Source organism: Urocitellus parryii, chromosome 7, assembly GCF_045843805.1.
Source record: "Urocitellus parryii isolate mUroPar1 chromosome 7, mUroPar1.hap1, whole genome shotgun sequence".
NCBI lineage: Eukaryota > Metazoa > Chordata > Mammalia > Rodentia > Sciuridae > Urocitellus > Urocitellus parryii.
This window is the reverse complement of record NC_135537.1, coordinates 131,324,877-131,396,965: the sequence shown is the minus strand read 5'-3', so window position 1 is coordinate 131,396,965 and position 72,089 is coordinate 131,324,877. Positions and strand designations below refer to the sequence as shown.

The 72,089-nt window shown below is 38.1% G+C and overlaps 1 protein-coding gene and 2 pseudogenes across 1 annotated transcript; 1 reads left to right on the top strand and 2 right to left on the bottom strand.

Annotated features, from left to right (window-relative positions):
- Nucleotides 1–37,415: 37,415 nt before the first annotated feature.
- Nucleotides 37,416–56,055, bottom strand: LOC144256168 (polyunsaturated fatty acid lipoxygenase ALOX12-like; annotated as a pseudogene).
- Nucleotides 56,056–56,220: 165 nt separating this feature from the next.
- On the bottom strand, nt 56,221–58,909 carry LOC144256167 (polyunsaturated fatty acid lipoxygenase ALOX12-like). Its single transcript, XM_077801255.1, has 4 exons — nt 58,871–58,909; nt 58,288–58,410; nt 57,444–57,723; nt 56,221–56,306 (listed from the first exon to the last, which is right to left on the bottom strand). Exons 1-4 carry the CDS (start codon nt 58,907–58,909, stop codon nt 56,221–56,223), a joined length of 528 nt encoding a protein of 175 aa, XP_077657381.1.
- A 259-nt stretch (nt 58,910–59,168) lies between these two features.
- Nucleotides 59,169–63,401, top strand: LOC144256166 (phospholipid scramblase family member 5 pseudogene; annotated as a pseudogene).
- Nucleotides 63,402–72,089: the final 8,688 nt, after the last annotated feature.

Genomic DNA, 72,089 nt, shown 5'->3' with positions numbered 1-72,089 from the left:
AGAAAAATAAACCAGTTGCCTTTTGGAACCACTCTTATTTGATGCTGAATGCCACTTCAGTGGATGACTCAGTATTCAATTTTTTAAAACTAGAAAAAGTAGTATAATTTAAACATTAAAGAAGCAAGAGTCAAAAATTAATATGGAAATGGAGAAACAGCAAAAATGTACATCATTTCTTACAAAACCAAAATATTAACCAAGCTTTATTTTTCATAAAATGAGAGATTAAAACTAAACCATATTAGGAAGGAGTAAAAGAACCAAACCACTTGCATAGGAGAGATTTACTAAGTTGTGAGAATTGTGCAGCTGGAATGGAAAAGAGGGAGAGGTCAGGAAAATCCTAGTTATTCAAAATATGAACTGTCCTCTTTTTTAAGTAATTGGGATTATTGCTTTGATTTTTAGCCAATGCATAAAGAGAAAAATGTAACCCACCTACGCTGAAATTAGACATTCTAGGACCAAAGTATTTGGCTTCTCAGTGTGGGGCCCGTGGTTTAAATAGAGAGCCCTCTGGCGAGCAATGGAATAACAGGATCTGCTATTTGGCTGTGGTGAAGAGAGCTGAATGATGATCTCTAGATCAGGGCTTCCAGCCAAAAGGGAAATCTTGTCATTAGGACCCTTGATCATTTCTCTTTACCATTTACAGATGCCCACCATGTAGCACAGCTTCAGTGGAAACCCTTCCCAGAGAATGAACACAATGTGCACGCCCACCCTGGAGGATGCTGTGGTGCAGCCCTGTGGGAGGGGGACACAGATGCACTAAAATCAGAAGAATGAATTACAGTCAGCTCTAGGAAACCTAACCAGGATTCCTGAAGGGGTTTTGGGTCTGGTACACAAGGAGGGGAGAGAGATGACTTGATATGCAAGAGAGGGCTGGTCAGGAAAAAAAGCATACAAAGGCTAGAAATGTGTATGTGGAGAGAGGAATTAATTTCTTAGTGTCCTGGCCCCTAGTTTCTATAGATCATTCCATACTGGATGTTTGAATGTTCACTGACTTGGAATGAAACTCAGAACTATGCAGAGAGTGGAAGGAAAGAATGAATGAATGTAGCTAATCTATGTAAACAAGACTTTTAAAAATGTAAGTAAGAGCTATGTGGTATAAGTAAATGCAAAGAAAACCTCATAGGTACACATTATAACCAAACCACTGAAAACCAGACAGAGGAAATGTTAAGACAGAGAAGGATACAATATTTTCCGAAAAGCAACCAGACTCATAGCTAACTTCTCAACAGAAGCAATGGCGGGGCGGGGGCGGGGGGGGGGTCAAGTGCTATTCTGGAGTACCTGCTTACCTAGAATTCTATACCCAGTGGGAGGAAGGGTGCCAACACTAAAAATCTATCCTTTTAGCAATTTTCAAATATATAATAAAGTGTTATTAACTATATGACCATAATACACAATAATCTTTTGGATTTATTCTTCCTGTATAAGTGAACTTTTGTGACCTTTGGCTATCTCCCCAATATTCCATGCCCTGTCTCTCTGGTAGCTACCATTTTACTCTATTATCTGACTTTTTAGATTCCACTCATAAGTAAGAGTATGCAATATTTGTCTTTATATGCCTGGCTTATTTCACTCAACATAATATCTTCCAGGTTCATTCATATTATAAATGACAAGATTTCCTTATTTTTAAAGGTTGACTAGTCTTCCACAGTGTATATATACTTCACTTCTTTTATCCATTTCTCCATCGACAGACATTTGGGTTGATTCCACATCTTAGCTATTATAAATAATGCTGAAATAAACACAGGAGTAATGTCTCTTTGGCATACTGATTTCGTATAGTTTGGATATATCTCTAGAAGCAGAATTTTGGGTAATAAGGCATTTCTATTTTTAATTTTTGGAGCCTCTACATTGTTTCCATAATGGCTGTCTTTATTTACATTCTAACTAACTCTGTATAGAGTTCCCTTTTCTCCCATCCTCACCATAATTGTTAATATTAGTCTTTTTGTTAATAGCCATTCTAACAGGTGGGAAGTAATATCTCATTGTGGGTTTAATTTGTATTTCTCTAATGATCAGTAATCGCTTTTTCATATACCTATTGGCCATTTGTACACCTTTTAAAAAGAAGTGTCTATTCAGGTCTGTCATGGTTTGGATGTAAGGTGTCCCCCACATTATCACCATCTTAAAAATTTCAAGTCTTGCAATCAGTGAACACAGGGTGCCTTTCCATTCATTTAGGCTTTCTTTTTTTTCCATTAATGTTTTATAGTTTTCCATAAAAGTCTTTCATTGGGCTGGGGATGTGGCTCAAGCAGTAGCGCACTCGCCTGGCATGAATGCAGCCTGGGTTGGATCCTCAGCACCACATACAAAGATGTGTCCGCCGAAAACTAAAAAATGAATATTAAAATTCTCTCTCTCTCTCTCTTTAAAAAAAAGTCTTTTATGTATTTGGATAAATTTATTCTAAATATTTTATTCTGATCTAGGAACCGATTTTCTTAATGTTCTTTTCAGATAATTAGTAGTGTATGAAATACAATTGATTTTTGCTTATTGATTTTATACACGGCCACTTTGATAAGACACAATTTGCTAAGATGTACTTCGCAACCTGATCGGGGAAATAAATAAATTGAACACATTCAATTGAATGCATTCTCCTGTTCTTTCCTGGGGAATATACTACAATTTGGATTTTAGCCAAATGTTCTGACTCTAGAGCTCATGCTTTAAGTCTCTGTGTGATCATTTCCCAATGTTAAGTATTCCTACTTAGGAAATGAATGTTTTTACACTTATTAAGATCTTGCTTAATATCAAAATAATTTCATAGGTTTCCTTATAGCTAATTTACTTCTTATCACATTTATTTTTATTTCATAATATATCAGTAAGAGGCATTGAGTTATTTTAAAATTTTAATTAATTTATTTTTTCTTTTATAAATTGATTTTTTAAAAAATAAATTACAGCGGAATACATTACAATTTATAATTGGCTATTATTAGAAAAAAAGATAAAACTATTCTCTCAACGTATTTATTCTATATCTTGTCTTTTCTTAGTTCTAATAAACTTTGAGTCTCTTGAACTTTCTGGGTCTATAATTATCCTCTCAAATAATGATTATTTTGGTATTTCTCTAAACTTAAACAATCATTTTCCTTTTCTTTTGGACTAACTAGCCTCTCTCAAAGTCTATGGAATAATAACGATGAAAGTGGTGATCATTCTCTGAGTTTTGATTTTCAGCATAAATGGTTTTGGTTAACGAAACATTTTCTATTCATTTATTAATATATTGTCATATTAAGGAAGATTTTTTTAAAAAATATTTATTTAGTTTTTAGTTTTAGGTGGGCACAATATCTTTATTTTACATTTATGTGGTGCTGAGGATTGAACCCAGTGCCCTGCGCATGTTAAACAAGAGCTCTACCACTGAGCAACAACCCCAGCCCAAGGAAGATTTGCTTTAGTTCTACTTTAGTTAGCACATTTGGAATGCATCTCTCTCTCTCTGGTGACAGAATCATATATTCTGTTTTTTCCTATTACTTTGATAAGTTATTTGGCAGAATTCTGATATTAACCCTGTGCAGGCCTTCAAACCTCCAGTGGCCAATCTTACTCATGAAAATTGACATAAAATATACAAAGGCAAAAAAAATGGAATTTACGATGTATAAAATGACTCAGTTAGATATATCTCTAGAAATGCAAACTTGGTTTGAGGTTAACATTTCATATAGATGCAATGCAATTCCAGTCAACGTCATTTGTGAAACTTGACAAGCTAATTTTAATATATGTTTAAGAAAAGCCAAAGCACCTCTAAAGAAGAATTGGATAAATATGTCTTATCAAACAGTGGGCTGTATTAGGTATAACACCACTGTGACCTCAAAAACTCAAGTGTTAAGACTTGGTCCTCAGTGCAGCAATGTCCAGAGGTGGGGTTTTTGGAAAGTGATTGAATTATGATGACTCTAACCTCATCAGTGAATTAATCCATTTGATGAATTATTAGTTTGAATGGACTACTGGGATGAGGTGGAAATGATGGGTGGGTGGGGCGTGGTTGGAGTAAGACAGTCACCTGGGGTGTATTCTTGAGGTTTGTATCTTGTCCCTGGCCTCTTCCCCCTCCCCTTCTTGGCAGCCATGAGCTGAACAACTTTCCTCTTCCACCTGCTTCTGCCATGATGTTCTGTCTCACCTCAGCCCCCAAACAAAGGAGTGAGCCAACCATGGACTGAAACCTCTGAAACCATGAGCTGAAATAAATCTTTCCTTCTCTTATTTGTTCTTGTCAGATATTTGGGTCACAGTGATAAAAAAAGTGACTAACAAAATGAGGAAGGATGGGTTTTTCAATAAACAGTACTTGGATAACTGAGTGTCTAGATGAAAATAAAATTGATCTCTATATCATAGCATCTGAAAACTCAGCCCTCCAAATTATATAATATGTGGGAAAGGCAAATTTCTAGGGCCAAAAGAAAACGACAGGAGCAAGGGGTGGATTTCTCTAAAGAATTTAATTCTAACTTTAAAGATATTTCCCACAGGGTACCTAGAATTGAGGACAGTGCCTCATTCAAGTGAAATACTTAGGTAAAGAACTCAGTATTAGGAGTAAAAAGAACCATATCAACTGAGACCCAAGAAAACAAAACAAAACAAAAAAAACCTCAGGGACAAATTATTAATCACAATGGTGGCATAAGATCTTAAAGAAAGAACAGATTTGGGCTCAGATAGCCATACTGTTCTCTGCACAGCTTGGCTCCAAGTATTCAAAGGGGATGTCTAGTTGCTCATTCTAGGCCACAATTGCCCTTTCCACGTTGTCCAAATATGTTTAAAATTGCATTAGCACAGCCTTGGCTCCGGGGTTTGAGAAATATTCCTCTTCGTGATGCCCTAGGGCCACCTGAAACAAAAAGAAATAATGAATTTTTCTCCTAGTTCCAAGACACAGGGATGCAGAATGGAGCCATTACCTTGATGTTTCTCCTTTAGTTGTTAGTATCCCCAGGTGCAGAGGTCCCCACTCACCATGTCTGGCTGCCATCAACTCAGGAGCCATGTACTGGTCATTTGAAGATGGGTCTGCCAGATATCACCTCATCACTGTGGCCATTTTCACAACTTCCTTTGTTATGGATGGGGGCATCTGCATTGAGCATGGGGTATTGGGAACCCAAGCAAGCCAGTTGAACTGGGGTTGGGGAGAGAATCTGAATGTATCGCAATCTGATTTTAGGACACTAACTTTCCTAATTCTCCTTCAAGCATTCCCTAGCCAAGATACCTGCCCTCAGGGACCTTGGCTTCAGTTGTTCATACCTGTCCCTGGTTGATGGCTGAATGTTGGGCAATGCGTATGAAGATGCATATGGTAAGGAAATGACAGAGCTGATCTGGAGACTGGAAGGAGACAGGAAAACCTAGGAGAAGACCTGAACAGACACTTCTCAGAGGAGGATATACAATCAATCAACAAGTACATGAAAAAATTGCTCACCATTTCTAGCAGTCAGAGAAATGCAAATCAAAACCACCCTAAGATACCATCTCACTCCAGTAAGACTGGCAGCCACTATGAAGTCAAACAACAACAAGTGCTGGCGAGGATGTGGAGAAAAGGGTACACTTGTACATTGCTGGTGGGACTGCAAATTGGTGCGGCCAATTTGGAAAGCAGTTTGGAGATTCCTGGGAAAGCTGGGAATGGAACCACCATTTGACCCTGCTATTGGCCTTCTTGGACTATTCCCTGAAGACCTTAAAAGAGCATGCTACAGGGATACTGCCACATCGATATTCATAGCAGCACAATTCACAATAGCTAGACTGTGGAACCAACCCAGATGCCCTTCAATAGATGAATGGATAAAAAAAATGTGGCATTTATAAACCATGGAATACTATGCAGCACTAAAAAATGACAAAATCATGGAATTTGCAGGGAAATGGATGGCACTAGAGCAGATTATGCTTAGTGAAGCTAGCCAATCCCTAAAAAACAAATACCAAATGTCTTCTTTGATATAATGAGAGCAACTATGAACAGAGTAGGGAGGAAGAGCAGGAAAATAAGATTAACTTTAAACAGAGACATGAGATGGGAGGGAAAGGGAGAGAAAAGGGAAATTGCATGGAAATGAAGGGAGACCCTCATTGCTATACAAAATTACATATAAGAGGTTGTGAGGGGAATGGGAAAATAATCAAGGAGAGAAATGAATCACAGTAGATGGGGTAGAGAGAGAAGATGGGAGGGGAGGGGAGGGGGGATAGTAGGGGATAGGAAAGGTAGCAGAATACAACAATTACTAATAGGGCATTATGTAAAAATATGGATGTGTAACCGATGTGATTCTGCAATCTGCATTTGGGGTAAAAATTGGGAGTTCATAACCCACTTCAATCTAATGTATGAAATATGATATGTCAAGAGCTTTGTAATGTTGTGAACAACCAATAAAAAATAAAAATAAAAATAAAAAAATAAAAAATGTGAAAAAAAAAACAAAAGGTTCACCATTATTTTCAGATTCTACATTGCAACTAACCCTTGTGTGGGGGGGTGACAGCTACTGAGTAAAAAAAAAAAAAAAAAAAAAAAAAAGAAAGACTGATGTTTATAAGTTGTCAGCCTCAGAGGTAAGAGGAAACTAAATGTTGATGTCTTAGGATGTTGATCCCTTAGAATCATTGAGTATTCATTTGGTTATTCAAAATGTATAGAACTACTATGTGCCAGGCATTCTCTAGGCTTTGGGGATATGTTTGTACATAAAACAGATAAAAATCTCTTCCTTCTTTTACTTTAGATTTTAGTAGGAAAGACAGATAATAAACAGAATAATTACACATAACGTGTTAAGCAGGAAAAGGGAATATGAACCGTCAGGGAGAGGTAGTTAATAATTTTAAAAATTCATGGGAAGTATTGCTAAACTCTTCGAGCCCTGGGAATCAGCCCTGGCTCTGTTGCTGACCGATGGCATCACCTTGCACCAGTTGCTTTGCTTCTTCGAGCTTCCATATTTTTTCTCCGAAATTGGGGATGATAGTTGCCTTAAAAAATGAGGTAACCTATGTAAAGCCCCTTAGTATATTGTGACTGTCATTATGGTAGAATTTGGAGGGTGAGGAGGTCTAATAGGCTGTGTGGTAAATAGGTCAAATACTCTGTTGTTTAAAATCAAAGGATAAAGCAAACAGAGGGAAAATAGTAAACAATTTTAATAGGCATTTCCCAAGGAGACTATCCAAATGTATTAAATCAAAGAAAAGGTACTCAGCCCAACTAATCATTGAGGCAATACAACTTACACTCACAGTGTGATAACATTATATACCTATCAAAGTGGCTAAAGTAAAATAAAAAAGATATTTTTTCATTTATTTGAGGGACATGACTATAATGTACACCCTGCTGGAAGGTGGGAAATTGGTACAACCATTTTGGAACTTTCAGTAGCTGCTAAGACTGAAGATGCACATACCCTATGACCCATTATTTTCACCTCTAGGATCTTCAGGAGCATATGGAGAATAGAGACCAAACTGAGAAGTATTACAGAAATTTTGGTACTGGAAAGGCTGATGGGGTGGTGTGGGGTTGGTGGGAGAAGGCAGAGTTTTAGATCCTTCAAGGTAAGATTCTACTCCATGGGAAGGGTATTGATTATTCATCTGTGTATCTGGTATTGATTATTTATCTGTGTATCTGGTTAAAATAGCTCCAAAAATTCTGATAGATGTCCCACAGAACCAGAAGAATTCAAGGGATTGCTCTTAGGTATGAAGGGTCTAGTCTGGTCGATGGGTATTAGAAAGATATGGTTATGGGGAGAGGTCAAGAAAGGCCATTTGTTCTTCAGAGCCTAAAATATGGGATGGGGGTACTGAAGATAATAGCCAGATCCCAGAGAGGAGGGTGGCTTGTCAGCCTCAAGGATCAGGGCACTAACTTCAGGTTTGAGCCAGAGTATATGTAGTACCGGGATTGCATCTAGAAATGACCTTGCACTCTGGAGAGTGTGCAGAATGCCTAGACCTTCTGTGCCTGCTGGATGGTAGGCAAGAAAAGGGAAAGCAGTCAGGATGGGTCATCATAGGCTTTGGTGGGAATCTTTTCCCATCTATATCTTCAGGCAGGAAAATAGGGAACCATGAGACAGACATGAGCTCCAGCACAGACTAGACAGAATCCCTCACTGGCTGTCATTGTGGCCTCATTGTGCCCCAGATCATGGCAGGTTATAGGCATCTGTGACTAGGGTGGGGTTAGGAGTAGGGTTGATGGCCAGGTTCTCTGAGGAAGACAATTCTTGAGATCTAGAATTGTCCTGAGTCTTAGGGGGCTGTAGATTTAGATGCTTTCATGTGTAGAGGGAGGGTTAGTGTACTGTCCCAGAGGGGCAGAGCTGGGAAGAGACAGGCATTATTGAGGAACTCCTGTCTATGGAATGGGCTTTACCATTGTCTAGGGCCTGGCACAGCCCCACCTCAGTGATCTCCCAACACTAGGCCTGAAGTTCAGGGTCCCCCACTCATGACATTATCCCTCTGGTGGAAGAGGTGGAAAAACCTTTCTGCCCAGAGAAAGGAGCTGAGTTCTCTGATGGCAGGAAGCTCCAGCCTGATCTTTATACCTCTAATCTGGCATCTGCCCAGCTGATTCTCACTAGTACCTGGGTCAGATTCTACCAGACTGGCTCCTTGGAGTTTTGACATGCTGACACAAAGGAAGGAGATGTAGGTCAATAGTTCCAGGAATTCCCTATACAAGGTTGCTAGCCACACTTCTTAACATACTTCCTGCTTCTACCAGATCCATGGTTTACCCACTCACAGCTTTCCCAGCCTAGGCTCCCTTCTCTACCCCAGCCTCTTCCTTTTCACCCACCCAGTGTCTTCTCACTTTTCTTCATCTCTCCCCTGGATGGAGATATTTGATCCTCCCCTCTGGATCTTGTTTTCATTTTGTATTTGCCCCATGCTGACCTCAATCCAGAACTCTGCCCTTCCTCTCCCACACCCCCATTTTCAGCTATACCTAAAGCTGAATTCCCATCTTTACCCTAACCTGGATTTTTCTCCTGATTTAATTATCTCTGACATTTTTTTCCCTAGCTCATAAGTTTAAATCATTTTGTCCTCTTCTGTTATATCTAAAATGTCATATAGATTTTTGAAACCTTTTTTTTAAGAAAGCACAATCTTATTTTGCCATTTTTTTTCTGCAAAGAAGTATATCGTGGATTCACTGTTTATAAGATCATTGTATTTTTACATTAGTATGATAGCACCCAGCCTGTAAGCTCTGAGGGGTTGCAACAGCTTAGAACTCTGATCTTTCTCTTTAGTCTTGAACCCAGGCATGCTGTAGCTACCATTTCCTCCCAACCAATGTCTGTGTTTCCCCTTACATTCTGTAACTACCACACTCACACAGATTCTTTATCCTCCTTTGTCTTGGGCACTTTCTCCTTGCCCTCCCCTTTGGTCTTCTACTTAAAGAATCCTCAGTTGGGGTGGAATTTTCATCAGTACTGCAGTCCCAGTCTCTTTCACTTATTCTGGAAATTATTCTCTGGTAGTTTTTTTCTTTCTTATGAATACCACCTGCTTTTCTATATAAATGGTATATATTCCTAAAGCAGAAGCAACATTTTTGTTTAACAAATTGTTTCTACTCTAATCTAGATCCATTGCTAGAGAATTTCAGAGGGTTGACTTAGAATACATGCTGAATAAGTTGACCTACTAGGACAGATAGCATCTTTCTGTATTACTTTTTAAAACTGCATGTGATGACCCACATGGTTACTCTATTTTTTTATCTTTTGAGAACTAATATAGTGTTTTCTTTAGCAGCTACACCATTTTATGTTCCCACCAGCACTGCATAAGGGCTCCAATTTCTCCACATTCTCACCAACACTTGTTTCCTTCCTTCCTTCCTTCCTTCCTTCCTTCCTTCCTTCCTTCCTTCCTTCCTTCCTTCCTTTCTTTCTTTCTTTCTTTCTTTCTTTCTTTCTTTCGGATTGAACTCAGGGGTACTTGACTCGACCAGTGAGCCACATCCCCAGTCCTAGTTTACATTTTATTTAGAGACAGGGTCTCACTGAGTTGCTTGGCACCTTGCTTTTTGTTGAGGCTGGCTTTGAACTTGCAATCCTCCTGTCTCAGTCTCCAGAGCTGCTGGGATTACAGGTGTGTGCCATTGTGCCAGCCCTGTTTAACAAAAAGTAAGTAGTGTGAGGTGATATCTCATAATATCTCATGCCCCAGTGGATGCCTGAAAGTGTGGATAATACTGAGCCTTATAAACACTATGTTTTTTTCCTCTAACACACACCTATGAAAAATTTTAATTTATAAGTTAGACACAGTAAGAGATTAACAACTTAATAAAACAGAACAATTATAAAAATGCTGTAATAAAAGTTATGTGAATGTAATATCTTTTTCTTTATGTATTCTACTGTATTCATGCTTCTTTTTCTTGTGATGATGTGAGATTATACAATGCCTATGTGATGATATTAAGTTAGATGAATGACAGGTATTATGACATAGGCTTAAACTACTATGTAAGGGTTACTTGAACAAACACAAGCACTGTGATACTGGGACAGTTAATCTGAAAATTGAGACAGCTATTAATGGACTAATAAGTGGGTAGCATATATTGTATGGATATACTGAACAAAGAGATGGTTCACAGGTTAGAGGGAGCAGGACAGTTTAAGATTTTGTCATGATCCTCATAATGTGACTTAAATCTTATGGATTATTTCTTTAATTTCCCATTTAATATTCTTATACTATATATGACCGTGATAACTGAAACTGCAGATAAGACTACCGTGTTGTGCTGTTGTTGGGCAGAATGTTCTGTATTAATAAGGTCAAATTGAGTGTTGTTCAATTTTTCTTTATTTCTACTGATTTCCTATCCTATTATTCTATCAGTTTTTTTGAAAAAAGAACATTAAGCCTATAACAATTGTGGATTTACCTATTTCTTTCCATCAGTTTTTAAATGTATTTTGGAACTCTTGTTTGGGGCATATATATTTAGGATTGTTTATCTTCCTGATTGATTTCTTCCACATCATGAAATGCCCCTCTTTATCACTGGTAATATTCTTTGTTCTTTGATACTAATAGAGCAACTGCACATTCTGTTCATTGGTGTTCGTCATATATTTTCCCAACTTTTAAAACACATTTTTATCTTTATATTCAGCATGGGTTTCTTGTAGACAGCATGGAGTTGGGTCATATTTTTGAAAATTGATAAACTTTGTCTTTTTATTGAGGTAACAATTCACAAAATATAATTTAATAATTTTAAAGGATAGAATTCAGTATAGTCAGAATCTTGTGTAATTATGTTGATCTAATTCCTCAACATTTTCATCACCCTGAAAGGACATTAAGTAGTCAGGACACATTTTTTCTTTCTCTAAAACACTTGAGACCACTAATTTGCTTTCTATAGATTTAATTATTTTGGACATTTCATATAAATAGAATAATACAATGTGTGATTTTTTGTCTAGATTTTTAAATTTTACCTAAAGTTTTCAAGGTACATACACGTTTAGTTTGTACCAATATTCACACTTTTTATTTCTCACAATTTACTTGTTCATGATACTAGGTTGTTTACCCATTACTCTGTATTTTGTTGGTTATATCCATGTCATGTTTTTAAACAAGAAATTTGTGTTTTATATTTCCTGTAAATTACTAGCTGTATCTATAGACCTGATGAGAATCACAGGTGATTTTTTTTTTTTTTTTTTTTGCCAAGTGACTTTATAGGTGGTGCTAAACATTTCCATCAGGGCTAAAGTCTGGAAATTCTTCATTTTATGAATTTAGTTATCATAAATAATCATCTTTTACATTTATTATTTTTGGGGGGTTTTGCAAGATATTGAGTATTTTAAGCTGAATGGTATCTCCTCAAATCAATGCATTGAAGATCAAACCTCGGTACTTTGTAATAGGAATATATATTTGGAGATAGGAAATTTAAGGAGATGAAGCCTGAATAGTGGGCCCTAATACAATACTTATAAGAAGAGAAAATTAGGACTCAGGAAAGGACATCAGGAGCACATGTGCACAGAGGGAAGACCAGGTGAGGAGGCAGTAAGAGAGTAGCCATCTGCAAGCCAAGGACAGAGGCCTCACCAGAAACCAACCCTATTGGCATCTTTATTTTGGACGTACAGTCTCCAGAACTGTGAGAAAATAAACTTCTGTTCTTTAAGTCACCCAGTCTATAATATTTTGTTACGGCAGTCCTAGCAAACTAACACAAAAGTATTCTGATTTCATCACTCCTACTTTGCTTATTAGCTAGATTATATCTAGGAAGTGTAATCTTATATTTAAAATGCTGGATTGGAAACAGGAAAGGCCATTGATTTGGATTTGATTTAAAGTTATTCACATCCTTAATTTATTGCTGAGTCAGAAACAGAAGGATTAAAAAGGGGTACAAAAACCCAGGCATATGTATTTGGCACAAAGTGAAGTATTGTGGTTTGATGAGTCCTTTTTCTTGTGGAGTCTTGCTGAATGTTCAGTGCTTAATGTCCTCATGCAGAATGAATAATCCATCAGCAGAGAAGCCTGGAATAATCATCTTTTTTTTTTTTTTTTTTACTTTTAGGGCTTTAGAGTGGTAGAATAGAATAGAAAATTCTCTTGATACTTGGGAATTTGCATTATTATCATGTAAATAAATTTTTGTTGTGCCACATGTATATACTTCTCTGTTCTACTTATTTCTTTACCATTAGTCTCAGAACAGACTTGGACTTGTGATGCCACACCTTGACAAGGGACTTAGACATTAATTTATATTCAATAGAAAGCTATTGGAGGACTAATAAGTGGCTAAGATCCTACTTTGTACTGGAGGAGACAATCTGCCATGGGTACTTAGTGCCCATAAACATTCTTGCTGATTGTGACACGTCCTGGGTCCTCTTTTGTTAGGTTGTGCCTAAGGGTTATGTTTGTAGAGAGAAATCTTGAAGATGAGGAAATATTCTGTGTTCTCCAAGACACAGGAGAGACTTATTGTTATTTACTGTAAAACTGGTGAGTCCCCTAAAATAGGTGGTCTTCTCTTGTAACATGCTCATGGAGGCCCATCTGGGTCACCCCATGAAAACTGGGGCCAGGAGGAACCAATGTGAACATGAAGCTCCAAGCATTACTTTTCTGTGAATAATTTCTTTTTCTCTGAACCAGGGGTCTTGTGTTTTTTTGCCAGCTTCCTTAAAACAGTAATGGACTGATGAGCTTATAAGTAGGGTAAAATTCCAGATCCTTCCACCTATCCAGTTTTTTATATGTTCACTCATCAGTGAAAAGAAAAAAAAATAATAACTCCATGTGAAGATACTGGAAAAAATGTTCTGAAATTGTTTTTGGAAAACAATTTTATAATATCTATTAATAAAAAAGCATATATGCCATTTTACTCAGATATATCATTGCTGGAAATCTATGCTATAAATATAAATACTCTGCATAAAAATATAAAAGTACTCATTAATGCACTCATAAGAGTTGTGACTGTTAGTAACAAAATAAACTAAACAACAAACTCTTAGGAAAAAATTTAAAGTTAAGGAAAAGAATAATTATATCTCTGCCTGATCTGAATATTCTTATCATATAGTTAATTCCCATGATACATAGTTAATTATATCATGTATTATTAAAAGCAAGTTCCAAGAAAAAACATTGTAGTGTAACCTCAATTTTTTTTTGTGGGAGAAATCACCAAAACCACGTATAAATGATTCTTCACACAGAAAAAAGTGAAGTAAGGAGACACACTAATCTATTGAAGATGATGACATCTCTTGAGGTAGGTTTTGGGGTAGAAAACAAAAGAGGAAGGTGAACACATAAGCTGAATTATTCCCCACCCAAACTTTTGTGTAAGAACATGACTGTATTTCAGGGTAAGGGTTTCAAAGAGTAATTAATGTAAAATGAAGGTGGGCTAATCCAATCTGATTAGTGTCTTTATAAGAAGAGGAGATTAGGACACAGACACCGACAGAAAATAAAGACATGAATACACAGGAAGAAGACCTTCATCAGATGAAGACCTTCTGATGAAGACACTGATCTTTTTCTTTCTTCCTCAGGAAAAAAACCAAACCTGCTGACATCTTGCTCTTGGAGTTTAGGCAGCAGAACTATGAAGAAATACATTTCTGTTGTTTAAGCCACCCAATCTACAGTATTTTTGTTATCCTAGTTATAGCAAACTATGTACCTAGTTTCTGTGTTCACTCCACCCTTCTTTGTCAACCCTGATGCTAACTTGAACTCTGCTTCATAGGGACCAGGTACCATAGTCCTAGAGCTGACCCAGAGAACAGGGCCCTCTTTGTTTATTCCTAGTCACAATCATGTTCTTTAACTCCACATTCTTATTTTGCTTGCTATTGGAAGCTCACATTTTTTCTCATTTTATTTTACAGGAAATCCAACTCTTTCAAACCATCTATTATTTTAGTAGCATAAAGTAAAGGCTCTGTTAAATGTCCATTAACAAGATTGGTTCTTTGCCATAACCTCTTCTCCAGCACTAGGAGGTGAAAGAAAGTAGAGGTTTATTTTTCCAGTGATAGAATTCAAGAGCCCCCCCCAACTCCCCTACCATTTTCAATGAATAAGTGGCTACCTTCAGTTTTCTGGTGGAAGTTAAAAAAATCTTATTTAAATCTTAAAAAATCCTGTAAGGTATTATTATTTTTGTGTGGTAGCATTATTGTCCACCCTTTTGAATAAAAACATTAAAGTTTAAGTAGGTGAAGGAAGATCCCCAAAGTCACCCAACATGCATGTGGATGATTTCAGAAAGTGTCATGAACACCCACCATGTTCATAATATCCTTTTCACCCATTCTTTGTTTAACCTATGAGTGTTGGTTTCTGCCCTACATTTCTCTACTGAAACTTCTAAAACTTTCTCATGATTCGTTGATTCTTAAATTTCTAGGTGATCATACTTGTAAAGTTTATGCTATTTTGACTTTTGTGTCTTTAACCTTGGCTACCAAGAGATGTACTTGTTCAGATTCATTGACAGCAGATATTCTCTCTAGTTTTAATTCAAGGCCCTGGTGTCCAGTGAGCAGAGACAGTTCTTTTCCATAAATCCACATCTGTTTCTCTATCTTCTCCAATCCTGGAATTCCTTATATATTATGGTGGAATTAAACCAATTCTTAGAATAGTTGAATATACTATCCATTGTTTATCTCTGTACCCTCCAAGCTTTAATCACAAAATAAAGGTCTGCTGTTAGTATATTCTCCAAAGCCTGAGCTTATATCCTGCTACATATTTTCTAATTGAAACAATAACAGTAGGGTCCCCTTCATGTGATAAATATAAACCCAATTTACAATTCTAAATCTTGAATGTTTTCTGTACAGAAGTAACTATGACACCGATCTAGTTGTAATTATAACAAATCACCTTGCATAGAAATTTGTTTCAGGGTTATGATAAATAAACTTTAAACTTTATTTTTTTAAATCTTTTTTTAATATTTATTTTTTAGTTTTTTTAGGTGGACACATTCGTTTGTTTTTTATTTTTATGTGGTGCTGAGGATCAAACCCAGTGCATGCTAGGCAAGCATTCTACCACTGAGCCACAACCCCAGCCACTAAACTTTATTTTTGCTTTCTTGTTTTTCCTTGATTTTTAAAATTTATTGGTTCTTTATAATTATACATGATAGTAGAATCCATTTTGATGTAATTATGTAAGCATGGAATATATCTTATTCTAGTTAGGATCCTATTCTTGTGGATGTTCACAATGGTGGGATTCACTGTTGTGTTTTCATATATGTATATAGGAAAATTATGTCAGATTCATTCCACAGTCTTTTTCCCCCTATTCCCCATCCCTTCCTTCCATTCCCCATTATCTAATCTACTGAACTCCTATTCTTTCCCTCACCATTCCCCCACCCCTTATTGTGGGTTAGATTCTACATATCAGAGAAAACATTAGACATTTGGCTTTTTGGGACTAGCTTATTTCACTTAGCACAATAGACTCCAGATCCATCCATTTTCTGGCAGATGTCATAAAATCATTCTTCTTTATGACTGAATATATGTATGTATATATATATATATATATATATATATATATATATATATATCACATTTTCTTTACCCATTCATTCTTGATTTTTTTAATAAAATGATATTCCTTTAGGTATTAGATCACTCTTATTTTCTATATCTCTTGTAACATCATTTGTTTCATCAATTCTAAGTCCACTCTCAGGAGAGATTTAAATGTGTATCTTTATATGAAAATCTATCTGAAGTCTTGAGAATATTTTTATAACATCTCCCATTTGAATAATATTTTGTTGTGTATACATTTTTTTAAAATTGCCATATTAGCTGATCTAAATAATTTTGGGAAAAGGATTTTACAAAAGTCTAGAGAAGTATACATAAATGACTATATTTGAGTTAATTAAGTAGTTCCTATGGTGTTATAGGTTAACAGTTCCGAAGTCATCACATTTATATACAGGGATTGAACAATTAAATAAATGGAGAGGAGATGGCAGGAGCCATGCTTCTTACTTTTAGAATAGGGGTTATATGTAAGCAAGAGGATGAGAACTGAATGATCCTGCAGTAATAAATTTTAATTAGAAATAATCAGTATGAACTCATAATATAATACATATAGAAATATATGTATATACATAAATATATATTTTATTGCTCTATAAGTTGAGAGGGCTAGAATGAGTGGCATTCCGGTAGCCATGAGCTCACTCAGTGTCCAGATCTTGGTTTCTAAAACCAGTATTGGATTAAAGGAACTTAAGTTCTTTGGAGAAATAAATGAATCTTGGACTAGGGCAGAAAATGAAGAAGATTATCTTCTAGTGCCAGAAATTAAGGAAGCTCCCCCAAATACCCACAATGATAGGATATATCAAAGAGATGCAGGATCCAACCACAGGACTTACCATGCCCAATGCTGGAACAATTTGAGCAACAAAAATAAGTAAAGCCCCATTGGACTAAAACCCAAACTATAAAACAAATACCTTCAAGTCCAAATGAACCTAAATAAATGATTGAATAAATAAGTGGAAAGAGTAGATAATTTCCCACACAGAAAAATTCCAAATAATTCATGCATATTTGCCTTCAAGTAAATGGATAATTCCCACTTATTATATGTGAGCTACAAAAAGTGTTCCTTTCAAAGATTACTATAGGGAAAGGGTGGGGGAAAGTAATTTTAGAGAGGAGAAATCTGATAAACATCTTGGCTAATGTTAACAGTATCTGACATCAAGATTAGTAAGTCATGTTTAAAGTATGTTTCCTTAATATAATATAAGAATAGCTTTTTACATCTATGTCCTTCCCAAAGACCCATAATTCCTGACTAATCAGGGAAACACTCAACAGGTCTGGGGTTGTGGCTCAGTGGTAGAGTGCTTGCCTAGCATGTGTGAGGCACTGGGTTCGAGTCTCAGCACTGCATATAAATAAATGAATAAGATAAAGCTCATTAACATCTAAAAATATATTAAAAACAAGAAAAACACTCAACAAATTCAAATCATTAAATGTTATATCATCAATCATTTAAACCTCTCCAGTGGGGGCAGCATATGCCTGTAATTCCAGTGGCTCAAGAGGCTGAGAAAGGAGGATCACAAATTCAAGTCTAGCCTCTCCAACTTAGCAAGGCCCTAACTAATGAGAACCTGTCTTGAAAAGAAAAAAAAAAAAGTTGTGCTCCATTTTTGTATAATGTGTCAAAATGCATTCTACTGTTATGTATAACTAATTAGAACAAATTAAAATAAAAAGAAAATAAAAGGGCTGGGATGTAGCTCAGTGGTTGAGTGCCCCTGGATTCAATCCCTGGTAACAAAAACAAATAGGCAAACAATAACAGGGGATAAAACCATAGAAAGTCTGAGAAATCTTCACAGACAATAGAAGCCTAAGAATTCATAAAGACTAAATGTCTTTAAATATCATGGATAGGATCCTGGCAGACAAAAATAAATTGGATAACAGACAACAAAATCCTGAATAAAGAATAGACTTTAATAATAATGTATCCACATATGTTGAATAATTTTAACAAATGTACCATACTAATATAAAATATTCACAAGAGGATAAACTGGGTGTGGGTATATACTGGTTGTGGGAATGCTCTCAGATATCTTAGTAATTCTTCTGTGAATCATAATATTCTAAAACAAATTTATTTTAAAAATGTACTCCACTACATTATAGTGTTCAATGTAGGTGCCAAAAATTGGAAAATTCTAAATCTTCTCTATTTCTAAATCTTTGGCTCTACCTCTTTGGAAGCCTTTAGAATGTTCTCTTTATGTATGATATTTTAAAATTTGCTTTAATATTTTCAGGTGTGGGTGATTCTATCTCTTTTTTTTTCCCCCTCTGGATAAGCCCTTTGGGTGTGATGTCTTTACCCTTATCTCATGCCTTCTTGAAGAGTTGCTCATTGCAAAACTCCACCAAGTGGATGGGTTCTTCAGTTCAATCCATCCTATTATATGCATCTAGTGCATTCTTTGGGTCAAATGTTTTATATTTTTCATATAAAATGTTGTACAATCATTTCTTATGTTTGTTCATATACTGTCTTTCCTTATCTTCTTAAGTATACTTATGATGCTCATTTTAAACTGTCTAATAATTCTGCTTCAGCAGAAAGAGTTGTTTGTTTTGTGTCTTTCTTTTACAGTATATCCTCAGATGTTTACTTTAACTTTTGAGCTTATGTTATTCCAGGTAGATTAGCTATGTTGCCTAGAAATATATATCAAGGAAGGGTGAAGACCAAGGGCTGATTTTCAGTTTCCTCAAGTTTAAGAAATGGAAAGATAAACACCAACACAGGAAACCTTAGACACCACTTTAGCTAATGCATCACTACATAATTTCCCTTATAGAAATTTTATCATTAAACCCTTAGGAAGAAAAACATTGTGAAAAGACAACTTCTCCAGTGTGTTATTCAACACCTTGGTGTTTCAGTGGCATAGGGTTAGAAATATTTCAAGAATCTGGTCAACTTTCACATTTCTTTTTTTAAAAAAGTATTTATTTTTTAGTTGTAGTTGGACACAATACCTTTATTTTTATGTGATGCTGAGGATTGAACCCAGGGACTTACACATGCCAGGTGAGCGCTCTACTGCTGAGCCACAACCCCTGCCCAAACTTCACATTTCTTTATCAACTCAAAAGCACTGGGCAACTCAATAGCGATCTGTAATTTTGCTTGTTACTCTGGGACATGAGGATAATTAAGCTTGCCCAGATAATGTAGGGAAGAGACAAGATGAGAACAAATACCTTTCCTCTGGCCCCTTCTTCTATTGCAATCTCCTACTACTTCTCTATTCCCAGCCGTAACCACCCACCTCCCACTACACATGAATTAAAGCTAACTTAGATATCTTAGAATTTCCCCTAGGTTTTGTTGTTTATTGTTATTTTAAAAATTTTTGTTCAGTCCTGAAATCCATGTTTTTTGTCTGTCTTCTGCAACCAAACTTAGAAATAATTTAGTTTATAATCAAGACATTTTGGTATCTTATTTAAGAAAAACATCCTCATATAAACTATGAAACTATTTTCCTAATAATTCAAAGTTTTGTTTTAGATATTAATGGCTTAATTCATTTGCTTATATATAAGATGTGGTTAGGATCCAAGAAATATTCCATGTTGATAATCATTTATATGCTTCATTTATTGATCTTCTCCTCCTTTCTCTCTTAATATGTCACTTCTGTAATATATCAAAATTCCATATATATGTGGATTTGTGTCTTGGTTTTCTACTCTATTCTGGTATTCAAGTTTTCTAGTTCTGTGCTAATATCACTCTGTCTTCATCATTTGATAGTTAAATTGCTTGTAAATATTTTATGTTGTTGGATTCTGTTATTATTGGTACCATATTTTAATTTCTAAATTTTAATGATATGTATAGAAATAAGTGAGCTTTCTTTTGATATTAAATCCTGCATCTTTCTGAATTCACTTATTATTTCTAGGACTATTATTTTAGGTTCTTTAGGATTGTCTACATTGGTGATTGTTTCAGAATTGAATAATTTTTTTTTTAAATTTCAAGTTTATGTACCTCGTTTCTTTTTGTTTTCTTATTTCATTAGTTTTTTTTAAGAGAGAGAGAGGGAGAGAGAGAGAGAGAGAGAGAGAGAGAGAGAGAGAGAGAGAGAGAGAGATTTAATACTTATTTTTTAGTTTTTCGGTGGACTTGACAACACCTTTATTTTATTTGTATGTGGTGCTGAGGATCAAACCCAGTGCGGCAGGCATGCCAGGCGAGCACGCTACCGCTTGAGCCACATCCCCAGCCCCTCATTAGTTCTTTTTAGTTATACATGATAGCATAATCCATTTGACATAATTGTACAAGCATGGAGTATATGTTGTTCAAATCCAGACCCCAGTACCTCTCCTTCCCTTTCCTTCTCCCCACTCCCTGCTCCCTTCCCTCTACTGATCTTTCTGCCATTTACCCGTCTTTATTTTTAAAATTAATTTCTTGTGGATATACACGATGATGAGATTCACTGTGACATATTCATATATGGAATTTCAAAATAATGTTGTATACAAGTGGTAAAAATTGACATATTTTGTCTTGTTGCCAATATCAGAGGGAAAGCATTTAATTTTTCACACTATGATGTTAGCTGTGGGTTTTATAAATGCACTTTATCATTATAAGTTTCCCTCTGTTCATTCTTGGTGCCACCACTCTCATTTTGTTAATTGTTTCCTAGTTGCTTTGTGGATCATTTATTCCTTTCTTCCTCTGGCAGCTTTACTTTGTTATTTGGTAATTTTCATAATGGTATGTTTGATTCCTTCCTCTTTATGTTTTTTTATGTACCATAGGACTTTTCTTTCTGGTTACCACAAGGCTTCTATAATATTGTAGTTATAATATATATAACTACATATATTATAATATATAATATAATAATATAACAGGCTATTTGAAGCTGATAACTTTATATGTTGAAACTCTACACTTTGATTCCTCTTTCCACATTTTGTGCTTCTGATAATTTACATCTTTTAACTTTATAGCTATCATTATTTGTTGAGATACACAGTTTTTTTTTATCAGTTTTGCCTTTAAACTTCATACTAGAGATAATAGTGGTTTATATATCTCTAATAAAATATAAGTATAAATTTCTGAATTTAACTGTGTGCTTATTTTTACTAGCCAGTTTTATACTTTCATGTTTCTAATTAGCATCCTTTTCTTTCAGCTTACAGATCTCCCTTTAGCAAACCTTGTTTAGTGGTGATGAACTCCTCTAGCTTGTTTATCAAAGTCCCTATCTCTTCTCTGTATTTTCTTGTTTGTGTGTGGTGGCAGGAGTGGGGGGCAATTTACTAGGGATTGAATCCAGGGCTTCCAGTATGATAGGCAAGCACTCTACCAAGAGCTACATCCCGTGTGTGTGTGTGTGTGTGTGTGTGTGTGTGTGTGTGTATACATCCATACATACACAGTTTTGCTGCATCAGGTATTCTTCGTTGGAATTGCTGCACACCTCTACCTTCTTAGAACACTGAATATATCATCGCACTCTCTTTTGGCTGATAGTTTTATGGAAGTTCTTTTCTATGTAAGGATCTTTTTTTCCTGCTTTAAAGATTTTCTTTATCTTTGACTTCTGACAATTTGATTATAAAACGTATTGGCATATTCTTAGTTGAATTGAACCCAGTTAGAGATCATTGAGTTTCCTGTACCAATATATTTATATCTTTCCTCAGATCTGGGGAATTTTCCATCATTATTTTCTTGAGTGATATTCATTTCTCTCTCTCTTCTCCATTTTAAATTTTATAGTGTAAATATTGCCTCTCCTGATGTCATTCAATAGATCCTATCCCATCATTCCTTTTCTTTCTTTTTCTTTTCTGATTGTATATTTTTAAACAACCTACTGTTCAGTTTACATATCTTTCTTCTACTTGGTCAATTCTGCCATGAATGATCTGTGTTGTATTTTTATTTTATCCACTGATTACACAAATACAGAATTTCTGTTCCCTGCACCCCACCCTGACCTCATCAGACTCATCCGACTTTTCCCCCAGTCAAGACCAATTTAGAAAGAAATCGTGATAAAAAAAATCAAATGGTATAATTTACTTTTCTCTTGTCAAGGGAGAAGAGTCCTGGAAAGCATGTGTTGGAATCATAGAAGCTGAGGTTAGACTCAGGAAATTCTGTTTGTAAATCTTATCTGCTGTTTATTAACTTTATGCTTGTGAATAACATAATTAATGCCCTACCCTTAATTTACTTCTCTTGAAATCAAGTTAGTACAGACCATTATATAAACATTAAATTAACATTATACTGTTAATTTGATTTCTTTACTACTCTGAGAAATAGAAAGTCTGGTGGTCCATTTTCAAAACACAATGTTTAGCTTTAAATGTAAAATTGCTGGGGATGTAAAAAGAAAACACCCAAAGGAGAAATAGAACAAATGGTTACTAGCAGTTTATACCTGAGTGTGACAAATGCACAGCTCCTCGACAAACAGGAGGTGAGAAAGAAGGGGCCCAGCCTGACCATCAGAAGTAAACTAAATACTGTACTTACCCCAAGAAGTCTTTACCCACCACAAAAGAACAGAGGGAGGGGGGGTAAAATGTACAACTATAGGTACATTTCTTTAAATAACCCTGTAGGAGACAGTTAACCTAGATAATATTCAGGAAGACTGCACATATCATAGTACTTACCAATGAGGAACTGGGGAAGGGACATTGTATAACTAGAGAATAAAATGCTCTGGATGTGACTGCTCACCCAGACACCTGATTTTGCAAGACCATCACTAAAAGCCTCGCTTTTTGCTATACTTTACATCTCTAAATCCATTCTTTGGGTTTCAGAAGTTGAGCTTGTTTCTCACACTACAGTATAGTATTTGTTTCTATCTCTACAATTATTCCAACTGAGCTCTTAATCACTCTATACCAGAGTTTTCATGGTCACCATGACAAAGAATACAGATATTGCAAAAAATTAGTGTGAAAAATAATTAAATAAACCATCACTACCACAACAGTACACAGAAACACCAATGAACTTTGGGGAGAGCAGGGAATCTGAGTTCCACAATTTCTACATTATATTATCTACTTGCCCAGCTTCAACAAAAAGCTGTGAGTTGTGCAAAGAAATAAGAAAAAATGATACATATATAGAAAATAAAGCATTTAATAGAATGTTCCTCAGGAACCCAAGACAACAGGCTTACCTGGGGGGGAAAAACCTTTAAATTTACAATTTTAAATATATTCAAAGATGGGCTGGGGATGTGGCTCAAGCGGTAGCGCGCTCGCCTGGCATGCGTGTGGCCCGGGTTCGATCCTCAGCACCACATACAAACAAAGATGTTGTGTCCGCCGAAAACTAACTAACTAACTAAATTAAAAATAAATAAATAAATATATTCAAAGAATTAGAGAAAACTGACTAGTGACTAGAAGTATGAGAATACTATCTTATGAAATAAAAATATTAATGAAGAGATACATATTTGAAAAATGCCATAAACAAATTGGGGGGGAATCACTATAGAAGCCCAACAGAAGACCCAAGGAGACAGGAGAAAGAATAAGTGGATTTAAAGAGAGATCAAATGAGATTATCCAGTGCGTAGAATAAAAAGATAAAAGAATGAAGAAAATGCACAAAGCCTCAGAAATTTGTGGGAAACCATCAAGCCTACACATCTGTAATGAAATTTCCAGAAGGAGAAATAAATGATAAAATAGAATAGATAAAGAAATCAGTTCTGGAAAGTTCCCCAAGTTTGATGAAAATCATTGTTCTACACATTCAAGAACCTCAACAAATTCTACAAATGTTAAATTCAAAGAGATTACTCCTCGACATTCTAGAGCTCAGAAGCTGAGGGATGCCCTCATTCAAGTGCTGTAGGAAAAAGACTATCAACCTGGAATTCTGTATCCAGCAAAAAGTAAAATAAATTGTGACTTTCTCAGATAAACAAAACAGAGAGGATTCATTGCCAGCACATATGATATACAAGTAATACTAAAAGGAATCTTTCAGCATGACATTAAAAGACACTACAACAACTTAAATCCCCAAGAGTAAATAAGGGGTACTGGTAAAAGGAAGTACTTAGGTGAATATAAATATCAAAAAGATTTTATTAAAGTTATTTTTTCCTCTATGACAATTGCATAAAATAATAATAATAAATTAGAGTAGGAATATAATTTATAAAGACATAATTTATATGACAATAATAGTACAAAACAGGGATGCAGAATGGAGCTACATGAGAATAATTGAACTCATTTTTCAGGGACTCTAGGGTACATGGGGCTTGCCTATCACTTGTGGGATGAGGACAACAGAAACCTTCCAAACTCTGCATTTAGATACCAAATCAGGCAACATCAGCAGTCCACAAAAGAGTAAGTGGCAAGAGGAGAGAGAGAGAGAGAGAGAGAGAGAGAGAGAGAGAGAGAGAGAGAGAGAGAGAGAGAGAGCGCTACCCTTTCTGAGGAGTGAGCCATAGGAAATTACTAAAATTGAGGGTGGAGCAATAATGAGAAATATCCTCCTGCAAATTAGAACCCAGCCTAAGCCCAATGTAATGGTAGAGAAATTTAAAACCAGTGGTGCCTTGATAATGACCATTGCAACAATAAAACCTAAAACAATTAGCAAGTGGAACTCAGAATTTATTTTGAAAATCATATAACATGACAAAATAGGCTTTTTTCCTGTGTTGCAAGACCAGTTCACTATTCAGTGTAATCCAACACATTAGCCAACTAAAGAAGAAAAATCCCAATATTGTATCAATCAATACAGAAAAGCATTTGACAAAATTAAAACCATTCATGTTTTTTTTTAAATTCCCAGAAAAATAGAAATATAAGGTCCCTCCTCAACTTTATAAAGCGCATCAATAAAAAACCTGCAGCTAACATTTATGCTTTGTAATTAAAGACTCAGTGCTTTCCCCCATAAACAGGAATAGAACTTCTGGAAGTTCTAGCCAGTGTAATAAGACAAGAAAAGGAAATTAAATAATTACTTATTGACAAGAAAAAATAAACCTATCCCTATTTGCAGATGACATGATTATATACATAGAAAACTCCAAAGCATCCACACACAAAAATAGATTTATAGAGATAATGAATTCATTGAGAAGGCAGAATAGAAAATGAACATGTAAACCTCAGTTACATATCTCATACCTGCAATAAACACATAAGTGCCAAAAAATATAATATCACTCATAAGCACTAAAAAATGAATTCTTAATTGTGAATCTAACAAAATATGTATGCTATCTTGATGAAAAAAAATGAATGAAAGCATAAATAACTGAAGAGACACCCTGGATCAATTGATTGGAATACTCAAGTAATAAAGACAACAATTCTTTGGAAATTCACATTCAGGTTTAATATAATTTCTTTCAAATTTACAATAATATTATACATACAGATAAATTATTCTAAAATTTATATGCAAAAAACCAACTATTTTAGAATAGAGAAAGCAATTTTGAGAAACAATAATGAAGTGGCAGGAATCAGTCTAGCTTGTGCACACCTGTAATTACAGCAATTCAGGAGGCTGAGGCAGGATGATCTCAAGTTCCAGGCCCGCCTCAGCAGCTTAGTGAGCTCTTGTCTCAAAATAAAAAATGAAAAGGGCTGGGGATGTAGCTCAGTGGTAAAGCACCCCTAGGTTCAATCCTCAGTACCAAGAAAAGGATAAAAGATTAAAAAAAAGTAATCATCCTATCAGATTCCAGGACATTAATAACTATAGTAATCAAGATTATTAATTTTACTCAGCAATAAAAGAGAATAAAATCATGGCATTTGCAGGTAAATGGATGGCGCTGGAGAAGATAATTCTAAGTGAAGTTAGCCAGTCCCAAAAAACAAATGCCGAATGTTTTCTCTGATATAAGGAGGCTGACTCATAGTGGGGTGGGGAGGAGGAACGTGGGACGAATAGATGAATTCTAGATAGGGAAGAGGGGAGGGTGGGAAAAGGAGGAGGCGGGGGATTAGCAAGGATGGTGGAATGTGATAGACATCACCATCCAAAGTACATGTATGAAGACACAATTGGTGTCAACATACTTTATATACAATCAGAGAAATGAAAAATTGTGTATTTAAAAAAATAAAATCAATAAAAAAAGATTATGTAAAGGAGGAGGAAAAGACACATAGATCAATGGAACCCACAGTAAAACCTATACTAATAAGCCAACTTATTTTTTATAATACAAAACCAAGTCAATGGATGAAAGATAGTCTTCTCAGCAGAAAGTACTGCAAATTTTGATATTCATAGGCAAAAAAGAAAAAAGATAACCTCAACCTAAGTCTCATAGCTTGGATAAAAATTAACCAAGAATGGATCATGGATTAACAGGTAACATAAAAAAAATATGAAACATTCAGAAAACACATAGACAAACTTCAGTGCCTGAGGATAATCAGCAAGATTCATAAAAAGAAAAATCAATAAATTGGACTTCATAAAAGTGAATTTAAAAAATTTTATATTGGGGATTTAAACTGGGGGCACTTTATCACTGAATTACATTCCCAATCCTTTTTATTTTTTAATTTTGAGACAGAATTTCCCTAAGCTGGGGAAAGCAGCCTTCAATTTGTGATCTTCCTGCCTCAGCTTCTCAAGCCACTGGAATTACAGGCATGTGGATAAAAATTTTTGTTACGTTTAAAAAAGTAAACCATTTTTTTTTTAACATGGTGCTGGGGATTGAACCCAGGGCCTTGCACATGGTAGGTAAGCACTCTACCACTAAGCCACATCCCCAGCCCCAACCAATTGCATTTTGAGGCTCACTTCTTTTCTTTACAGCCAAATGCCACCGATGGGTTAAGTATTCACTTTTTTCCCCCAAAACTGGACAAAAATTCAATTAAAGCACATAAATAGGAAGAAGCCAAAATTGAGGACATAGAAAATGAGGAAACAATAAGAATGCACAGCATTTTGAAATAAAACAAATATTAAAACCTTGAAGAAAGGGGCCAGCTGCAGAATAACATGACTTGCCGTTTGGCTGAAGTGAATCAAGGGAGAAATGAAAGGGTGATCTTGAGACTCCAGCTTCTAGCCTCAAGAGGCTCGAATATAATTTAAAGATTTTTTATCCATTTTTTGACCCTTTCTCTTGCCATTCATAGTGGCCAACATGTCACATAACTGCAGAAGAAATCAGAGTGCTCATTCTTAGAGTTTTGCAACAGGGCAGCCCTAGCAGAGGCACAGATGGACTGAGCAAAGATTTTATTAAAGTCAGCTCAAAGTAATCTAAGATTACTGATCTAAGATTACCGAAGTTGTCTTGAATCTGGTATAAAAGGAGTAGAGATATTAAAGAAAAGAAAAAAAATAGAATTATCATGTGATCAAGCAATCCCACTTCTGAAGGTAGTATTCCAAAAATCCTTGCTCACACCAATGATATGGAAATTTTACCCTATATTTTCTTGCAGAAATTTTAAATTTTCAGTTCTTACATTTAAATGTTTAATCCATATTGGATTGATTTTTGTGCAGGATGTAAGATAAGGGGCTAAATTTCAATCTTCTCCATGTGGATAATCAGTTTTCTCAACAGCCATTATCAAGTAACCTGTCATTTCCAATTGTTTCGGCAATTTTGTTAAAAGTATTGACCATAAATGTACAGGTTTATTACTGGGCTTTCTATCCTGTTTCATTGGTTGGTGAGTCTGTTTTTATGCCCACACCATGCTGTTTTGATTAGGATCACTTTAGGATATTTTGAAGTCAGATTGTGTAATGTCTTCAGTTTTGTTCTTTTACTCAAGATTGCTTCGGCTAGTTGAGATCTTTGGTGGTTTCATATGAATTTAAAGGTTGTTTATCCATTTCTGTGAAAAATGACTTTAGAATGTTGATAGAGATTGCCTTTTGGATCAGCAAATCAGTAAATTAATTTTAATAATCAATTGTTCTGATCCATAAACACAGGACACTTTCCTTTATTTGCAGTTTCTTCAATTTCTTTCATCAGTGTTTTATGATTTTCATTATACAAGTCATTCACCTACTTAACTAAATGTTTACCTAAGATTTTATTTTATTTTTTATTGCTATCATGAGTGGAATTGTTTTCTTTTTTAAAACTCGATGTATAAAAGTTATACATATCTCTGGGGTGATGTTTTGATACATGTGTACATTATGTAATGTTCAAATCAGGGTAAGTATATCTGTCTCCTCAAGTATTTATCATTTCTTTGTAGTACAAACAGTCAATATCCTTTCTTCTAGCTATTTTGAAATATACAGTACATTATTGTTGTCTATAGGCACACTACCCTGCAATAGAAGAGCAGAAACTTCTTTTATTTAACTGTAACTTAGTATTCATTAACCAAATTTCCCCTTCTTCCCTCTCAACACATACATTCTCCCCAGCCTCTGGTAACCACTAGTATACTATCAACTAATACGAGATCAACTTGTTTTTATTACACATATGAGTGAGATCATGTAGTATTTTTCTTTCTGTGCCTGGCTTATTACACATCATTTAATGTCTTCCAGTTACATTCATGTTGTCATAATTTAAAGGATTTCATCCCATTTATGATTTGATATTATTTAATTGTGAACACATGCTACTTTTTCTTTAAGTATTAATCAGTTGATAGGCACTAAGGTTATTACCATTTCTTGGCTATTGCAAATTGTACTGTAAAAAACATATAAGTGCAGATATCTCTTCAACATACTGATCAATTCCTTTGGATATATATCCAGTAGTACAATTGGTGAATCATATGGTAGTTCTATTTTTAGTTTTTGAGAAACCTCTGTACTGGTTTCCTTAATGTTTATACTAATGTACATTCCTGCCAACTATGCAAAAACTATAACTATCTACACATCCTTCCCAGAACTTGTTTTATAAAAAACAAGTTATTATAAAATAGCCAGTCTGGAATCTTATCCTTCAAAATACTTGCCAGTTACAATGTCTTGAAGCATTTCCCTTATGTTTTGTTCTAGTAAGTTTCATATCTTACATTTCAGTCCTTAATCCATTTTTAGTTTATTTTTTTTCCAAATGGTGTGAGAGAGAGATGTCTGCATGTGGATAACCAGTTCCTAACTCCATTTATTGAAGAGACTATTCTTTCCTCGATGTGCATTCTTAGCAGCTTTGTCAAAAATCAGTTGATATACATGGCTGGGTTTACCTCTAGGCTCTCGAGATTCTGTTCCATTAGTCTGTCGGGTTTCATGTTAATATCATGTTTTTTTTTTTTAAATTACTTTAGTTTTTTTGTATATTTTGAACCAGGCAGTGTAATGCCTCTTACTTTGATTTTTTTCCTCAGGATTGCTGTGGCTATTCAGATTTTTGTGGTTCCATTTGAATTTTAGTAGCTTTTTTTCTAGTTCTATGAAGAGCTTAATTGGTATTTTGGTAGAGGTTGCACTGAATCTTTAAAATGCTTTGGGGTATTTGGACATTTTGACAATATTGATTTTTCCAATCCATGAACGATGGGATGTCTTTCCATTTGTGTGTGTGTGTGTGTGTGTGTGTGTGTGTGCACACACCCACACACATCTTTCATGTTTTTCATTACTGTTTTATAGTTTTATTGTAGAGATATTTACTTCTGTGCTTAAATTTATTCCTGAGCATTCTATGGGTAGAATATTTTCTCAAATACAAGAATAGGAAGTAGAATAAAATTTTAAGCTCAATTTTGTTCTTTGAGTTATCTGTTTTGTAAGTTGTCATTTATTCCTCCCTCTTCCTCCTCCTCCTCCTCCTCCTCTTCCTCCTCCTCCTCCTCCTCCTCCTCCTCCTCCTCCTTCTTCTTCTTATTTTTATCTTGGTCTTCCCTCTTTGTGGTGTAGTGATCCTGATTGCCTATTCATATTTAACACTGAAGCTAAAATTTATAGATAGAACTTGTTGATTTGAGGGCTATACTTTAGGGATTGTGGCTTGTTATGCTTTTGTATTTGCTCATTTGCTGAAATAAGGATACAATGGCTTAAACAGGTGGAAACTTATTTCTCTTGCACATGACACTGTAGAATAGGGGAGCTGCCCATAAAGTAAATAGCTCTGCTCTCTGGAGTCAATAGGGACGAAACTAGCTTACAAGTTTGATGTTAAAATCTCAGCCCACAGGAAAGGAGACAGAAAACAGGGAGGACAAGCAGCTCCTTTTAGAATTCATATCAACTTCTAATTATTTGCCATCAGCTAGATGTTAGCCCTTGTGGCCATACCAAGCCGGAGAACAGTAGGACATGAAGACTCTCCTTTGGTGTGTGTGGACTTGATCCCCTACTCTGCTAGCATTACTTGTTGTTGTTTGTTTTAGTTTTTGCTTTTGTATGTTTGTTTTTTGTCTCTTGGGAAGAGGAGGAGATAGAGAGGTCAATTATATTCTTCATTTTTTAATGCAGAGTAATACTCCATTGTGTATAAATGCCACTTTTTTTTTATCCATTCATCTATTGAAGGGCATCTAGGCTGATTCCACAGTCTTGCTATTGTGAATTGTGCTGCTATGAACATCGATGTAGCAGTGTCCCTGTAGCATGCTCTTGTTAGGTCTTTAGGGAATAGACCGAGAAGGGGAATAGCTGGGTCAAATGGTGGTTCCATTCCCAGCTTTCCAAGAAATCTCCATACTGCTTTCCAAATTGGCTGCACCAGTTTGCAGTCCCACCAGCAATGAACAAGAGTGCCCTTTTCCCCGCATCCTCTCCAGCACTTATTGTTGTTTGACTTCCTAATGGCTGCCAGTCTTACTGGAGTGAGATGGTATCTTAGGGTAGTTTTGATTTGCATTTCTCTGACTGCTAGCGATGGTGAGCATTTTTTCATGTACTTATTGATTGATTGTATGTCCTCCTCTGAGAAGTGTCTGTTCAGGTCCTTGGCCCATTTATTGATTGGGTTATTTGTTTATCTTATTGTCTAATTTTTTGAGTTCTTTGTATATTCTGGTTATTAGGGCTCTATCTGAAGTGTGTGGAGTAAAGATTTGTTCCCAGTATGTAGGCTCCCTGTTTATCTCTCTTATTGTTTCTTTTGCTGAGAAAAAACTTTTTAGTTTGAGTAAGTCCCATTTGTTGATTCTAGTTGTTAACTCTTGCACTATGGGTGTCCTATTGAGGAATTTGGAGCCCGATCCCACAGTATGTAGATCATAACCAACTTTTTCTTCTATCAGATGCCGTGTCTCTGATTTAATATCAAGCTCCTTGATCCATTTTGAGATAACTTTTGTGCATGGCGAGAGATAGGGATTCAGATTCATTTTGATGCAAATGGATTTCCAGTTTTCCCAGCACCATTTGTTGAAGATGCTATCCTTCCTCCATTGCATGCTTTTAGCCCCTTTATCAAATATAAGATAGTTGTAGTTTTGTGGATTGGTTACTGTGTCCTCTATTCTGTACCATTGGTCCACCCGCCTGTTTTGGTACAATGGATGGCATTAGAGCAGATTATGCTAAGTGAAGCTAGTCAATCTTTAAAAAACAAATACCAAATGACCCCTTTGATATAAGGGGAGTAAACAAGGACAGGGTAGGGATGAAGAGTTTGAGAAGAAGATTTACATTAAACAGGGATGAGAGGTGGGAGGGAAAGGGAGTGAGAAGGGAAATCGCATGGAAATGGAAGGCGATCCTCAGGGTTATACAAAATGACATATAAGAGGAAAGGAGGGATAAGACAAGATAACACAAATCGAAGAAATGATTTACAGTAGAAGGGATAGAGAGAGAAAAGGGGAGGGGAGGGGAGGGGAGGGGGGATAGTAGAGAATAGGACAGACAGCAGAATACATCAGACACTAGAAAGGCAATTTGTCAATTAATGGAAGGGTAACTGATGTGATACAGCAATCTGTATACGGGGTAAAATTGAGAGTTCATAACCCACTTGAATCAAACTGTGAAATATGATGTATTAAGAACTATATAATGTTTTGAACGACCAACAATAAAAAAATTATATTCTTCATTTCAAACTAGAAACTTGATCATTATGTTTCTACATTCCTAGACAGTATGTCTTATTGACAGGAAATCGGGCTCTTTACTAAAAATCTTGACAAGAACAATTTTACACGAGGAAAAGTTTATTTGGTACTCATGGCAACAGAGGTCTTAGTCCATAGATGGCTGGCTCCGTTCCTGGGCCAAGATGAGCAGAAGATCATGGTGGAAGGGTGTGGCAACAGAAAGCAGCTCAGGACAGGATAATCAGAGAGAGGAGGGGGCAGGGTGCTCCCCTCGATAAGGACAAATATATACCCCAAAGGCACCCCCCTGGGGACCCACCTCCTCCATCCACACCTTACCTGCCTATAGTTGTCACCCTATCAGGGAGTTAATACACTGATTAGGTCAAAACTTTCAGAACCCAATTGCTAGGAGCCACAGCAAAAATATTGATACAGGCACCTTTGGGTTTAGTGATTGCCAGCCAGCCATTCAGATTATGATTATGTTAAGTTACATTCATATGGTAATTGGACTCCTGCTGTTTACCTGGGCCCGTTTCGGGACTCAGGTTACTCATGTCACTCTTGTAATGGGAGAGTTCCCATTGGTTGGGAAAGGATGGTAGGAGGGTGTTCCGGGGGAAGTGGAGGCCCCCCCCCTCAGGTAGAACACATGTGGGCACACGGCCTCTCACAAAATAAAACTTTGTTTCAGTTTGACTGGCTTGTGTTTTTGTACCCAACCGGGTTGCAAGATTGCAAGCCGGCGTGCACTGACAGCCCAGCAGGAGTGCGGCAGGCGGTGCTGGACAACAGCAGCGGCAGGAGCGGAGCTCAGCCAGCCCGCAGGGCCAGCGAGCAGCCTGCAGCACCCAATCATTTCACCTCTAAACTTTCTTGTATTTTCTCAAGTGAGTTTTTGAGGGATACCTCATATTTAAACCATAACACCCATCAAGACTTGTTTCGTGAAATAAGCTAAAAGAGGGAGTTGTCTTATGTATGAATAGCTTAAAAGTTTGGGGTAATCCCCTGGGGGAAAAAAAAGCATTGGAAGGAATTGAGTGGGGTCCAGGGGATCTAGTACTAAAACCCTGTTTAAAGAATGTTCACAAATTCAGCTCAGTACTCCAGGAAGTCCAGGATCAGTTGCCCCAGAAAATGTCCTCTGGGTATGATCAGAAGCAAGTCCCAGCACTGAAATCTATGCTAGATTAGCCAGGATATGAGTCTGCCCAAGAAAAGGGCAATTTTGCCAGGTTTGAGCTTCAAGATGTCATATTCTTCTCCCAAATGGTGACTTCATTTTTCTGGTGCTCTTAAATGTTACCTGCAACTCATTAGGATCAATGCCCTGCCTGTGCTTTGAGATCTCAGATGCCCAATCACTTTTATGCCACCCAAGAATGCCTCCTAGCAGCATTGAAGGACATCCTCAGACTCTCAGATAACCCCCTAGCAAGATGAAGGGAAAGTTCCCATACATATGCCTTGTGGCCACACTGACTCTAAGACTAAAGAAAATAAATACAGTTCCCCTGTGGGTTTTTGGTGAAAGTACATGGTAATTGGATTTGAATCCAAATATTCTGACTCCAGAGCCTGTACTCTTAATCTCTTTTGGATAGTAATCCTTCTCATCTAGGAAGGTTTGTCCACTCATTAATATCTTACACCTGTAATCCCAGTGGCTCAGGAGGCTGAGGCAGGAATATTGTAAGTTCAAAGCCAGCCTCAGCAACATAGTGAAGTCCTAAGCAATTTAGCTTAGGATCTCAGAATAAAAAATAAAACAGATTGGGGGTGGGGCTCAGTTGTTAAGCACTCCTGGGTTTAATCCCTGGTACCATCCCCCAAAAGTCTTATTTCATATTCTTCAAATAATTTTCCAAGTTTCCCCATAGATAAGTTTTTTTTTCTTTCTTTTTAATTCAGAGGTCTTACTGAAACCTACTAGGCTCTACTAATTTATATTTATTTATTTCATAAAGTGTCACCAAGGAACATGGAATAATTTTTCACTTCAATATCTAGCTGGCTATTAGTATAATGAAAACTATTCTTTATACTTACTTTGTATCTTGTTCTAGGTACTTGTTTTATATTCTTTTATTAGTTCTAATAATCTTTGATTGAGTTCTTTGAACTCTCTAGGAATATCATTATGTTCTTTCAAATTATGGCCATTCTGTTATTTGTTTCCCTAATCTTAAGTACTTCTTTTTCTTTCCTATTGCACCAATGGAACTCTCCTAAAGAATGTAAAATGATGACAAGGATAATGGTAACTTCTTTCCAGTTTCTGATTTTTAAAGTAATGATGTTGGTCAATGTAACATTTGCAGTTCTTATATATATTCTTTGTCGAATCAAAGGAGTTTTCCTTTATTTTCCCTCCCTTAGAGGTTTTTTGAAGATGAATATAAATTTCAAAAAGTTCATTTTTGGTGTCTAGTGACAAAATCATATATTTTGTCTTTTCTTTATAATTTAATACATCATTTTAGCAGAGTTCTTGATATTGCCCCTTGTAGGCCTCTCTGTTCCCATAAGCTTGTGGTAAGTGTGACTTGCAGTTTCTTTTGGCAGCAAACCAGAGTGCTGGAAAGGTAGAGAAGGACTGTCTTTTTGCCTCTATGGACAGGCTTAATGTGAGATCCCAGAAGTCTGGGTTCTATTCCCCCATGCCATAGCCTTATCATTCCTTATCTGCCTTGGAATCACTGGGACTTCTACCTCCGAGTCCTTTATCTCCTATTGACAGTTTTTACAAGCAGCACAGGTCTCCATTCCATCTCTCACTCTTCCATGTGGAAGTTCTCTACATCTACTTTCAGGGCCACATCAGTGATCCCTCCTGTATTATTTGGTGAAAGTACATGGTAATTGGATTTGGACCCAAATATCCTGATTCCAGAGCCTGTACTCTTATTAATTTCTTTTGGATAGTGGCTTGCAACAGTAAGCCTTCTCATCTAGGCAACAAAGGTTTCCTGTGTTATTCAGCTTTTCATCACTGTGACTAAAATACTTGACAAGAACAACTTAGAGGAGAAAAAGTTTATTTGGGCTCACGTTTCAGAGGTTTCCATCTATGGTCACCAACTCCATTGCTCTGGACCCAGGGTGAGGGAGAGCATCATGGCAGAAAGGTAGGATGGAGGAAAGCTGCTGCTCAGTTCTGGTGTTCAGGAAAGCTGCTCAGCTCATGGCATCGGGGAAGCAGAAGAAGAGGCAGGATGGGGCCATAAGAGGAAAGTTTCTGGGACACACCCACAGCGATCCAACTCTTCCAGCCATGCTCCACCTGCCTACAGTTACCACCCACTCAGTCCCTTCAAACTGGGATGGACTGATTAGGTTACAACTCCCACATTCAATCATTTCACCGTGAACATTCCTGCATTGACACAGGGACTTTTGGAGGATACCATATCCAAACCACAACACCTCCCCAACCCTGAAATTCCACCATTGTACCCTCTGGACTCATGGATTATCATCTGCCAAACCCCAAATATTATTAATATTTTCTCCAGACGTTCTTATGACTTCCTTACTCTAAATGAAGCATGTCTCCCCTCCGAGCACACCGTTTCCCTGCAGCTCTCAAAAAGGGCATAATTCCCCCCACATCCCTTATGCTAGTAACTCTGGAAGTGAATTAGGTGTCCATATTCCTTACTGATATTCATAAATGTATCCTCCCCTTCCAAAAAACAACCACCTCTGAATGTCTTCACCAATTTCTGCCAAATACAATTTCTCCTTGTGATAAATTATCTATTTATCCTCCATATATTTACCATAGTTTCTCAAAGGTTTAGGTCTTAGGTCATAGTCATGATTCTTTAATATCACCACTCCTGGTAAGTCAAAAAATTGTGTCAATATATTCCACCTTATCCCTTGTTACTGTAGAATAAATAACCACACTCCTAATAAAGCCTCTTCCTTTTACTTATGAATTAGTATCTCTATTTCTTGCCTACCAAAGACAAACAAATTATGATGGTAATTTTCCCTGGGCATCAACAATTTTTCTTCCCTGATGCATCTATCTCATCAGAACTCAAACATGCTGTTAATTCTTTTTATCTTAGGTGAAAAAATTGTTAAATAATTAAAGAAACAAATTGATCAAATTATATTATATGCATATATGAATATGCCACAATGAAACCCACTCTCCTGTAGAGTTAATATGCACCAATAAAAGTTAAAAAGAAAAGATAATTCTAATTATAGATAAGATACTCTTTTAAAAATAGCAATAAATAAATAAATAAATGAGGAACACTATCCAACTCACTACTGAGTAATTATAGCCACTCAAAGATAATATAAGAAAAGGTAATCATACAGATGAATACAAAGGCAAAATTTGCAAACTCAATCTTGGCACTTTTGGAATTCAGCAATGTATAAAATGATACTGTTGGAATTACCTCAAAAATACAAAGCTTCCTTAAGATTATAAACTTTATATAACTGCAATGCAATTCTAATCAAAATCACAACAGATTTTATTTGTGGAACTTGGCAAGCTAACTCTAATATTTACATAGAAAGTCAAAAGTCCAAGAAAAGAAGACACCTTTAAAGGATAAATCGTATTAATATGTCTCATGAAATGGTAATCTATGTTGATTATAAAGCTATAGTAATTAAGTCAGTGCAGTACAACATAAGACGATCATATGAGTGAAATGATATAGTCCCATTTGTATATGGCAGCTTGATTTATGTCAGCATTATAGATCAGTGAAGGAAGATGGACTTTTCAATGAAAAGTGTTGTGATAATATCTGGATGTTAAAAATAAAATCAGACCTATCTTTAATGTCACATTTAAAAATCCATCTAAAATTATTATATAGGAAATGGAGAAGACAAATTTTTTAGGGACAGGAGAAAGCTACCTGATAGTTGATTTCTGTAAGGAATGTGGTTTCAGGTTAAAGATCATTGTCTTAGATTACCTGGAAATGAGAGCAAGGCCTCAGGCTAGAGACACATTCAGGTAGGGCACTCAGGAAAGAAAATACAACTGTGGAAACTCAGACGCAGGAAAACATAAAACTCAAGAGAAAATGATAACTATAATGGTGGCCCATGGTTTTCAAAGGGGCAAATATTTGAGCACATTCAGGCTTAGATAGTGATACTGTTCTCTATGCAACTAGGTTTCAAGTATTCATAGGGAAGTTCTAGTTTCTCATTCCTGCCACAATTTCCCTTTCCAGTTTATCCAGATCTGTTTGGAATTGTCTTAGCACCGCCTTGGGCTCAGGGCTTGAGAAATAGTCTTCTCTGTGATGTCCTGGGGGCAACTGTAGCAGAAAGAATGGATGCATTAGCTCCAATAAAGAGGGACCCAGAGTCCAGCCCCTCACTGCAATGCTTTTCTTCAGTTTTCCATACCCCTGGAGTTCCAAAGAGCCCTTCTCACCATGTCTGGCTGCCATCAGCCCAGTTGCGGCAGAAAAAAAGCATCTGAAGACAGGACTGCTGGACATTGGGTAGTGACCCCATGTCTGTGGCCATTGTTACATCTTCCTTGGTAGTGGGTGGGGGCATCCATATTGAGCATGGGCCATTAGGAACCCAGTAAAACCAGTCCAGCTTGAGGGGTGGTGGGGAGAGAAGAATCTGGAGTCACTCAAGGACTCTGAACTTCAGGACCCCAACCTCCAGTTTTCCCCTTCAAGCATCCCGCTAGTCTAGGCACTTGGTTGCATCCACCTAGACCTCAGGGACCGTTGCTGTCAGTGGTCCCTACCTAACTATTATTGATGGCTGCGTGTTGGGCAGTGCGTGTGAAGATGCACATGGTAAGGAAATGACAGAGTTGAAGTCAAGACTGAAAAGAGGCAGGGAAACCTAGGAGAAGAAAAAACAATTTTTAGAAACATTACCCAGAGGGGATAAAGAAATACAGACTTAGTTATACTAATATAACTATACTAATAAATGAATTAGTTAGTTATACTAATAAATGAATGTTCATGCATTCATTTATGCATTAATTCAAAAACCCTGGAACTCTATGGACCAGGCACTGTCAAGCCATTGGGACTACACTGGTAGGTACCACACATCAATATCCCTGTCCTCTTACAGCTTAGATTCTAAAATGGAAGGAAAATAAAATAACAAAATTATGTTAGATAGTGGTAAGATTAGAAATAAAACAGGGAAAGGGTACATGAAAACTCAGGAAGGGTTTTTCATAATTTGGTTAATATGTATATCATGGAAAGACTATCTGAAGATCACCTGTGACGTAGGGAGTGCTGTGGTCCAGAGCACAGGCTGTGGCATAAGCCCTGGGTCCCAGTCCTGGCTCTGCTGTTGACCAGTTGCATCAGTTGGACCAATTGATTACCTTCCTTGAACCTTAATATTTTTCTCTGAATATGGCAATAATAATAATCAACTACAACAATAATAACAATAATTACCTTATTAGTGAGATGATTACATAAATCCCCTCAGTACATGGTAGCTATTGCTCTTATGGTAAGATTTGGAGAGTTAAAGAGGTAGAAGAGGTTCTTGGTCAAATATCTCCTTTTATAAAAATGGTTAAAAGTCAGTAGGATGAAGACAGATAAATCTTAGGAAAATGGGCAAATACTTGAAAAGGCCTTTCACAGAAGAGGATATCCATACAGTTACTAATTCTATGTAAAGGTACTCAGCTCCACTAGTCATTGGGGTAATACAACTTAAATATACCCACTAATATGGCTAAAGAGGAAACAATAGAATTCTCTGTGGTACACTTAAGAGAAAATGAAATGGTTGGGAGGAGAGAAGATGGCGGCCGGCGAGGAAGCAGCGACTCCAATGTCTCCACTTTAACGGGATAAGAAAGACCCACCTGGACAGCTGCAGCCTACATACGGAGGAACTCCTAGCATAATTCCCTTTAGAGGAGAGCAGCCGTGATCTGGTAGGTTTATTGGAAGTGACAGTTTGTCCCAGAGAAGTGGATCTTGGGCGGCCACTCGGGCACAGAGGTCTAGTCCGCAGACATTAGCCACTCCGGCAAGGGGCTCCCCCGGGAGGCCTAGCTCTCGCTTTGCAAGCAGCCACCCCACCTATCCGGTTCCTAACCACGCGGCCACAGATAACTGGCTCCACAGGTGGCAACGCGGCGGGTGCAGAAGTCAAGTCACGGAGCCAGCAATCGTTTTTGAAAGCGGCGGTTACCCTGAGAGGCTTGGGCCGCCCCGCCCGAACCCGCAGTGGGCCTCCGCCATCTGGGCTTCCCCAGAAGGCATAGCGCTCGCTCTGGGAGCAGCTGTTTCTCCATCCCGGTCCCTAACCACGCGGCCACAGCTAACTGGCTCCACAGGTGGCACCGCGGCGGGTGCAGAAGTCAAGTCCCGGAGCCAGCAATCGTTTTTGCAGCGGCGGTTACCCTGAGCGGCTTGGGCCGCCCCGCCCGAACCCGCAGTCGGCCTCCGCCATCCGGGCTCTCCCGGAAGGCATAGCGCTCACTCTGGGAGCAGCTGCTTCTCCCTCCGGGTCCCTAACCACGCGGCCACAGATAACCGGCTCCTCAGGTGGCTCTGTGGCGGGTGCTGAAGTCAAGTCCCGGAGCCAGCAATCGCTTTTGAAAGCGGCGGTTACCCTGAGCGGCTTGGGCCGCCCCGCCCGAACCCGCAGTCGGCCTCCGCCATCCGGGCTCCCCCGGAAGGCATAGCACTCACTCTGGGAGCAGCTGCTTCTCCCTCCGGGTCCCTAACCACGCGGCCACAGATAACCGGCTCCACAGGTGGCACCGCGGCGGGTGCAGAAGTCAAGTCCCGGAGCCAGCAATCGCTTTTGCAAGCGGCGGTCACCCTGAGCAGTTTGGGCCGCCCCGCCCGAACCCGTAGTAGGCCGCTGCCAATTTCCAGCGAAATCAAGGGGCTCCAGACAGATTTCCATCGTGCAAAGTTCGACTGCGGGAGCACCTTTTCTCCGCACGGAGGGGCGCATAGCCTGATAGGCAATCGCCCTGCGGCTGGAGTCTGTGGCGCGCACTGGGGAGCTACAAGGTGCCGGAGCAGGGGGAGCAAAGATACCTGCGGCCCACTGGAAAGACAGGCCAGGGGGTAAATTTCAAAAACACAACAGTTGCACCAAGCAGAAAGAAACGCGAGCAGTATGAAAAGACAAGGAAAGAAAGGACTACAAGCTATGCAGGTCAACTCAACATTAGAAGAGGTAATAGCTGCAACTGATGGAATGTCAGATAAAGAGTTCAGGATATACATGCTTCAGATTATCTGGAGTCTCAAGGAAGACATGAGACAGCAAAATCAGACAATGAAAGATCACATTGACAAACAAATCCAGGAAGTAAAAGATCAATTTCACAGGGAGATAGAGGTAATAAAAAACAAACAAATAGAAATCCTAGAAATGCAGGAAACAATAAACCAACTTAAAAACTCAATTGAGAATACTACCAGCAGAGTAGATCACTTAGAAGAGAGAACATCAGACAATGAAGACAAAGTATTTCAACTGGAAAAGAACATAGACAGCTCAGCAAGTCTGCTAAGAAACCACGAGCAGAACATCCAAGAAATATGGGACAATATCAAAAGACCAAATTTAAGAGTCATTGGGATACAAGAAGGCACAGAGATCCAAACCAAAGGAATAAACAGTCTATTCAGTGAAATAATACGAGAAAACTTCCCAGAATTGAAGAATGAGACAGAATCCCAAATCCTAGAAGCCTACAGGACGCCGAATATGCAAAATCATAAGAGATCCACACCTAGACACATTATAATGAAGATGTCCAACATACAGAATAAGGAGAGAATTTTAAAAGCTGCAAGAGAAAGAAAGCAGATTACATTTAGGGGTAAACCAATCAGGATAACAGCTGATCTCTGGACACAGACTCTGAAAGCTAGAAGATCCTGGAATAACATATTTCAAACACTGAAAGAAAATGGGTTCCAACCAAGAATCGTGTATCCGGCGAAATTAAGCTTCAGGATGGAAGATGAAATTAAAACCTTCCACGATAAACAAAAGTTAAAAGAATTCGCAGCTAGAAAACCATCTCTTCAAAAAATCCTTGGCAAAACATTACAGGAAGAGGAAATGGAAAATAACATTGAAAACCAACATTGGGAGGTAGGACAGTAAAGGGGGGAAAGTAGTCAAAGAGGATAACAAATCAGGTTTAGTAACATCAATAAATAAATATGGCTAGAAGAACAAACCATATCTCAATAATAACCCTAAATGTTAATGGCTTAAACTCACCAATCAAGAGACACAGGCTAGCAGAATGGATCACAAAACAAGACCCAACAGTATGCTGCCTACAGGAGACGCATCTGATAGGAAAAGATATCCATAGAATGAAGGTGAAAGGTTGGGAAAAATCATACCACTCATATGGACTGCGGAAACAAGCAGGAGTGGCCATACTCATATCTAATAAAATAGATTTCAAACCAAAGTTAATCAAAAGGGATAAAGAAGGACACTTCATACTGCTCAAGGGAACCATACACCAACAAGACATAACAATCATAAATATATATGCCCCAAATAATGGCGCAGCTGTGTTCATCAAGCAAACTCTTCTCAAGTTTAAGAGTCTAATAGACCACCATACAATAATCATGGGAGACTTCAACACACCTCTCTCACCACTGGACAGATCTTCCAAACAAAAGTTAAATAAGGAAACTATAGAACTCAATAACACAATTAACAATCTAGACTTAATTGACATATATAGACTATACCACCCAACATCAAGTAGTTACACTTTTTTCTCAGCAGCACATGGAACCTTCTCAAAAATAGACCATATATTATGTCACAGGGCAACTCTTAGACAATATAAAGGGGTAGAGATAACACCATGCATCTTATCTGATCACAATGGAATGAAACTGAAATTCAATGATAAAAGTAGGAAGGAAAAATCAAGCATCACTTGGAGAATGAACAATAGGTTGCTGAATGATCAATGGGTTTTAGAAGACATCAAGGAGGAAATTAAAAACTTCCTAGAGTTAAATGAAAACACAGACACAACATATCGGAACCTATGGGACACATTGAAAGCAGTTCTAAGAGGAAAATTCATTGCTTGGAGTTCATTCCTCAAAAAAAGAAAAAACCAACAAATAAATGATCTCATACTTCATCTCAAAATCCTAGAAAAAGAAGAGCAAAACAACAGCAAAAGAAGTAGAAGGCAAGAAATTATTAAAATCAGAGCTGAAATTAATGAAATTGAAACAAAAGAAACAATTGAAAAAATTGACAAAACTAAAAGTTGGTTCTTTGAAAAAATAAATAAAATTGACAGACCCTTGGCCATGCTAACAAAGAGAAGAAGAGAGAGTACCCAAATTACTAGCATACGGGATGAAAAAGGCAATATCAAAACAGACACTTCAGAAATACAGAAGATAATCAGAAATTATTTTGAATCCTTATACTCCAATAAAATAGAAGATAGTGAAGGCATAGATAAATTCCTTAAGTCTTATGAACTGCCCAGATTGAGTCAGGAGGATATAGACAACCTAAACAGACCAATAACAATAGAGGAAATAGAAGAAACCATCAAAAGATTACCAACTAAGAAAAGCCCAGGACCGGACGGGTATACAGCAGAGTTTTACAAAACCTTTAAAGAGGAACTAACACCAATACTTTTCAAACTATTTCAGGAAATAGAAAAAGAGGGAGAACTTCCAAATTCATTCTACGAGGCCAACATCACCCTGATTCTGAAACCAGACAAAGACACCTCAAAGAAAGAAAACTACAGACCAATATCTCTAATGAACCTTGATGCAAAAATCCTCAATAAAATTCTGGCGAATCGGATTCAAATACATATCAAAAAAATTATACACCATGATCAAGTAGGATTCATCCCTGGTATGCAAGGTTGGTTCAATATACGGAAATCAATAAATGTTATCCACCACATCAATAGACTTAAAAATAAGAACCATATGATCATCTCGATAGATGCAGAAAAAGCATTCGACAAAGTACAGCATCCCTTTATGTTCAAAACTCTAGAAAAATTAGGGATAACGGGATCATACCTCAACATTGTAAAAGCAATCTATGATAAGCCACAGGCCAGCATCATTCTGAATGGAGAAAAATTGAAGGCATTCCCTCTAAGATCTGGTACAAGACAGGGATGCCCTCTCTCACCACTTCTGTTCAACATAGTCCTCGAAACACTGGCCAGAGCAATTAGGCAGACGAAAGAAATTAAAGGCATAAAAATAGGAAAAGAAGAACTTAAATTATCACTATTTGCAGATGATATGATTCTATACCTAGCAGATCCAAAAGGGTCTACAAAGATGCTATTAGAGCTAATAAATGAATTCAGGAAAGTGGCAGGATATAAGATCAACACGCATAAATCTAAGGCATTCCTGTATATCAGCGACAAATCCTCTGAAACGGAAATGAGGACAACTACTCCATTCACAATATCCCCCCAAAAAATAAAATACTTGGGAATCAACCTAACAAAAGAGGTGAAAGATTTATACAATGAAAATTACAGAACCCTAAAGAAAGACATAGAAGAAGACCTTAGAAGATGGAAAAATATACCCTGCTCATGGATAGGCAGAACTAACATCATCAAAATGGCGATATTACCAAAAGTCCTATATAAGTTCAATGCAATGCCAATCAAAATCCCAACAGCATATCTTGTAGAAATTGATAAAAGAATCATGAAATTCATATGGAATAATAAAAGACCCAGAATAGCAAAAACAATACTAAGCAGGAAGTGTGAATCAGGTGGTATAGCGATACCAGACTTCAAACTATACTACAGAGCAATAGTAACAAAAACAGCATGGTACTGGTACCAAAACAGGAGGGTGGACCAATGGTACAGAATAGAGGACACAGTAACCAATCCACAAAACTACAACTATCTTATTTTTGATAAAGGGGCTAAAAGCATGCAATGGAGGAAGGATAGCATCTTCAACAAATGGTGCTGGGAAAACTGGAAATCCATTTGCACCAAAATGAATCTGAATCCATATCTCTCGCCGTGCACAAAAGTTAACTCAAAATGGATCAAGGAGCTTGATATTAAATCAGAGACACGGCATCTGATAGAAGAAAAAGTTGGTTATGATCTACACGCTGTGGGATCGGGCTCCAAATTCCTCAATAGGACACCCATAGCGCTAGAGTTAACAAATAGAATCAACAAATGGGACTTACTCAAACTAAAAAGTTTTTTCTCAGCAAAAGAAACAATAAGAGAGATAAACAGGGAGCCTACATCCTGGGAACAAATCTTTACTCCACACACTTCAGATAGAGCCCTAATAACCAGAATATACAAAGAACTCAAAAAATTAGACAATAAGATAACAAATAACCCAATCAATAAATGGGCCAAGGACCTGAACAGACACTTCTCAGAGGAGGACATACAATCAATCAACAAGTACATGAAAAAATGCTCACCATCGCTAGCAGTCAGAGAAATGCAAATCAAAACTACCCTAAGACACCATCTCACTCCAGTAAGACTGGCAGCCATTAGGAAGTCAAACAACAATAAGTGCTGGAGAGGATGCGGGGAAAAGGGCACTCTTGTTCATTGCTGGTGGGACTGCAAATTGGTGCAGCCAATTTGGAAAGCAGTATGGAGATTTCTCGGAAAGCTGGGAATGGAACCACCATTCGACCCAGCTATTCCCCTTCTCGGTCTATTCCCTAAAGCCCTAACAAGAGCATGCTACAGGGACACTGCTACATCGATGTTCATAGCAGCTCAATTCACGATAGCAAGACTGTGGAACCAGCCTAGATGCTCTTCAATAGATGAATGGATAAAAAAAATGTGGCATTTATATACTATGGAGTATTATTCTGCATTAAAAAATGACAAAATCATAGAATTTGGAGGAAAATGGATGGCATTAGAGCAGATTATGCTAAGTGAAGCTAGTCAATCTTTAAAAAACAAATACCAAATGACTCCTTTGATATAAGGGGAGTAAACAAGGACAGGGTAGGGACGAAGAGCTTGAGAAGAAGATTTACATTAAACAGGGATGAGAGGTGGGAGGGAAAGGGAGTGAGAAGGGAAATTGCATGGAAATGGAAGGCGATCCTCAGGGTTATACAAAATGTCATATAAGAGGAAAGGAGGGGTAAGACAAGTTAATACAAATGGAAGAAATGATTTACAGTAGAAGGGGTAGAGAGAGAAAAGGGGAGGGGAGGGGAGGGGAGGGGGGATAGTAGAGAATAGGACAGACAGCAGAATACATCAGAATCTAGAAAGGCAATATGTCAATCAATGGAAGGGAAACTGATGTGATACAGCAATCTGTATACGGGGTAAAAGCGGGAGTTCATAATCCACTTGAATCAAACCGTGTAATATGATGTATTAAGAACTATGTAATGTTATGAACGACCAATAAAAAAAAATAAAAAAAAAGAAAATGAAATGGTTATAACTCGTCCTATGCTAGAAGGAATTAATATTGGTACAATTGCTTCCCCAAACTGTCATAAACTATTTAAAACAATTTAATTTTGTTGATATAAATTTCCAGTTTTCCCAGCACCATTTGTTGAAGAAGCTATCTTTTCTCCAATATATGTTTTTGGTACCCTTGTTTAATATAAGATGACTGTATTTATGTGGGTTTGTCTCTGTGTCCTCTATTCTGTACCACTGGTCTACAAGTCTATTTTGGTGCCAAAACTATGCCATTTTTATTAATAGTTTAAGGTCTGGTATAGTGATGCCACCTGCTTCACTCTTCTTGATAAGGATTGCTTTAGCTCTTCTGGTCTCTTATTTTTCCAGATGAATTTCATGACTGCTTTTTCTCACCATGCACAAAACTCAACTCAAAGTGGATCAAGAACCTAGGGATTAAACCAGAGACCCTTCACCTAAGAGAAGAAAAAGTAGGCTCAAATCTCTATCATGTCAGATTAGGCCCCAAATTCCTTAATAAGACTCCTATAGCTCAAGAATTAAAATCAAGAATCAATAAATGGGATGGATTCAAACTAAAAAGCTTCTTCTCAGCAAAAGAAACAATCAGTGAAGTGAATATAGAGCCTACAGAATGGGAGCAAATTTTTACCCCTCACACATCAGATAGAGCACTAATCTCTAGGATATATAAAGCACTCAAAAACTTTAACACACACAAACAACAACAACAACAACAACAACAAAAAACAAATAAGCCAATCAATAAATGGGCCAAAGAACTGAACAGACACTTCTCAGAAGATGATATACAATCAACAAATATATGAAAAAATATTCAACACCTCTAATAATTAGAGAAATGCAAATCAAAACTACTGTAAGAGTTTATCTCATTCCATTCAGAATGGCAGCTATTAAGAATACAAACAACAATAAGTGTTGGTGAGGATGTAGGGAAAAGGCACACTCATACACTGCTGGTGGGACTGCAAATTGGTGCAGCCAATATGGAAAACAGTATGGAGATTCCTTGGAAATCTTGAAATGGAAACACCATTTGACCCAGTTATCCCTCTCCTAGGACTATACCCAAAGGACTTAAAAACGGCATACTACAGCCACATCAATGTTTATAGCAGCACAATTCACAATAGCTAAACTGTGGATCCAACCTAGATGCCCTTCAGTAGATGAATGAGTAAAGAAAATGTGGTATATATCTACAATAGACTATTACTCAGCAATAAAATAGAATAAAATCATGGCATTTGCAGGTAAATGGATGGAGTTGGAGAATATAATGCTAAGTGAAGAAAGCCAATCCCAAATCAAATGCCAAATGTCTTCTCTGATATAAGGATGCTGATTCATAATGGGGCTGGGGGAGAGCATGGAAGGAAGGAACAGACGAACTTTAGATAGGGCAAAGGGGAGGGAGGGGAAGGCAGAGGGTGTGAGGGTAGAAAAGAAGGTGGAATGAGATAGACATCGTGACCCTAAGTACATGTATGAAAATATGATCAGTGTGACTCTACTTTGTGTTCAACCTGAGACATGAAAAATTGTGCTCTATTTATGTAATATGAAATGAATTGCATTCTGCTGTCTATATAACAAACTAGAATAAATAAAATAAAATAAACTATTTAAAACAGAACATGCATGTACTCTATGATTCATTAATCTCTCTCCTAGGTATGTACAAAGAAAAAACCTACTCAAAAGTGTTCACAGCAGGATTAAGATTAGTAGCTACAAACTGGAAACAACCATAATTTCTATCAATAGCACAAATGAAAAATAAATTGTACCATATTCACATAATAGAATATTATACAGGTGTGACAATAAAAGAAGTCCATGCTATATCCAACAGCATGTGTAATCCTCACATTGTTCAGAGAATGAAATAAGTGAGTTCAAGCTCATATTTCCATTTATATGAAGTTACAAAGAAATCAAACCAACCTGCATTGTGAAAAATCAGGATGGTAATTGCCTCTGGATGGGTATGACAGGAGATTTTTAGAGAGCGGTAAAGTTCTGACTCTTGATCCAAGTGGTGATTATCCCCCTGGGCCACCTTAGTAAAAGTCCTTAAGTTGTATACCTATGACTTAGATCTTTTTTTTCCTCTTAGTCTATTTGATTTTAATAAAATTCACATCCCCCTAAACAAACACAGAAGCATGCCTTCTTATTTCCAGGCAGTTCTTATAGATGACTGAATAATAATGCTAGGAAAAGAGAAGTTATTGTCTCATTTCAGACACAGGAAGTAGCTCAAATGTCAGCTATCTCACTCCACTCAATTTACAGGTGAATATTTGAAATATAGTTTCATTATTTATTTTATTTTAGTTTTTAAATACTGGGAATTGAACTCAGGGGCATTTTACCACTGAGCTCTGTCCTCAGCCCTTTTTCTTTTTTATTTGAGACAGGGTCTTACTAAGTTTCTGAGGCTAGCCTCAAACTTTTCATCCTCCTGCCTCAGCCTCCTAAATTGCTGGGATTACAGTGATGTGACACCATGCCCAGCTATTTTCATTACCTTTCAGGTATGATGAGGCTAACAGACAAAAGATTAATGCCATTGAAAAGATGGTTTATTATACTTACAGGTTCCAAAAGAATGGTACTTGCTATACCTTAGGGGGCCACACAAAGAAGCACAAGAGCCTGCCAGGGAACAGAGGGAGTAGAGGGCAACTGGAGCAAGAGCCTCTATTATGGTTTTCACAATAAGGAATGGGTAAGATAGAATAGGCAGGCTGCTTTGGATAATTCTGTCACATTTGAGGTGCAGTGGCTGTCCCCACCTGTCTAACAATCCTCTGGAATTCAGGCCTGGAGTGTGAGAGCTCCCTAGAGGAAGTGATTAGGGATGTAGGCTCAGAATTTAGACCTGGAGTGTGAGAGCTCCTAAGAGGAAGTAGTTAGGGGTGTGGGCTCTGGGATGGTTGGTTAGCACAGGAAAGACATACACACAGGAAGTTAGCTAGCCCTGGGAAAGGTAGTACCTTCAGGGTCAGCAAATCCCCAAGATGTCAAAGCATCAAAATTACAGAATAAAAAGATAAAATTAGTATGGTGAGTCAGGGTCAAAAAACTTTGTGATCAGCCCAAAGTCATCTACTGTGTGTCAGAGCCTGGATTCTCCTGTTCCATGCTGACCATATTGGTTCCATGCTGACCATATTGGGGAGATATTTTTTGGTGGCATGGAGCCTATGATTAAACAACTCACAATATGCAATCGACACATTTCGGCATTGTCACACATTTCATTTGCATCACAAAAGTTCGGTCAGGTACATGGTGAGGAGGGAATGAAAACAGTATGTGCATTTTAGAGATAAATAAACCAGAAAAAAGAATAAGTAAATTGTTCATGGTTGCATAACTAGGAAGAGGAAGAGACCGAAATTAGTACTTTAAAATTTGTTTAGTACATAACCTTTAACTGATGAGATAAAGAGAATGCTGAAAGATAAGGGGGAACAATGGGTGAATCAGAAGTTAAAAAATATATCTAAGTGTGTATTGTAAACCCTCTATATTTCATGGAAAGAAGAGAGCTATGGAAGGGAAGAAGGATCTCGATCCAAGAGGGGTGGACAAATTGGCCAAAGAAACCTGAGTCCCAAGGATAAGGCACTGAGTCATGTTTGAGCCAAAGCATGCATGGTACTGAGGTTGCATCTGGAAATGCCCTTGCACTCTGGCCTGGGCCTCTCTGCATGGTGGATAGTCACAGACAGGAAGAGAAGAGAGGGGAAGCCAGAGGGAGTCCTTATAAGCTTTGGTGTGAAAATTTTCCTGTTTATATCTTCAGGCAGGAAAACAGGGGACCATGAAGATAGAAGGTGAGATCCAGCATGAACTGGACAGAATCCTTCACTGGCTTTGGCCTGGTTGGGTCCCAGGACATGGTAGGTTATGGGCATCTGTGACTGCGATGGGGATAGGAGTAGGCTTGATGGCCAGGGTCTCTGAGGAGACAATCCTTGGGATCTAGAAGTGTTCTGAGCCTTAGGGGGTTATGAATGGAATTCAGATGCTTTCAGGTGTGGTGGGAGTGGTGTCAGGAGAGGTTGGGGTTCTGTCTCAGAGGAGCAGAGCTGGGAAGAGGTTCTGGCAGAGTCTCCAAAGAGCTCCTGTCTCTGAGATGGATCTTACCTCTGTCCTGGGCATGGCATAGCCCCACCTCCGTGATCTCCCAACACCAGGCCTGCAGCTCAGGATCCCCCCTCACAACATCATCCCTCTGGTAGAAAAGGTGGACGATCCCCTCCACACACCTGCCCAGAGAAGGGAGCTGAAATCTGTGATGCCAGAAGGCTCCAGCCTCTGACCTCTACTACTCTAATCTGGCCACTAAACCTGGGTCCTAGTAGACTTGCCTTTTGGAACATTCCCCAGGTTTATGACACAACTGTGTAAAGGAAGTTGTAAGTCAAGAGTTCCAGGAATTCCCTACACTGTACATGGTTGCCAGACACTCTTCTTAACATAATCCCCCATACCACCAGATCCTATGGTTTACTCACTCACAGCTCTCCTCACCTCCATTTCCTGCCTCTCTCCTACCCTCTTTGCTTTTGCCCTATGCTGATCTCAAGCCAGAACCCCACCCTCCTTCTCCCACTCCCACTCCCCATTTCTTAGCTGCTTCTCACCCACCGGCCAAGGCATCATGAGCATAGAGAGCACTTGGGATTCCTAGCAGACGCCCATCAGGAGGACAGAGGAAGCAACAGGTCAGCTGAGTCATTGCCCAATGGGCCAAATCTAGATGACCACCTCCACCTGTGCTCACTGCCTAGGATGAGAAAGTTAACAGGGCTTGAAGAACAGAATAATTGCCTTTTATACAGGGATTCAGAAATGGGTTGTTCAGATTTAAAGTCATCTATGTGATGGAACAGGGCTCACGAGTTTAAGGATTAGGCCATTCACGCAGGTTGGACTGGGGTCTTGAGGATGTCAAGAAGTTATAGAGAGGTGGATGATCAGGCAGACCCATGTTCAAGTTCCTCTTTACCTTTGCAAATATTCCTTCATCGGAGTTAAACTGGATCCGGCCCCGGGTGTTGATTTCCATAGTGTTGTGGACATGGGGCGCCAGGAGATGGGGTGCAGAAGATTGGAGGGGTGGTTAATGGAGACCATGCTTGGGTCCTTTCTTGTGGGGTCTGGCACACAGCATGGCGTCCTGCTCTATTCTTGATGCTTTTGTCCCTGGTGCTACTTTGACAGTCTGGTCTCCTGATTCTTTAACCACTCACTTCCATATCCTCCAACTTCCATGACAGTTGGGCTTTGGAGCCACACCACGTGGGGTTTGAGTGCACATTTCACTACTCACCTTGATACCTGAGCAACATAATGAACCCTCTAAGTGTCAGTCTCCTCATTAGTTACAAAATTACTACAGGGGCATGATGGGGTGTCTTATCTCAGGTGCTGCAGTACTGCTTCTGAGAGTGACTGAGCAGCAGGTTTGGAACATTACCTGGCACACAGAAGTTCTTGAGATCTTTGCCTTTATTATATTCACTTTGAACACAGTTGTATTTTAAAGAATCTGCCCCTTAACTTTTGATATAATTGTGTTCTTTCTCTTTATTTCATATCATCATAACTTAAACAAGCCTGTGCTTATTTCAAAACCACACATCTCATCATTTTCCTTTTTTATTTTTAGGTCTTAATCCGGATTAAAGATGTCACATCAAGCTACCTGTTTAAGCCATTCCTACTTAGGCCCTATATGTCCCCTAATGAAGGCCACTTATCATTGACACATGCTTATTTTTATGCTAAGTGGTGGTTTCCCCATTATAACTTGTTCGATATACAAGATTCATATAGTTTTTCACATTTTGATTGTTTGATACTGGGCCAAGGGCAAGATTGAGGTGATACTTCTGGTTTTAAGGCATTAAGGCCCCTCAATACCGGTCTTTTCAGAAAATTCATGGAAGGATATTGGCATCACAGAAAACATAAGACCTCCAAAACAAGGGAATAAAGAACCCAAATCAGAGTCCCTAACAATAATGAGGATGATGATGATAATTAATTATGATAACCCAAAGAATAAAACAAAACCAATACTTTTCTGTGACACCACATTTTATCATTTAATGCCTTAACAACCTCATGATGGAGATCCTATTATCTCCATTCAGAGATGAGGACCCCAAAGCACACATCTGAGTAAGCACTGAGGCCAAGATTCAATATTCAAATGCTGGTAATCTGCATGCAAAACCTGCCTATATGACCTTTAATGATACCTCTGGTGGGTCCTGATAACAATGCAGCTGTTTGCCATGTGATGAAGTTGTTATATTGAGGTTAGGGAAATATGGAGGGGGCCAAACTAGTAAACAGTGATGTTAAGTATGAAAATGTAGTTAAATAATTCAAGTTAAGAACATGGTGATGCAAAATATCTTAAGATCATCATATGTAAGTTCCCATGAACTATATTAATAATTACTTTGCTTTTGTAACCCTAAAAACCAAAATTACTACAGCCCAGATTAGGATTGGGGTGGGAACTCCAAGCAGCAATACAATTCAGTTTTCTTTGTTTTTGTACTGGGGATTGAAACTAGGGGTGCTTTACCACTGAGTTATATCCCCAGTTCTTTTTATTTTCTATTTTGAGACAGGGTCTCACTAAGTGGCTGAGTCTGGCCTGGAATTTGTGATCCTCCTGCCCCAACCCCAGAGTTACTGGGATTACAGGCATGTCTCACTGCATCCACCTACAATTCCCTTGTTCTGCCTGCCAAGTACTCACTCGCATATCTGACCAATACTTCAAACTCCCTGTATCTAAAACTGAAAAGCTCATCTTGGTCTCCAAACTGGCTTCTTTACCTGACTTTGAAGTTTCTGATCATTGCTCTGATGCCTAAGCATTAAGCATGCACATGTTTGCTGCCTTCTTGGCTATGTTCCCTGTATCAAAGTGACATTACGATTTCCAAAAATTTTTAAAGCAAGTTTTACGCATCTTTTTTTTTTCTGCATTATGCTCAGCAATAGATAACCAGACTCACTCTATTTTAAAAATAAGGTCTGTACAACTCACCCATATTGAGGACTCCCAGGTGTTTCAGAAGCACAGACCTCTGACCTTGCCTCTCCAATTTTGCACTCAGGCATGCTGCAGTTACTGTTTCCCATGATCACCATTCATTGGTGTCCCTCCCTCCCTCTCTTCCTCCCTCCCTCCCTTCCTTTCTTCTTTCCTCCCCACCTCCTGATACCACCATGCAAATGCAGCTCTTTATCCACCTCACTCTTGGGCAGGTTCAAGAGATCTGTCAGGCTTTGCTCTCTCTCTGCTCTCTTTGACTCTGTCCTTTGATTTTCTGCTTATCTGACTACTTCAGTTATGGTGGAACATCTCCACCAATACTATAGCACCTCTCTATGTCTCTAATTCCAGAAATTGCTGTCGGCCTTTCCACACAAATGATAAATCTCCTAAGGCAGAATTAACATTTCGCTTTAACAAATTATATTCCTACTCTATTCCTGACCCATTGGCAGAGAATTTCAGAGAGCTGACTTACAATGTGTACTTAATTAATCCAAGTGTTTGACTTCATAGGACAGATGAGATCACTCTGTATTATTTCTTAACTTGTGTATATCTTCAATTTTCTCAAAATAAAAAGAATTTAAGTATTAAAATAAAACCAAGGTCAAGGTCTTGCAATAGTTATCTGTCTCCTTTATCTCCCTCTGTTCATAAGACACTATGAAGATTCTGTGCTGTGTCACCATACCTATGCTTGTTGAGTGCCAATCATCAGTGTCATGGTCATATCTTGAAGACCTAGGCTTTTAAATCCCATACAGCTGTTGGGTTTTTCCTCTCTCTGAGGTACAAGATGGGACATGGAGGGTGGAGCCTGTACCTTGAAGACAGGGTGCAGTCCTGGGAGGCACCTCATGGTGGCAACAGCAATGACCTCACCCAGTAGGTGAGTGTTCAGCAAATGATACTGGAACAAATGCAGTTGGAAATCTGAATTTCGGACCCAGGACTTGGCCAGGAGCCAGGCAAGTGGAGGATCAGAGGGCAGGAACAGTGTTGGGGTAGGAGAACTGGGGGTGGGAGCTTGGAGCTAAAAGAAAGAGGAATCAAACATTCATTGACCTTTTGCCACATGCAAGACACTTTGCTCCGTATTTTGAGGGAATGGAAATGACTGAAATCAAGTAACTGCTTCTGAGGAAGTGAAAACCAAGTAGGAGGAAGTAGGAAACTTCCACATTGCCTGTCACTAGCCATGGTTCCATGTAAGTGTCATGATAGTTTGTGTGAATGCAGGTGAAATGGAAGGAAGGGATCAGTATGGCGGCCCTAACAGTGGTTTGGGGAACACAGGATGGGCGTCTGAGCTTTGGTGGTAGAATGGGAAAAAGAAGGTGAGAATGAGAAATTAACAGTATGTATCAATGACTGTGCAAACAGCATGAAAATATTAAAATTAAGGAAGAAAAGATGTTTAAGAAAGAAGGGATATTCACCGCATTGAAAGATCAAAAGAGATTGAGTAACTTCAGCATGAAAACCAAGAGAGGCCATTGTGATTCTCAGGTATGCCCAGATAAGTAGTGACCAATCTGAAAACTAGAAAGGAGCAATCAGATAGATATGAAGATAGTTCTCATGGAGTGAGGTCAGGAGTAAGGATGGAAAGAGAGAAAGAGCCAGGTTTCTCTGTCCTTGGACAGGTAAGATGAACAGAGAACAGTGTTAGGAGTGAGATGCTCAGGGTACCTCAACTGGTTGACCATAGGTAGCAGCTTCCCATTGGGTTCCATCTTCAGCATGACAAGGGGGGCAGCCAGGTACTGCTTCTCTCTTTGGATCACATTGGTTGGAATTCCATCCAGCAGGATAAAGTCAGCCTCAAACAGGGAACCATTCTGGGGAAAGGAGAAATGTATGCATGGTTAAGATCGGAAGACTGGGGCTGGGGTTGTGGCTCAGCAGTCGAGTGCTTGCCTAGCATGTGTGAGGCTCTGGGTTCGATCCTCAGTATCACATAAAAATAAAATAAATAAAATAAAGGTGTTGTGTCCAACTACAACTAAAAAAAAATAAGATTGGAAGAATGCCCCCACAGCATCAGAGCAAAGGAAAAGAAATGTAAAGATGTTCAATCTGTCTTCATGCCATTATCTTGGGAAGTCTCCCTAGGAACAACCCTTCATTGTGCAGGGGTAGTTTTGGACCATACCTGTCCAATCTACTGTGAACCACAGGCACACTAATTTCAGGAACCAGGCAAGTGGAGGATCAGAGGGCAGGAGCAGTGTTGGGGTAGGAGAACTGTGCGAATATCCAGCGTCCGTTTCCCATCATATCCTAAACACCTGCTACTTGTATTTAGCTCTCACCAGTGTCAAATGTTTTTTCCTACATATTTTATTCCCTCTAGATCTTCCCAGCACAGCGCTCTACACCAAGGACAGCAGGTTAAGACAACATTCCTCCCTCTGACTTGCATTTGGTCTCTTAACATCACTACATCTCTGGGCCACATTGCCAAGGATAGATCAACTGAGTATGGGAGGAAGTACCTGGAGTTCTTTTTCCAACTGGGCCCCAAGTTCCTCTGTCCCTGGGGGAAGCACCAGCCTGGAAGGCAGAGAAGTAGAGCATCTCAACAGCATGGGGTTAGCACCATTGAGGAACCGGTAGCCAAACGGTTCATCCTCTTGCCAGCCCTGATGAACCTTCTCTGTGGGGTGGGGATGGAGAATGGGAGGAAAATAGTTACCTGGATATTCCTCTCTTGCAGGTTCTATCCCAAGAATTCAGGCATATGATCATACCCTACCCAGCCCTCATGTTTTCATCCTCAGGCCTTTCTGAGACGGCGAGTTATAATTATTTCTCATCTGGCAAGAAGATATGGGAGACTCTCAAGTGCAACGGATGACTTTGGAGAAAAAAAAAGACCTCAAGGGGTCATGGAGGCCTGGGGGAACCACTGACCAGCCAGGGCGCTCTTCTGGCCCCAAAATATCTGATCAAATTCTTCCAGGCGGGTCCAGGATGTCAGCAGAGTGTAAATACATTTGAAAACCACCTCCAGGGCCCTAGGACAGCATCAAAGGAAACAATCAACCAACCAAATCCCTCCTGATTTGGGATCCACTAGCCCCCACTCCATTCTGACCTTCTCCTTACTCTGTCTTTGCTGTCCATTCATAGTCCAGCCTCTTGCCCTCATGGAATCTCATGTCTGGGGGCAGATCATTCTCTGTGTCTGCAGCTATTTTCAGGGGTATCCCTTCCTTCCAGATGCCCCAACTAGCAGATGGGAAAGAGTTGAGGAAGAAATAGGGTCAGGAATGGAGCAGGAGATAGGAAGATGTGGAACAATTGGGAGGTATGAGGGTGGGTATTTACCGGTAGGTCTGCTGTCTTTCCTCCAGTTCTTTCTTTCTATGCTTCTGGAAGATGTCTAAGGCATTGTCTCCTGCCAGGCGAGCTAGGGAGATGATAGATCACACAGTTTTGTCCAAACTGGTGCCATTCTTGGTTTGTTCTCATCTCTATTCTTAATTATATTACAGCATGCTGTCACCTTTTTCCTTGTCTCCTCCTCCCCTGATTTGTCTGTGACATCCTTTATCTATTTTTATTCACACCTTATTCCTGATTTCCACCAATCTCTGAAAATTTTCCTAAAGCAAATATCTCATGTTTACTATACTTTCTTGTTCTTTAATTCACATTCATCCTCCAGTCCCTACTCATCATTATCTCTGAATCCTCTACTTAATCTCTTGTCATGTCCACACTTAGCCTACATAATCACATATTACTTTGGTACATTTAGCCAGTCCTGGCCTTTCCCTGTCCTCATCTTCCCCTGTCTTCCAAATGACATATTTCATGTTAGCTCTACTTATATACTCCACCCTTCTCCACCTCCACCCTCACCTGTTCCTGATTACAAGAATTTCTGTGCACATTACTTTCAGCCTCTTATCCTACCTAACAAAAGGTTCCAAGAATCTATCAGTCTCCCCATCCCATAATTTATATAAACCTAACTTGTTTCTGTTCTCACCTGTATTTAACTTCACTTGTTCTTCAGAAGTACATAGTCCATGTTTCTATTCTTACCATGTCCATATCCCTAATTGTGTCACGATGTTTTTCTCCTTTTTTCCCATGGTAACAATTTCAGCATTTGCTGTCCTCATTCATCCCCATCTTCTACCGTGTCTCCACTCGTCACAGTTGAATTCCCTGTTATGCCACCCAAACCAGCTCTCCAACATGGTTGTCAGTTGTTTCCATAGCTGTGTCCTGCTCACAAGTTACTGACCACCTTATTCCATGAGCCCCTTACCTGCTGCTGCCCTAACATAGAGGAATCCTTTCTACTTTGTTTCTCTGTTTTCCTTCATTGCTGCATCTCCCACTCTCTATATTCACCTTTTTGGAAGACAGAATCTCCAGATCACTTATCCCTCTCCAGCCTCACTCGCAGCATCACTTACTCTGGGTAAAACTTTGGGACTTCATAACTTCTTCCCTTTTCCTGTCGTGCATCCTGGAATCCCTGCACTCCACGTGCCTCGGAGTCCATCCTTTCTCTAAGCACCACCGACCTTACTCAATCCCATTCTGCTCCTCTGCCCCCAGCACTTCCTGAGGAGGCCTTGCTCCCACTTCCCCAACGCTGCCGGCTCACCAGTGCCCTCGGGCAGGCTCAGGACGCTCTTGCCTTGCACCCAGCGGTAGCACGGAAACGCGGTCTTCGCGGAGGTTCCCGGACCCTGCACGGTGATGCGATCGCAGAACCACGCGTCGTCCACCAATGAGTGCTGTTTGCGCAGCTTCACGAACTGCAGCGGCCCCAGATTCTCTGGAGTGTCCAGAGCAAACTCCTCCTCCTGTGGGGGCCAGACTCGCCAGACTTAGCTGAAGGACCTGAGAAGCCCTTATGAGGGCAGAACGGGCCCTTTGTGGAACTTCAGTTAATCAGGGCCTCGGAAGACAGTATCACCTCCCTTCCTCCTCCGCTTGACCTGTCCCAGGGGTCTCTGTTAGGCTCCATTTCAGCGCGAGCAAGCGGGGGCCCCGCAGTGCGTTGCAAGCAGTGACTTGAACTGACGACGGAGCATCATCCTTCTCTGAGCTGTCACCGGGATCATGCTTGCAGGAGCTTCAAGGCTGACCACTGGTGGTATAGTTACCTGACTCTGGGGTCATTTGGAGATGGAGTTGGAGGCCGCCAGGACCAGGGTCGGAGAAATGAAGTAGGGGATTGAGCCTAATCCGGAATTATGACTCCTAACACTACCCGCTTCTCCGCGAACCCCCTTTCTCCCTACGCTGCGGGAGTACCAGCGCGGGCTGTCCTGCTGGAACTCTCCCCCAGTCTCCTACTGCTCGCCCACATCGCTCTGCAATCCTAGCCTGGCTGATGGCGGGTATCCCGGCTCCCACCCACTGACCTCGCCAGGCCTGGGTTGCAGCTGCAGCTCCAGCTCTGCCTCCCGCTGAGCCCCCACCAGCCACAGCTGCACGCGGTTCTGCGACCCTGAGAAAACCCAGACCCCAGTGGCCACCAGGATGCGCTAGCGGCTCCTGGCGCCCCCTGCCTGCTGCCTCTGTAATAGCTGTCCGTTAATAAGCCTTGGGAAAGGTCTAGGGGACCTGCTTTTGATGCGTTGCCTGAAGGACCAGCCCCCAGCTTAATAAATCAGGGTTTTGTGTGTCCGCCCACTGTAGGATTGGGGCGTTTCAGGTACCCACCCCAGACAGGCCTGAACCTGCAATTATCCCCATGTGGGGGTGGAGATGGCTGCTCCTCTTTGTGGAGAAGAGCGACTTTGAGGAAGGTGAGGGGCCAAGTGAGGGGGCACGAAGAAGGGGAGTGGGGACAGGCTGAGTCCATCAGAGTTTCTCTCCAGGCCTCTCTCTTCTTCCCCTCCTGTTTAATATTGAGTAGCACAGGGTGAGCATTTCCTGAAAGATCTTGGGTGGCAATGTCCGTTCTTTACAGCCTTACCTTGTGCCCATGTCAACTGTACCCACCTTCCTTTCTTCTGCCAGATCTTGCCTCCTGAAGGGCATTGGGATTGTCCTTTTTGGTTCCAGAAGGCTCCTTTGGAGGGACAATCAAGAGTTCAGGGGGGAAATTATAGTCTTCACTGTAATATGATTTTATATGTTGATCCACTTAGAGAGTAGCTCATTTTAAAATTTTCTTTTATTTTCTGTCCTTCATACCCACCCCAAGATAAGTCATTTTTTTTTCAGTAGTCCATTTTGATTCCTTATTTCCACTCTTTCCTGTTCATAGAATTATTTATATGTTGTTTTATATGGAAACATGAGGTAACATAAATTTTTTTTCTTGGAACATGCTTTTCACAGTACATGATACAAATAACAACACATGATGGGAGAGAAATCCATGATGGGAATATTCAGATCATTAGGTAGAGATCTAATTATTGTTTTCACTAACTTTTAGGATTCTCCTTTTGGTGAATCTTTATGGTGTTATTAGTAGTTACAACCATGATGAATGCTTTAAAGCATTCATACATATGTGTGTGTGTGCACACACATATTTACATATATATATTCTGAATACACAGAGCTTTTATATTATAGACTTTCAAAAATGGCATTACTGAGTAATATAGTATCCACATATTTTATGCTCATATTGTAAATTTGTTTTCCAAAAAGGCATCATGGTATCAAAATGTTCTGAGGGGGTATGGGGGGGTAGGAAAGATGGTGAAATGAGATGGACATCATTATCCTAAGTACATGTATGAAGACATGAATGGTGTGACTCTATGTACAACCGGAGATATGAAAAATTGCGCTCTATATGTGTAATATGAATTGTAGTGTATTCTGCTGTTACATATAAAAATTAAAATTTTTAAAAAATGCAAAAAGTTTTTTTCCTAGCATCTTTACCAACAGAAAGGGTTATCACATTTAATTTTTACTTAGTAAAAAGTGAACAATTAGTTGGATGGAAGGGTCTGGAATTTTACCACATTTATAAGCTAATGAGTTCATTAATGGGTTAGCCCATTACCAGTTGGAAGAGGCTGACAAAAGACCCAAGACCCCTGGTTCAGAGAAAAAGGATTGAATTATTCATCGCTTTATGTTCACATCAGCTCCCCCTACCCGCAATTCCATGGGGTGACACAGATGGGCCTAGATGATCTGTGTTATAGGAGAGGACCACTGAGTTTGAGGGACTTACTACTTTTGTAGTAAATAGAAGCAAGTCTGTTCTGTGTCTGGGAGAAATCACCTCATCCTCCAGGTTTCTTGCTGCAAACACAACTCTTAGACACATCCTGAATAAAGTTGACACAGGGCATTGCATTCCTGGCACCATCAAAAAAAATATGCTGATTTGAAACTTGGGAAAAGGTGCCACTACCCATATAGAATCAACAAAGGATCTTGAGTAGGGGTGATGGGAGATGGAGAAAAACACAAAGAAAACACAGGGACATTTTTAAGTAAAAATGGGGCCAGGTGGGACATTGTCCTCTGATGGAGGAATAGTGACACAACATATTCTAAGGATTGAAACCATTTAGGTCATTTAAAAGCTGTTTTGCAAAATTGGCAGGAGATGACATAGGAATCTTACTTTTCTGTATGACTTGGATGTAGTGGTGCAGTTGTAAGAGATTTAAACTGTCACGTTTCTCATAACTAAACACTCAGGGTCATCCAGGTGAACTGGACTGGCACGAAATAATCACACAAGAGACAGTTATACCTTTTTCTTTGGGGGTCCTGTGATGGCTCCTCTGACCTTAAGGGTTCACAGAAAGAGAGAAAAGAGCACTTGCTGAACCCTTTTATTGAGGAGAAGCCATTAAAATGAGGCAAAAAGTCAGGTTTCAGAGGGTTGAGTCTAGCCTCCTGATGTCTGCTGTCTGCAGGTTGACTGATATCTAGGAAGGCCACATCCAAAGGCAGAGCAAGAGAAGGGGACACACAAAGGGCATTTCCATGGAATATTCTATCCCAAAAAGGGCAAAGAGGTATATACAAAGGAATAGGTGAGTGTTGCTCCTGAAGACATGCCTTCTACTTCCTGGGCTGGGACAATGCCCAAGTCACCACGAAATGTAGTGATAGGTCAGAGCCTCTTGCTTCAGGATAAAAGGTGTGGGTCATTCAGAGTGGCTCCCCACACTAAACTAACATTGTTATGATTCTAAATTACTAATAGATGCATCTTTATGTTTTTCCAATCCCATTGAGAGCTATTGTATAAACAGGTGTTACACAAATAAATTTATAAGAAACATAGCATTATAATTGTTGTCTGACCTTAAGACTCTGTATCTGATTGCCTAAACGTATTACAGTAACTTCGAAAGCATTTAACTTAGCCCCAAGTTTACTATCAATAGCCTCTTGATTTTAAAAGTCTCTTGGTGTAGAACCTAATTGATTATCACTTTTTAAAATTTTTTCCTTTTAATTTTTTTATTTTTATTTATAATCAGCTATCTGTCCTTTGTTCTGGTCTCACTGTCCTGAATAGGGAATCCTTACTGTTATAAGGGGAAATGGGTGATGATGGCTCTGGCTGCTTCAGGTTGAGAGGGAGTGACATGGGGCAAGCAGTTTTAGGAATTTTTTGGATCAGTGGCAAAATTTTAGTTCAAAGTGAACAGGTTGTAAAGTCATTGTAGAGATGGGTGCTTCTATAAGAGAAACAAAGAAGACATGAGTATTGGATTAAGATTAATACAAGATAAATGTCACAGCATCTAGAACATGTCAATGAATATCATGATGATGATAGAAACCAGTAATTTTTTTTAACAGGAGATGCAAGAGCTAAGAAGTTGTTCCCATGACAGGACCAATGTTGACATGGCCTCTATTTGGGAATGTAAATCTTTAAGGATATTAGTTACATTGTCAGAGTTATCCAAAATGTAAACATAACCCTTGATTTTTATAATGTCACAGATGTCCCCATAAGATGTAGTTAAGATATTTAATCTCACCTGATTTTTGTAAAATACCTTTTTATTGGTATAACCTCTGTGTTTAATAGAGATCCCTTTATTCATGTCATGGAGGGCTAGATAATCATACTAGCAAACACAGATTAAGTCTGTCTATGTAGGAGGTTAGGAAAATTTATAGGCCTTAAATTGACCAAAATAAACTTTTGACTCTGATAATCTTTGTTGATAGTTATTAGGCACTCCTGTCTAAAAATTCTTTTTTTTTAAGTCTCCAGCTTTATTTACTCTTGGTGGGGCTGACTCAACTGTATATCTTAAATTACATTAAAAGAAATATTGCCTCTCCTTTTAAATGTTCAGGTGTGACTGTAGTTTGGTTATAACTAGTTTTGCTAGGTGTTTAAGACCAACTGATCAAATTGACCTTATTCCTATCTATAGTTAGTTAAGAGTCAGTTGAGTTTTCTTAGGGGGATGTTCTTGGGAACCTGTAATCTCCAGCGATTTAGGAGGCTGAAATGGGGATTGCAAGTTCAAGGCCAGACTGAACAAATGTCTCAAAAAAAAAATTAAAAGGATTGGGGATGTAGCTCAGTTGTACAGTGTCCCTGGATTCAATCCCTAGTATGAACGAAAAAGAAGAAGAGAAGAAGGGAAGGAAGGAAAAGAAAGAAAGAAAAAGAGAAAGAGAAAGAGGAGGAAAGAGAAAGAGAAGGGAGAAAGGAAGAAATAAATAAATGAATAAACATGGGAAAGGAAAAAAGAAGGTAATGCATCCAAGATCTGTGTGACAAAATCAAATGGTTTAAGATATTTGTAATTAGAATCCTTCAGGAAAACAGAGAAAATAAAGCAGAAAAAACATTTTGGCTGATAATTTCCCAAGAAGTTTAGAGATCCCCAAGCAGAATACATATCAAAGAACCCACACAAAGACACATAGTAATTAAATTTCAGGAAACCAAAGATAAATCATATTGCAGAGGAAAAATTAGAACTGATAATTGTATACCAGCAAGTGGAGGTTCTGGAATGATACTAGAAACTGAGATCTCCAAACATATTAGATTAAAATTAGCTCAGGACAAATTATTTACTTGTCAGTGGAAGAAAGCAGCTGCTTCAATCATACTTTCTGTTTCACTCTGCAATTCTAAGAATCACAGAAAAGTCAGGTCAAGAGCTGATTAGAGTAAACAGGAACTTGATATCTATCAGCTGCTGGTGCTCTTGCTACCTGCAAGAGTTAGAAATCCAAGCCCTTAGTTGGTTATGTTACTCAGAAATAAAACCTCTTTCAACCCAAATTCACAATGCAAACTGCAAACAAAGAAGATACTTTTGTTCCTTTTGTGCAACATGTGACTGTTTTGGAAATGTGCATTTTGAGGTGAAAACCATTAATGAAAAGCTTACAATTGGTAAGGTTTTGAAATATTGGTCAGGATTTGTAAATGATATCTTTACAAATGTCCATGCTTTGGAATACACATTTCTACAGACCTAGATGTGACAAAGCAGCAATGATTGGTGCTTGTTTTCACTTTGATTTTATGTTCTTTGAACATTCACTAACTGGATTATAATAAGTAAGATGGTGAAAACAATAAAATATGCAGCATATATTTCAATATACCTTGAATCCTTGATTTCAGATCTGAATTGCTTGAGATCTTTCTTTTTAATAAAAATGTTAATTATTATATTTATTAAAACATAATTTAATGAGGCAAAAAAAGAAAGTCTTTCTAATAGAGGAGACAATGCTGAAAATAGAATCTCAGAGCTGGAGGACAAAGTGTTTGGCCTTGAACATTCAGATGGTATTAGAAAAGAAAATAAGTAACCATGACCAGACCATACAAGAACTCTGGGACAACATTAAGAGACCAAATTCAGGAATCACTGGAATTGAAGAGGTTTATGAGATGCAGGCTAATAGATGACTTCTTCAGGGAAATAATAATGCAAAATTTCCCAAGATGTTGTGGAAAAGGGACAGTAGCAGAGGTATGCAGGGTTGGGGAAGTCACACAGAAAATGTTATTGCAGGTGGCCCAAGGGACATATGATTGAGGATTTAGAGAAATCTCAAGCTAAACATCACTATTAAAAGCCAGATCCCTCAGCCCCATGGGGCTCAGCCAACCAGAACTTTTGTCATTCTGCTACTTTCATATTAAATCAAGAAGACTTCAAGCCAAAATTAATCAGAAGAGACAAAAAAGTCACTTCATACTGGTAAAGGGAAGAGTGTAACAGAAGATATAATGATAGTAAACATTTATGCACCAAATGCTGGTGCACCTAATTCCATAAAACAGACACAACTTGAATTAAAGACTCAGAACCCAGTACAATAATATTGAATGATTCCAACACACCTCTCTCACCAATAAATAGGTCATCCAGACATAAACTCAGTGAAGGCTCTTTTTTTGTGTGTGTGTGTGTGTGGGGGAGTACTGGGGATTGAACTCAGGGGCACTTGACCACTGAGCCACATCTCCAGCCCTATTTGTATTTTATTCAGAGACAGAGTCTCACTGAGTTGCTTAGTGCCTTGCCATGACTGAGGCTGGCTTTGAACTAGCAATCCTCCTGCCTCAGTCTCCCAAGCTGCTGGGATTACAGGAGTGTGTCACTATGCCTGACTCAGTAAAGACTCATTGTACCTAAAAAGTATTATAAATAAAATGAACTTTACAGTCATCTATAGAATATGTTATCTAACAATAGCAGAATATACCTTCTTCTCAGAAGAAGGTATATTTCTTCAAAATATACCATATTTTATTCCATAAGGAAACTCTTAGCAAATACAAAAAACACAATTCCTTGCATCTTGTCTGGTCATAGTAGAGTAAAATTAGAAACCAACACCAAAAACACTATATAAACACACATAGATTGAACAATAGGCTTTTGAATGATGAATGGGTGATAGAAGAAATCAGGGGAGAAATTATAAAAATTCTTAGACTGAAACTTGAGTAATAATATAACTTACCAGAACCTCTGGGACATGTGATTGAGGATTTAGAGAAACCTCAAGCTAAACATCACTGTTAAAAGCCAGATCCCTCAGCCCCATGGGGCTCAGTCAGCCAGAACTTTTGTCATTTAGCTACTTTCATATTAAATCAAGAAGACTTCAAGCCAAAATTAATCAGAAGAGATAAAGAAGTCAGTAGGAAGGTGGTTCTAAGAGGAAAGTTCATAGTTATGAGTGTCTCATGTGAAAATCTGAAAGATCCCAAATAAACAACCAATTGATGCATCTTAAGACCCTTAAAAACATGGGAAAAAAACCTATAAAACCAGTAGAAGAAAGGAAATAATATCAGAGTCAAAACCAAAATTCAGAATTAAAACAAATAATAATACAAAGGATCAATAAAACAAAGTTTGTTCTTTGAATTGATAAACAAGATTGATAGATCCTTAGCCAAACTAATGAAAAGAAATAGAAGATACAAATTAATAAAATTCAAAGTGAAAAAAGAGAAATCACCATACATATCACTTAAATCCAGAAGATCACTAGGAACTGTTTTGAAAATTTTTACTCCAATAAATTAAAAAACCTAGGAGGAATGGATACATTTCGGCAGACATAAATGATCTGCCAAAATTGAATCTAGAGGACATAGAAAACCTAAACAAACCAGTAACTAGCAATGAGATAGAAGCAGTAATAGGAAGTCTTCCAACAAAGAAGAATCCAGGACCAGATGGATTCTCTGCTGAATTGTATCAGATCTTAATTTTTAAATTTTTTTTGGAATTGTTCTGCTTTTTAAGATTTACTCTTTCAATGGAGAAATACATAATCTGCTTACAAAATAGCTCTTGAAAAATATAAGGTGTATAGATACCATAAAACAAAGCAAACTCCAGCAACAATACACATCATGCAAAAATGAAAGGCTGATTTCCAGTTTGTGAAAACTAGAATTAAAAAGTCACTGTACAGAAAAGGTCCAAGTTGTCAGCCGGGAAAACTTGGATGCAGTTACATAAAATATTTAATAAACCGAATTTCCCCCCAATGTGTAAATAAAATGAAGAGATTAAATCTGGGTCTGGAAATTTCAATCTAACTCTGACGCTGCACAAAACACACAGACTCCTTGTGCACTTCACTTGCTAGTTGACTACCATTTTTTTCTTAGGTGGTGGGAGGAAGGGCAAGGTAACTGTATGGAACAAAAATGTGAAAGGTAGAAATATTACAAAGTAGACATTATAAAGTCATGGTGAGAAGAAAGCCTCAATTAATGCATCGCTTAAAGGTGGAAAGACTATACTCCAACTTTGGAAAATTAATTTAGAAGGATATGGGAAGAGTTTAAGTAATTGCAGTTTAGCATGAAAAATGCACAGAGGATAGAATGGAACACAATAGAGGATTCATAAAACATGCTCAGCAGAAACACCTACCAGATTTGCTTTGTCCAAATTAAGAAACAGTAAGTTTGTGAAACATCTAGCATCCCTTATATTGCATAAAAATGAATGTTCTGCTGCTCAATTATGAGAAATTATTTTCTTTAAAGGAAGTTTCTAATCTTTTGTTTCTTTTTTACTGTTTCATAATAATATACATAACATTAGGATTTATTTTGACATAAAAATATTAAATGCATGGATTATAGTTTGCTCCAGTGTTTACTCTTACCCTTCCCCTTCTCCCTCCCCCATTCCTCTTTCTCCACTCTATTGATCTATTTATTTACATTTTAAAAAATTTGTGTTCTGTGGATATACATATGGTGAGGTTCACTGTAGTATATTCATAAATGTACTTTGGAAATTTAGGTCAGATTCATTACAGTGTTTCTCCTTTATCTGGTCCCTCCCCCCTCCCCCTCAGTCCCCTTCTTATACTCTCCTGATCTTTCTTTTATTTTGATAGAATCCCCCCATCTCTTTTCTCTTTTTCTCCCCTAATTTTAGACTATCTTCCCTGTATCAGAGAAAACATTCACCTCTTGACTTTCTGAGTCTGACTTATTTCACTTATTATAGTCTCTATTTCCATCCATTTGCCAGCAAATAACATCATTTCATTATTTTCATGGTTGAATAATACTCAGTCTGTTGTGTATATATGCCACATTTTCTTTATCCATTCATCTGTTAAAGGGCACCTAGTTTGGTTCTATAGTCTGGCTATTGTGAATTGTGCTGCTATAAACATTGATGTGACTGTGTCCCTATAGTATGCTGATTTTAGTTCTTTTGGATATATATCAAGTTCCCAATCTTTTGATAGAACAAAACAACATAAAAAGGGTAGAGAGCTGACTGACCAGATGTCAAATGCTTACTAAAAATGATTTTCAAAATGTTTCTGTATGTAAAATTTTCTGACAAGTGGTAAACCAGCTAAAATAAAAATTAATTAAAAATCTTTTAAAAAAATACCTTTTTGCCCACATGTTTAAATTGAAAAATCAATTTAGTGTCAATAAGAATAGGAAAGTTGGTATACAGCAGAGTTTTACAAAACCTTTAAAGAGGAACTAACACCAATACTTTTCAAGGAAATAGAAAAAGAGGGAGAACTTCCAAATTCATTCTACGAGGCCAACATCACCCTGATACCGAAACCAGACAAAGACACTTCAAAGAAAGAAAACTACAGACCAATATCTCTAATGAACCTTGACGCAAAAATCCTCAATAAAATTCTGGCGAATCGGATTCAAATACATATCAAAAAAATTATACACCATGATCAAGTAGGATTTATCCACGGGATGCAAGGCTGGTTCAATATACAGAAATCAATAAATGTTATTCACCATATCAATAGACTTAAAAATAAGAACCATATGATCATCTCGATAGATGCAGAAAAAGCATTCGACAAAGTACAGCATCCCTTTATGTTCAAAACTCTAGAAAAATTAGGGATAACTGGATCATACCTCAACATTGTAAAAGCAATCTATGATAAGCCACAGGCCAGCATCATTCTGAATGGAGAAAAATTGAAGGCATTCCCTCTAAGATCTGGTACAAGACAGGGATGCCCTCTCTCACCACTTCTGTTCAACATAGTCCTCGAAACACTGGCCAGAGCAATTAGACAGACGAAAGAAATTAAAGGCATAAAAATAGGAAAAGAAGAACTTAAATTATCACTATTTGCAGATGATATGATTCTATACCTAGCAGACCCAAAAGGGTCTACAAAGAAGCTATTAGAGCTAATAAATGAATTCAGCAAAGTGGCAGGATATAAGATCAACACACATAAATCAAAGGCATTCCTGTATATCAGCGACAAACCCTCTGAAACGGAAATAAGGACAACTACTCCATTCACAATATCCCCCCCAAAAATAAAATACTTGGGAATCAACCTAACAAAAGAGGTGAAAGATTTATACAATGAAAATTACAGAACCCTAAAGAAAGATATAGAAGAAGACCTTAGAAGATGGAAAAATATACCCTGCTCATGGATAGGCAGAACTAACATCATCAAAATGGCGATATTACCAAAAGTTCTCTATAAGTTCAATGCAATGCCAATCAAAATCCCAACAGCATTTCTCGTAGAAATAGATAAAAGAATCATGAAATTCATATGGAATAATAAAAGACCCAGAATAGCAAAAACAATACTAAGCAGGAAGTGTGAATCAGGCGGTATAGCGATACCAGACTTCAAACTATACTACAGAGCAATAGTAACAAAAACAGCATGGTACTGGTACCAAAACAGGCGGGTGGACCAATGGTACAGAATAGAGGACACAGTAACCAATCCACAAACTACAACTATCTTATATTTGATAAAGGGGCTAAAAGCATGCAATGGAGGAAGGATAGCATCTTTAACAAATGGTGCTGGGAAAACTGGAAATCCACTTGCATCAAAATGAATCTGAATCCCTATCTCTCGCCATGCACAAAAGTTAACTCAAAATGGATCAAGGAGCTTGATATTAAATCAGAGACACGGCATCTGATAGAAGAAAAAGTTGGTTATGATCTACATACTGTGGGATCTGGCTCCAAATTCCTCAATAAGACACCCATAGCGCAAGAGTTAACAACTAGAATAAACAAATGGGACTTACTCAAACTAAAAAGTTTTTTCTCAGCAAAAGAAACAATAAGAGAGATAAACAGGGAGCCTACATCATGGGAACAAATCTTTACTCCACACACTTCAGATAGAGCCCTAGTAACCAGAATATATAAAGAACTCAAAAAATTAGACAATAAGATAACAAATAACCCAATCAATAAATGGGCAAAGGACCTGAACAGACACTTCTCAGAGGAGGACATACAATCAATCAATAAGTACATGAAAAAATGCTCACCATCGCTAGCAGTCAGAGAAATGCAAATCAAAACTACCCTAAGATACCATCTCACTCCAGTAAGATTGGCAGCCATTAGGAAGTCAAACAACAATAAGTGCTGGAGAGGATGTGGGGAAAAGGGCACTCTTGTTCATTGCTGGTGGGACTGCAAACTGGTGCAGCCAATTTGGAAAGCAGTATGGAGATTTCTTGGAAAGCTGGGAATGGAACCACCATTTGACCCAGCTATCCCCCTTCTCGGTCTATTCCCTAAAGACCTAATAAGAGCATGCTACAGGGACACTGCTACATCGATGTTCATAGCAGCACAATTCACGATAGCAAGACTGTGGAATCAGCCTAGATGCCCTTCAATAGATGAATGGATAAAAAAAAATGTGGCATTTATACACAATGGAGTATTACTCTGCACTAAAAAATGACAAAATCATAGAATTTGGAGGGAAATGGATGGCATTAGAGCAGATTATGCTAAGTGAAGCTAGTCAATCTTTAAAAAACAAATACCAAATGACTCCTTTGATATAAGGGGAGGAAACAAGGACAGGGTAGGGACGAAGAGCTTGAGAAGAAGATTTACATTAGCAGGGTTGAGAGGTGGGAGGGAAAGGAAGTGAGAAGGGAAATCGCATGGAAATGGAAGGCGATCCTCAGGGTTATACAAAATGACATATAAGAGGAAAGGAGGGGTAAGACAAGACAATACAAATGGAAGAAATGATTTACAGTGGAAGGGGTAGAGAGAGAAAAGGGGAGGGGAGGGGAGGGGAGGGGAGGGGGGATAGTAGAGAATAGGACAGACAGCAGAATACATCAGACACTAGAAAGGCATTATGTAAGGGAAACTGATGTGATACAGCAATCTGTATACGGGGTAAAAGCGGGAGTTCATAATCCACTTGAATCAAACTGTGAAATATGATGTATTAAGAACTCTGTAATGTTTTGAACGACCAACAATAAATAAAAAGAATAGGAAAGTTCTTTGGAGTATACAAAATTCCTCTTATTTAGAGATCAAATGGTCATCCAAGATTGATGTCATATGTCACAGGCATTCCTTGTAGTCATCTTAAAATTTTAGCCATGGGACCAAAGTTTAGTGCTCTATGCCACATAGTCACAGGGTTATTGGTTTCACATTATGGCTTAAGAAAATATGGGCATTTTGTTTTGTTGTGAAATAAGCCTCACTTTGTGCATGCAAGCAAAAGGAAAAAAAAGAAAAGAGGGGAAACTGAAACAGCTTTTAAAATTTATTTTGAAGACAACAGATTAATGCAAAAGAATACAGAGCTTCAGTAAGCTGAAAGAAATCTATTTGCTGGCTGATTGGACACAATAAAAAGAAACAAAGGAACAACTCAATGTAGAGACAAGTACAACTCAATGCAGAACTTTCCAGACAGCCACTTTTCTCTTGGCCTTGAAGAAAACTTCCAACACAGACCTTTCTGATATCCCACTTTGCAAGTCCTGTTCCTGTTATCAAGAATTCAATAAAACAGATTGAACTGGTAAAAAACAACCTTGGAGATCCATAAACAATATTTGTCAACTTGTCTTAAAAATGCTAACAAAGGAGAATAAAGTGTTCAAGATTAGACATGACTGAAAATGGATTTAGGTTTTTTGGGTGAACTCCCTTACTGGGCTAATCAGCATTTGACCATAAGCCTAGTATAGTATGTAAAGCCAGGAGTATTATTATTATGATGATGATGATAATGATGTTAACAACAGTTGTATTAATTATCCCCCCCAAAATTACTGCTTATAAATATGAAAAAACCCTCAAGCTATATTTGTATCCATCATTGAGATCTGGATTAGATTTATGTTTTATGTATTGTTTGGAAAACTTGCAGTACAAAATATTTTTTATTAGAAAGCAGAACTATTAGATTTTCAGCTTTATCTAATTCAGTTCCCAGTGCTTTCTCCTCCCTTCTATCCTCCCCCATTCCCTTCCTTCTATTCTACTGATCTGTTTACTTATAATTTTTAAAATTAGTGTCTTTTGGATATACATGATATACATGATGGTGAGATTCACTGTGGTATGTTCATATATGTACATAGGAGAGTGAGGTCAGATTAATTCCACTGTCTTTCCCTATCTCATTGGCTTGAAGTCCACCCATCTGGATAAGGTGGGACTCTTCTTTCTGAGGTGATGATGTCCTCCTGGCTCCCAAAATTCAGAATAACCAAAGCAATTTTAAGCCAAAAAAACAATGCTGGAGGAATCACAATATCTGACTTCAAATTAGACTACAGACCTATAGCATCAATAACTTCATGGTACTGGCATAAATATGAACACATAGAATAAAGATACAGCATAGAAGATGCACAGACAAACCCACACAGATACAGTCATCTGATTTTTGACAAAAGTGCCAAAATCATATGTTGGAGAAAAGACATCTTTTTAAACAAATAGTGCTGGAAAAATGGTTATCTTTATGTAGAAGAATGAGAAGAGGCCCTTATCTCCCACCCTGAAGAAAAGTCAACTCAAAAAGAATTAAAGACCTGGGAATTTGACCATAAACTATGCAACTCCTAGAAGAAAAAGTAGGATCAACATTCCAACATATAGGTACAGGCAATGACTTCCTCAATATGACCCCTAAAATTCAGGAAAGAATGCAGAGTCAATAAATGTTGATGGCATCAAATTAAAAAGCTTCTTCACAGCAAAGGAAACAATTAAGAATGTGAAGAGAGAACCTACAGAATATGAGGAAATATTTGCTAGCTACTCTTCTGACAAAACCCAAATATCCAGAATATATAAAGAACCAAAAAATATTAACATCATAAAACAAATAACCCAATTAATAAATTGGAAAATGAATTAAACAAGACAATTTTGAAAAGAAATACAAATGACAAACAAATATAAGGAAAAAATACTCA

Coding starts and splice junctions, on each gene's coding strand:
- LOC144256167 (XM_077801255.1), bottom strand. CDS start 58,909: ATGCCCTTCAGGAGGCAAGATCTGGCAGAAGAAAGGAAG. Junction 57,724..58,287: donor TGCAACCCAGGCCTGGCGAG/GTCAGTGGGTGG, acceptor TGGCCCCCACAG/GAGGAGGAGTTTGCTCTGGA. Junction 56,307..57,443: donor GAGGAGCAGAATGGGATTGA/GTAAGGTCGGTG, acceptor TCATCTCCCTAG/CTCGCCTGGCAGGAGACAAT.